The 72089-nt window shown below is 37.1% G+C and overlaps 2 protein-coding genes across 2 annotated transcripts; both read right to left on the bottom strand.

Moving 5' to 3' along the window:
- Positions 1-15209: 15209 nt before the first annotated feature.
- LOC129261449 (uncharacterized protein K02A2.6-like) lies at positions 15210-18965 on the bottom strand. Its single transcript, XM_054899510.2, has one exon. The coding sequence runs from the start codon at positions 18963-18965 to the stop codon at positions 15210-15212; it is 3756 nt and encodes a 1251-aa protein (XP_054755485.2).
- Positions 18966-31664: 12699 nt separating this feature from the next.
- On the bottom strand, positions 31665-50760 carry LOC129262030 (kinase suppressor of Ras 1-like). The gene is made up of 11 exons (XM_054900065.2): positions 50445-50760; positions 40786-40875; positions 39889-39968; positions 38236-38829; positions 37283-37454; positions 36669-36833; positions 36168-36398; positions 35225-35359; positions 34908-35037; positions 34327-34407; positions 31665-33910 (listed from the first exon to the last, which is right to left on the bottom strand). The coding sequence occupies exons 1-11, from the start codon at positions 50516-50518 to the stop codon at positions 33830-33832; spliced, it is 1833 nt and encodes a 610-aa protein (XP_054756040.2). The 5' UTR covers positions 50519-50760; the 3' UTR covers positions 31665-33829.
- Between the last annotated feature and the right edge of the window lie 21329 nt (positions 50761-72089).

Raw genomic sequence — 72089 nt, forward strand, 5'->3', positions numbered from 1 at the left:
AGTAACAGTCAGAAGATTTCCTAAAGCCGGGGCCCAAACTCCCTTTGGCCATTTACTAAGTGCCTTATGTCTCTCAAAACACGCGATATATGCATCCAAATCATCAGATTTTGCGTCAAACGCTTGCATACGAGGTAACGCGCTCTGAAAACTTTGTGCTTCATAACTTTCCCTTCTACACTCAGCAAGATTGAGATCTAACTGTTTCTGTTTAGTTATCTCCTCAGCTAGTCTTTGCTGTTCTTCCCTAGCTTTTTGGCGCTCATCCCTAGCTGCTACGGCTTCTAACCTATCAAGTTCTTTATCCCGTTCCCCCCGGGGGGGGGGGGGCACTCAGTATATCATGCATAGTGGGTATGTGCCGCGGAGGGGACCCCCATTTTCACACTCAAATTTCCGTTCCAATTAAGGCATAGCATTTTTGTCTTGAGAAAAAGAACAAAGAAAGCCGCTCCAAAGCATAGCATTTTCTACCTATCGAGACAAAAAAAAAGAAATCCGCTCCAAAGCTTCGCATATTTTCCGTTACGCCGTTCCGTCCGCATTGATCTGCTACAATAAGCCGCATTTTTGGTGAAAAGCGGCCGCAGAGCGCTGTCCGACCATCGCCTCTGCGCTAGCGCACCCGGCGCCCGTACCGCCGGGCTAGCTGCATGCACGTTCCATAGGGATGCATACGCACTCACACACAGGCGACCCGTTCCAAGGACCCCCGTTTTCACAAACATTTGTAGTTCGGAAGCCCGTTCCGAGGACCCTCCTTTTTACAATAAGCCCGCTCCAAGGCCCCCTTTTTTTGTCTCGCCCGCGGCACATACCTACTACTTTTTTGGTCGAGTACCCCCCCCCCCCGGGCCCGTTCCTCACTAGCAAAAGTGAGTAACTGTCTCACCCTGCAATCCAAAATCCTTTCGTAACTCAATGAACTTCGAAAGATCCATGTTGAGAAAGTGTTAACAGGATAGAATGATGCAAAACCTAGCCAAATGTTAGCTGTCAAAAGCAACAATACAATAGAAGTTCAATTCAATACTTTGACAATTTGACACTTGCCATCTTTCGCAATCCTCACGGACGCTAATATTAGGGTCCCCTAACACAAAAGTTAACGCTTAATCATACACTTGATTTTTAAGATTGATTGTGCATTATAGTCAATAGAATCAAACGTAGAGAACTGCTCTACAATCAATGCTAAGCTTTGTGTTACAGGGGGGTTAAAGGCCCTACAGATCTGCTTTTCGTGTGCAAAATTCTTTCCCGTGACACCCGCACCATACATGCATGTACATTACGACTGATGGCTGGAGATATTCGAAATGCAGGACCTAAAATAGATTATGACATGGATAAGAAAGTGGTTTTTCAAAAAAATCGAGTACATATTGAGTGAGGAAAAAGTTACTGAATTAAGGCTTAGATATAGATCATTACAGTCCATCGAATCGATATTGCATTTAATGTAGATTATTGGTGGATCTCTGGCAATTGATTCCATGGGTCAGATCACCTCTCCAGCCGAAACCATTTCGCATGCGTTGATTATGTACGCAGCATGTATACGTGCAGGGTTTTTTCTTTTGTTTACTCCTACACAAACGATATGCCTCTAGCACACAATATCATGGGCATTATGCTTTACCTTCCCCAGAAATGGCGGATTAGATTCGAATTCCCGGGGGGACCACTTCCATTGATGAGTGGATACTAGGCACGACCATGCGGTTTCGAAAAGCACCCTAAACAAGGGAAGCAAGGCTTTAATGATTATGAAAATGCATCTCTTAACTAGTATTTAGCTTGTGAAACCCTACAAGTTTTGAAAACATATCCTCCTTTTTCAGTATTTTAAACATCGTTTTTGACACCCTTATAACGTTACATAGGCCTATACGAAACGTACTTGCCTACTTTTTCCCTATTTACGCGTGGTCGCACCTGGTATCCACTCTTCAATGGAAGTGGGCCCCCGGGCGGCCTATCGAGCTCTGGGAGGAACCAAATGTGGCTTTGGAAAGTCGTCCTAAATCGGATATATCGCTGTTACCATAGTAGCAACCAGAATTTTGCACACGAAACGCAGATTGAATGTTTCCGTTCCAGATGCGAAACGAAAAAAGAATCTCATGTCACAAAATTTGCATTGCAGGACAGAGTTTTACGACCATGACGTCGGTCCCAAAAGTCTCTTCCAAAATCAACTACCGTCGCAAATAAGCGTTCGCGTTCTCCAACGAAAGGTCGGGAATATCACTTAGCACATACTTCTGTGTAGAATGACTAGTCACTTTCTACTCTTCACTGCGAGAACTCGGTCTCGACTTTGTCCTCCCGGACATGCCCCCCAAATGTCAGGATCAAACCTGGGTTTTGCTTACCTAAAGATTTGATCACCAATCACCCCAAATCACATAAACAACCTCACATACCCCAAGCATCCTTTTTTAAAGTGGAGAGAGCCATGATGTAGTCAAAGTACACATAAGTAATTGCACTACACAATAATCATTCCGGTTTAAAGTTTTTTATTACAACTATATCATTTCGCTCCAAAGGCGATTCATTTCCATGGAAATTTTAACAATAAATGATATTGACTTTCAAAAGATGTTTAAAAAAAATAAGTTTGATTTTATCAATTTAGAATTTCTGATTTGGAATATTAAAAAAAAAATCGGTAATGGATGGGAGAAATAATAATTTGTCCGGACAATATTAAGGGTTTATTAAATTAAAGGACTTCCCTGATTAATCATGGATGTAGTCCATAAGATGTCGATGAAAAAATGATGACAAGTTTACTTAAGTAGCGGTTATCCGATGACCTTGAATACCGATGACGTAGAATGACGTGTGTCGAGGGTTATCGGAGATCCACGAAGTCTGTCGAAGAATGGCGTCACCGAAGTCTATAGGCGCTTTCGACCTGTCGCATGACGTCGAGAAGAACTTAATCAGAACTCAGGGTTGAATACTCAGGATATGTCATCTTGGTTCAGGGCTGACGAAAACTTAAGGCTTCTATGGATGTAGCCCCAGAATAAAATGGCTGTCCATGGGTAACAACTCCCTGACCAAAGGACCCTTGAAAATTGAATAAATTCCCATTATCTAAAATGGCAAATCCTAATTTTTAACACTTCAATGAATACTTTTATAAATCATTTGATCAATATGTGTTTTTCTTATTATTTAATAAGCAACGACAGAATATCTAGATAGTATTAATTCATCAGCATAAATTATCAATCCTAAAAAAATGACATAAATTCACTCCTGACAAATACTGAAACACAACCATTCCATCACAGCAATAAATTTGTGATAATTATTTAAAGCCGGAAATTGTTAAAAACTCACAACGTCAAATTATGCCTATTAAAGTTATATACAGAAAACAAGCTTCTGATTGATATAAATATTACAACAAAATCTTGATCAAAAATTCAGACAAAAATAACCTTTTAGATTGAAGAATCTAATATTTCTCTTTTTTAAGCTGAAATATACTGATAAAATACAAAATAGACTCACCACCATTGTGGGCAGGAAAACTCCAAAATTAATAAAAACTGAGGGTCATTTCTTCCTTGCTCCTCAGAACACAACCTCTCTCAAAGAGTAACAAAATGAAAGTGATCCTACTCTCTGTGCACAGCAATTAGGTGCACGTACTCAATAGACCTCGGGCGGGTCTTGGAATGCTAAATGTTTATTCCACCTGTTACTAGAACCTGGAACCTACAACAAAAGAACCTGCAAGAGCTGAATACATTATAGCCCTTCCTATTTAAAGAAATTAAATACATAGGTTTTTACTACACAACTCAATCGATAATACTGCCATCACAAGGCCAAAATGAGTAATTTATCATTACCTTTTAAATTTAGATTTTCTTTATTTAAACACAACTTCCAGGATTACACCATTAATCAATTTTTAAATTTTAGAATTTGGCTTTAGTGCAAAAATAGAAAATAATTGCTTGTGACAGTTGGTTAATATTTTGTAGTCTAAAAAATGTTTATGCAAAAATCATCAGGTATTCACTAGGTTAGAAAATCTGTCAGGTATTACGAACAGCACCATCGGTTGGTTGCAGGTTCATTTCATATTTCAAGTCATCAAATATTTTTTTTTAGTAAAATACATTGAATTTTCATATAATATCATAAAAGAAAATAATTTGCAGATGATAGACATGACGGATGTAACAAAATTCAAGAGAATAAGGAATCATCGAAGTCATCGATTGAGGGTTGTCATTCTCCTACTCAGTAAATTCATTCCATTTAGTAGAGCCCTTTTGCTTCCACTTCAGGCAAACAGTGGTATTCTGAAGTATAATCTTGGAAGAAACTCCATCTTTCTTTCTCATTTTATAGGCGATATTGGCTAGATGGCCCCTCTTGGCCTTCAATTCCGGGGGAAGGTCCGTGCGAACAGAGACCCGCTGTCGGGTGGTTCCCGGAGTAGCAGCAGAAGCATCGCGATCTCCTGTGGTCGACGATCACCATTTTCGTAGGCCGCTAAGACTTTGTTCCTGTCAGCCATGTAAACAAACTTCACTATTATCGCATTAGGTGCTTGTGGTTGATTGGTGTCGCCTCCCCGTTTACGCCGTGGAAGAAGGTGGACGTTCACAAACGCCATAATTATTGGCCTCATCGACGTCGACTCCGAGGTTGACGATGGTACTGCGGACGACTCTACTCACATCTTCGTTGTTGATCTCTTGAATTCCGTAGAAGAGGAGGTTTGCTCTACAATTGTAGATCTCCATTCTCGTAATTTTAGACTGTAAATCTATTATTTTTGTTTCAAGGTCATCCTTCACTTTAGGAATTATCTCCTTTTCTATTTCCTTTACTTTTTCTGAATTGAAGGCAACCGCCCCTTCAATTTCATTAACTTTTATTCTGAAGGCTGTGGTCTCTGAAAAGAGGTGATCCAACTTGTCGAATACTTTGGAAAACGAAGCCTGTATGTTCCTGTCCAGCGATCCAAGGGCATCGGGATTCAATTCTCCGGTACCAGTCGCGGCGCTGCTCTCAGACATAGTCGCTGTTGTGCTTGATTGAGAACGCAGTTCGTAGTTGGTCGACCATGTGCGATGCTTCAAAAGATTGTTGGATTCCGGAAAAATATATGAGTTAATCCAATATAACTATTACCAATGTGGACTGTAGTATTTCATGATGACAGTTAATTGACAGTTATATGCTTGAAAATCATGATATGAGGTGTATTCGGTAGGAAAGTAAAAAAATAAGGCAGTGCAATATTACCGGATATTGAATTACACGTCCGTCTCCATTGCGTTCGTGGCGTTAATTATGCTGTTCTTCGAATGCTGTTCTTCAGAACGTCCGTGTATAATAATAAAAAAAAAAACATTACAAGTACATACGATTTAAAATACAAATACAATTCAATGTACAAGTAAAACATCGATATTACATAAAAAAAGAGAAAGTATTGAAGAAAAAAACAACAATAAACAAATCAAAACAAAATATATTTAAAAGAAAAAAAATGGGGGGGGGGTGGGCTCATACCACTCTTGTGGCCAATTTGAATCTGCTAAAACTAGTTATTTTTACATCATTAGGTAGTTTATTCTAGTTTCTAGCTCCAATATATTGCAGACTTCTTTTCTTATAATTGGTTTTCACTGGCGGTAAATGGAGTTTTAAGGATGAAGATCTAAACATGTAGTTACTATCACTTAAACTGAATAGCCTACAAATGCTCTCTGGCAACATATCATGCGTTATTTTATACATTGTATGTAATGTACGTGTATTTCTCCTTTCTACCAGTCTTTTCATGTCTAGTTCATCAATGTTCGGATGGATATATCCAAATCCCAATCAGATGGTCATTTTTAAGTTTTTGTACACGGTTATGGAAAAAAAGTGGGGCGCTGAAGCCCCCCCCCCCCCCCCCCCCCCGTTTCTGCGGGCCCTGTATGTAGATGGCGTTCTTTTCAATTTAGATAGTAGTATCGAATCTTTTAGGATAAATCGATGTATATCCTGAATCCTTGATTCTCGACCGAGGTGGAAACTGGAGTTACCCCCTCTATCGGTGAGAAATGTAATCGTTTGTTTATCGGGGGGATAACTTTAATTTATTGAAGAGTCGACAGCTATTGCGAGAATCCGCCTGAAAAACACACAATAAACGAGCAAACGAGGATTCAAGATCAGGTTGCGAGGACACCGGATTCTGTGTACACCGTAAAAAAAAATTATTTGAAATTACTATAAAGAGATTGAGGCCCAAAAATTGCCTAAATTTTTTCAAGTATTTGTAAGTTTGGCAGTTTTGAGTGAAATTTACTTATTTTCTTTGGATCCATTTTACTCAACTAAATTAAGTTGCAACAACTTAATCAATTGAGTAAAACAATCACTGAAAAAAACCCGAATCAAAACAAATGGGGGAGTGGACTTTCTTGATTTATAAGTCCGCTCCCCCATCGTCCCACTTTCAGTGGCATCATTTTCATCTTAGACATCTATATCCAAATATTAGACTTTATGCATTGTCACTTACATGTACATGATACTGACATTTATATTTACTAATATACACGCGACCGGTTCATCCTAACAAATAAACCAGAATAACATTAACATTTTCCGAAAACCTAAATAGAAATCTGAAATTTTCTGATGAGTGACTAATCCAAAATAATTTCAAACACAAATCGATATGACAGTTATCTAAAGATTTGAACATTTACTTAGATAGATAGATAGATAGATAAAAGGTTTATTAATAGAAATCAAGACATCATCGCGGCTAAGGCCGAATTGCGATGTATTAAGAATACAAATATAACAATTTTGAAAGATTGCAAGCCTTTATTTTGGATTAAAAGCCAAATTAGTTTCAAATCGTAGCCAATCGTACGACTGCTATGACGTCATTACGACTAGATATTAAATTCGCTTTTATTCTAAGAAGGATTATAGCATAGTCATAGGTTTGAACATAGGTATTCGTACGATGATTTAGAACATTACACAGTAAAATATTCCAAGCCTCAATATTAGCATCAAATTCTATTACATTTTATTCTGATATCGGGTCACAGACCAATCGCAAGGTGTGCGGTCGCCTTTAGAAGGTAATAATGACCAAAAAAAATATTCAAACAGTAACATAGATAATTACAAAATAAATGATTCGGATAAAGTATTGTATTTAAACTAATTGTGTTGTGGAATTCTAGAAAGAAACATTAAAGTACACACACGAAGAAAATTCACGAAAGTGATGATTATAGACAAATTATATATGGATGGAAAGGTCTTGTCTTTTTATACACAAATATGTCACTAAAAAGTCTGATAGCTGTCGTGGAAATGCAAGAAATAAAATTATTAGAGACCCTTCTCAGCCCCCCAGCCGCCCCCAGACCGACAGTTCACGCAGTGAAAACAGTCGAGAATAATGACGTCACACAATCGTCGAGCTCATCATCCCTCTGTGCATAATACACCAAATCACCTTACTGACCTGTTCAATATCTTCCGAATTTACCGTTTTCTTCATGCAATGTGATATCCGATTTCTGTTTTCGACAACTTCAGACCAAAAGTGAACCAGAACTGTGTTACTTTGCCCGTTTTTATTGAACTGGGAACTGTAAATACCGATTTTGTCCACTGGACAGGCGTCGTGGGTTGTGTTGCTCCAGTCAGTCAGTGAGTTAGTCAGTGTTTATTGAAAAACTCAAAGCTGTAGCTGCCCATTCACTGCTTGCCGCTGGGGCTTGTTACAGCCGATAATAGGCACCTTTCGCAATCCTCTACAACGCGAGATTAGAGTCGGGTAACTCAAAAGTTAACAATTAATCATGGACTCGATTTTCAGATTGATTGTACGTTTATACAGTCAATACAATCAAACGTAGAAAACTGTTCTACAATCATTGCTGAGCTGTGTGTTACAGGCCCTATAGATCTTGCTTTTCGTGTGCAAAGCTCTTTCATACGATACCAGCATGGAGCTATAATAGCTCTATGATACCAGCATGCCATGCCATTTGCCTGGCTGAGCTCGCGGCGGGACTGTACCTGTATCATGGCTATGACTCCAGCTGGCTGGAGACATGCGAAATGTAGATTATGACATGGATAAGAAAGTGGTTTTTGTCTCACCTGCATAGCAGAGTGAGACTATAGGCGCCGCTTTTCCGACGGCGGCGGCGGCGACGGCGGCGGCGGCGTCAACACCAAATCTTAACCTGAGGTTAAGTTTTTGAAATGACAGCATAACTTAGAAAGTATATGGACCTAGTTCATGAAACTTGGCCATAAGGTTAATCAAGTATTACTGAACATCCTGCCTGAGTTTCATGTCACATGACCAAGGTCAAAGGTCATTTAGGGTCAATGAACTTAGACCATGTTGGGGGAATCAACATCAAAATCTTAACCTAAGGTTAAGTTTTTGAAATGTCATCATAACTTAGAAAATATATGGACCTAGTTCATGAAACTTATACATAAGGTTAATCAAGTATCACTGAACATCTTGCTTGAGTTTCACATCACATGACCAAGGTCAAAGGTCATTTAGGGTCAATGAACTTTGGCCGAATTGGGGGTATCTGTTGAATTACCATCATAACTTTGAAAGTTTATGAATCTGATTCATGAAACTTGGACATAATAGTAATCAAGTATTACTGAACATCCTGTGCAAGTTTCAGGTCACATGATCAAGGTCAAAGGTCATTTAGGGTCAATGAACTTTGGCCAAATTGGGGTATTTGTTGAATTACAGCCATAAATTTGAAAGTGTGTTGGTCTAGTTCATAAAACTTGGACATAATAGTAATCAAGTATCACTGAACATCCTGTGCGAGTTTCAGGTCACATGATCAAGGTCAAAGGTCATGTAAGGTCAAAGAACTTTGGCCACGTTGGGGGTATTTGTTGAATTGCCATCATATCTCTATAAGTGTATTGGTCTAGTTCATAAAACGTGGAAATAAGAGTAACCAAGTATCACTGAACATCTTGTGCGAGTTATAGTAGTTTTCAAAATCAGCACTGCTGCTATATTGAATCGTGTGATGCAGGTGAGACGGCCAGAGGCATTCCACTTGTTCAGACAAATCGAGTACATATTGAGTAAGGAAAAACTTACCGAATTAAGGCTTAGATATAGATCATTACAGTCCATCGAATCGATATTGCATTTAATGTACATTATTGGTGGATCACTGGCAATTGATTCCATGAGTCAGATCACCCAGAAGCGGATCTAGAGGGGGGGTTGGGGGGGTTGCAACCCCCCCCCAAAAAAAAAAAAATCCGGGGACCATTTTTTTAAATCTTATCTTTTAAACTTGTAATTTTATTTTATTCTATTTCTATGTATTTATTTCATTTATTATTATTATTATTATTATTATTATTATTATTTCTTTTTGGGGGAGGGGGGGGGGGGGGTTGGGCGAACAAATGTCACAGAGTCCCTTGCCCCCCCCCCCCCATCAGCTTTTTTGAGGACACGGGCCACCGCCGAAGTGACAAGCTAGGCCAGCGTTGCCGATTCTCATCCCCAAAATCCCCACATTAAAAAAAAAAAAAAATTGGGGGATTGTTGAAGTCTTTGGGGATGAAAAATAAATATTTGGGAATGAAAATAATATTGAGTTTTATGAAAAACGAATTTGGGGATTTTCTGTCAAAATTTGGCAACTTTGGGGATATTTTAAGTGTTTATTCCAAGGTCCCCAATTCTTTGTATCTGTGTTGTTAACTGGCCTTACATTGCAGGAAAATGCAACTTAATTTTACAAATTTTCATGGGGGTTAATTTGGCAACGACCTCTATACCAAAAAGAGTGGTGTTTTAGATGCAAGAAAACGCCATTTTCACACACAGATTTTCAAAAATTTTCCCTACTGTGGGAGGGGGGACACCCCCCTCCCACACCCTCCCCCCTCGCTCGCTCCGCTCGCTTGGACTCATGGGGGTTAATTTGGCAACGACCTCTATACCAAAAAGAGTGGTGTTTTAGATGCAAGAAAACGCCATGTTCACACACAGATTTTCAAAAATTTTCCCTACTGTGGGAGGGGGGACACCCCCCTCCCACACCCTCCCCCTCGCTCGCTCCGCTCGCTTGGACTCGGTCGCTACGCTCCCTCGCATACAACCCCAACCCCCCCTTTATAAAAAGCTGGATCCGCCCCTGTCACCTCTCCAGCCGGAACCATTTTCGCATGCGTTGACATATACACATCATGCAATAGGCCATAAACCGTCTGGAAAAACATCTAAATTTGCGGGGTTTTCTTAATTTGCCTGCTCTTATACACAAACGATATGCCTCTAGCACACAATGTAATGGGCAGTATGTTTTACTTTCCGCAGAAATGGGGGATTTCCCGGGGGGTACACTTCCGTTGATGAGTGGATACCAGGCGCGACCATGGGGTTTTGAAAAGCACCCTAAACAATGGAAGAAAGTCTTTTCCAGATTATGAAAATGCATCTCTTAAGTATTTGGGTTGTGACACCCTACAAGTATTGGAAATATATCCCGTTTTTCAGTATTTTAATCATCGTTTTTGACACCCTTATAATGCTACATATGCCTATACGTAACGTACTTACCCACTCTTTCCCTTTTTACGTATGGTCGCGCCTGGTATCCACTATTCAATGGGAGTGGGCCCCCCGGGCGGCTTCTCGAGCTCTGGGAGGAACCAAAAGTGGATTTGGAAAGTCGTCCTAAATCGGATAAATCGCTGTTACCATAGTAGCAACCAGAATTTTGCACACGAAGCGCATATTGAATGTTTCCGTCGCAGATGCGAAACGAAAAAAAAATATCATGTCACACAATTTGCATTGCAGGACAGAATTTTACGACCATGATGACGGGCCCAAAAAGTCTCTTTTAAAATCAACTACCGTCGTAAATAAGCGTGCGCGTCCTCAAACGAAAGGTCGGGAATGTCGCAGATTGCGACATTATGCCAAGAGCGTCCGACGCATAATGTCGCAGTCAACGCATAATGTCGTAGTTTTTCTAACGCATAAGGTCACATGTCGCAACGCATGATGTCGCAGCAAAGTGTCAACGCATAATGTCACATGTCGCAACGCATAATGTCACATGTCGCAACGCATAATGTCACATGTCGCAACGCATAATGTCGCAGCGGTATTTTCTTCAGGACTCGAGCTACAGATAAGATATAAAATATGCTTTCACTTAGTATTTTGAGACACGATAAAGAGAATTAAGTGATTTGGAAATCAGGATTACTCATTGTATGGATATTTATCGGTTTATTGCCATTTCGTCTACTGACTTTTTCCCCACTATCGCATGGTCTGATATCATTTCGTCTACCATTAGTTAGTCAACAACTATCAACATAGTCCAATAACCATTTCGTCTAATTACCATCTCGTCTAATAGCCAGTTGGTCTAATAGCCGTTTTGTTTATAATCATTTAGTCTAATTGTATTATTTTCAATTGGTCCAATATCTACTTTGTCTACTCTCATTTCGCCCACGTTCCATTTGGTCTAACTTTAGTTGGTTCGCTATCACTTTTTCATTTCGGCTAACAATCATTTGGTATCGTTGACATGGGTCCAATCACCAATAAGTCCAATCACCGGGATTTTCTTCAGGACTCGAGTTACATAACTACACAATTGACGGCAGCGCGAGCCGAAAAAAATAGATTTCGGATCTAAGAACAGGACACTCTTTTAATGTTTTGTAAATCGTAAAATGGATTGGTAACTAGGTATCTTCCTACATCAATGTTAATAATGCGAGCAGAAGTTTTTTGATATTCTAATCTGAAACTGGATAATTCAAGCACGTTATAAATATATAGAACAAGCTGCGTATCTCAATAAACTTGGGTGCTGAGTGTGCGTTTTTTTTAGATTTAGACCTAGAATTTAGGCATTTTGAATACATGTTTTAATCATTTCATTTTATTTCCGTTTCACAATGTTGTATATGATGAACATATCATAAAAATAAAGAATATAACAAAACATAACATCTTATAAAACATAATAAGGCCTATACATTAGATAAACACAATTAATAACATTATAAGCTGCCTTAAATGATTTCTTTTGTATTTTAGAGCAAAACGGAGGGGCTGCCGAAAATAAGCAATGCTTGTATGTGAGGGCAGCCCCAAAACTTAGTTTCATTACTTAATTTTACACAAATGCATAAATAAAACTTCGTAATAGTAAAAACAATAATAGTAATAATTATCGATGTACACTTTGCAAAGCAAATCAGAACTGAAAAAGCATAAAAATATAAAGCGAGAGCTAAAAATACTTCATATTCCAGTCCGAAAGGAATTTACCTAGTGTTGAAGAAGGAGGACCACGCTGTGGCGCTACAAAGACTCAGTGCATGTTTTACAGACATTAAGAATTGGTCCATACAGAATGGATTAAAGTTAAATGAACGTAAAACAGAATGTTTACACTTTGTGAGTAGGCATAGGACTTGTAGTCCGATTGGCGATATTTCTTTTGATGGTACTAATATAGAATGCTCTGCGGCTGCTAGAAACCTAGGGGTCATGTTTGATAATAATATGTCTCTAAAGACCCATGTGAACAACGTATGCAGATCTGCCTCGTTTGCATTGCATAAAATCGGCAGCATCCGTCAATTTCTTACAAAAAAGACCACCCAGAGGCTTGTTCAGGCACTGGTCATGTCTCGCATTGACTTTTGCAACAGTCTTCTGTATGGTCTACCTGATACACAGATTAACAAACTGCAGAGAATACAAAATTCAGCAGCTAGGCTTATTGCTAAACGTCGTTCACGTGAGTCTGTCACTCCACTGCTAAGGGAGCTTCATATGCTAAGGGTTCGTGAACGAATTGATTTTAAGATCCTCTTGCTTACTTTCCAATGTTTGATAAAATCAGCTCCAGTCTACCTTCAACAATTAATATCAGAATACTCACCCTCCCGCAACTTGCGCTCATGCAAAAAATCACTCTTAAAAGTTCCTGCCATCAACACCCAGTCTTATGGTTCCCGATCTTTTTGTTCAGCATCCCCTCAACTTTGGAACAACCTTCCTCAGAGCATAAAACAAGCAGACTCAACTGACAAATTCAAATCTATGTTAAAAACTCATCTTTTCGTTAAATAGATCATCCTTAGCATATGCGGCTTCAACTGTCTACTTTCAACTGTTAACATGTATAATTTGATTTTAGCTGAAATTTCTTGTCTTCCTATGTATTTTCCTTAAGCGCTTAGAGACATTCTTTGTGATAAGCGCTATATAGATGATGTTAATTATTATTATTATTATTAAATTTAAGCACTTTTTCAAGCACTATGCATGAAAATTCTGAAGTGGATGTGGATGCGAGCGCAAAGCGCGAGCGAAAATTTTAGCCTATATAGTACATGGTGATTTTTTTACCTGGTTGCCAAGAAAGCATGAATGCTTGTAAGCAAGCAACCAGAGAACCGACGGCTTAAGGTCTTCTCCAAGGGACCTGGTAGGCATAATGACTATTATGCCTTACCAAGGGACACTAACGCACCAATTAGGAATCAAATGCATGTCACCAGAATCAGAAACCCCCGTTTTACCGACTGAGCTATCGCGCCTCTTTTGAGACATGAAATATCGTTTTCTTATTTTCCATGTCTTCACCTCACCCTATTTTATTCACTCTTCTGTCTCCTCTTATTTTTCATCATTTTCCCTCCTCTCTTTCCCCATTTGTTATCTTTTCTTTCGTTCCCCTTCCTTTTTTACGCGGGGGGGGGGGGGCGGGCCTTTCCATGGATCCGCCTATGCTCTGTCGGCGGATGGTAAAGGGTTTTCTTTGGTGCTCGCGAGCTGATCTGAACCACAAATCAGGAGTAGTACTGCAACAAGTAGGCAATGATACATAGAGTCACCGTAGAGATCTAGTGCCAGTAGACCATTATGGTTACAAGATGAAATGAATATGCTTATTGGACGAAATGATGATTGGACGAGATGTACGTGATTGGACCTATTGGTGATTGGACTTATGGCAACGATACCAAATGATTGTTAGCCGAAATGGGTTTAGACAAAGTGATAGCGAACCAACTGAAGTCAGACCAAATGGAACATGGACGAAATTAGAGTAGACCAAGTGGTTATTAGACCAATTGGCTATTAGACCAAAAGGTAATAGACGTGGTGATATTGGACAAAGTGGATATTGGACCAATTGAAAATAATACAATTAGACTAAATGATAATAAACAAAACGGCTATTAGACCAACTGGCTATTAGACGAGATGGTAATTAGACGAAATGGTTATTGGACTATGTTGATAGTTATTGACTAACTAATGGTAGACGAAATGATATCAGACCATGCGATAGTGGGGGAAAAGGCAGTAGACAAAATGGCAATAAACCGATAAATATCCATACAATGAGTAATCCTGATTTCCAAATCACTTAATTCTCTTTCTCGTGTCTCAAAATACTTAGTGAAAGCATATTTTATATCTTATCTGTAGCTCGAGTCCTGAAGAAAATGCCGCTGCGACATTATGCGTTGCGACATGTGACATTATGCGTTGACACTTTGCTGCGACATTATATGCGTTGCGACATGTGACGTTATGCGTTAGAAAAACTACGACATTATGCGTTGACTGCGACATTATGCGTCGGACGCTCTTGGCATAATGTCGCAATCTGCGACATTATGCGTTGCTGCGACATTATGCGTTGGTGCGACATTATCGGTTGTAACAGGGCTCTGCAAGGGCAGTCGATGCTGCACATTGTAGTATTTAGGAACTCAGAGACATAAAACTAGATACAATGAATTTAGAAGTTCAGATGATTTAATCTATTCCAAGATGTCCGATCATATTGTGATCATGTGTACATAAAGGGGATTGAGCCCTCGACGTTGACTGTTAGCACAGTCTTACAAACACAACATATTTCCCTCCTTTAAAGAGATGAATAATGTTATATAACTAAGTCCAGATATGAGTTCAAAAGTTTATGAGTCCAGAAAATAAAACTTGTTTATTAACAACAAGCCTGAAATTTTATTAGCCTATATAGAGCAATTGTTTCATATGAGTCCAAAACTTAAACGTTCCAGTTTTTTAATTTCTATGCTCAATACTTGTCGGCTCTAAGGATTTAAGATCTGTAATCTCGTAGATATCCAGGTCGTCTCCTTAGACGCTGAGAACGACGACGCTTTACACGAACCCAGTCACCGATAGCGAATTTCGGTGTGATTGCTCGTCTGCGTTTGTCAGTGTACGCTTTCATGCTTTGCTGTTTCCTCTCAATCTCTCTCGCTTCAGCCTGTGTGCTTGCAGGCTCTGAAACCGGTGGTTTCAGGATGTTGAATGGCATACGGAGGTTCCGTCCCAACATCAACTCTGCTGGAGTTTTTCTGGTTAGCGAATGAGGTGTTGAGCGATACGTGCGTAGTAGGGTCTGGATGGCCTTATCGAAGGTCATTCCATCTGCGAGATTCGCTTTCAAGCTCTCCTTGATTACCCGGTTGAAACGCTCTACGCCGCCATTGCTTTGAGGGTTGTAGCGAGTTGTGAGGCGATGTTGAATTCCATTAACGGCTAGGAATTCTTCGAACTGTTCAGACGTGAACTGTGGTCCATTGTCCGAGGTGATAGATTCTGGAAGACCCCACTTGGTAAACATCTTCTCCAAGATGCTAATGACTGATGTCGTAGTGACTGAGCTTGTTGCTGCTATCTCAGGCCACTTGCTATGGAGGTCGTGTACAACTAACAAAAATCGCTGACTTAGAGGAGCGGCTTGGACTTCCCCAAAGATGTCGACTTGAAGTTGCTGCCATGGATTCTTCGGCCATGGGGTCGGCTGCAGTGGTGCTGGCCGCGGTTGAGTTTTCTCGCTGAGAGTACACGCTTCACAAGATCTGACGAGATCTTCTACGCGTAGATCGATCGCTGGCCACCAGATTGCTTCGCGACATCGTTGCTTCATCTTCACCACACCTGGATGACTTTCATGTGCGGTTTGTAACACACGATGTTGAAGCGATTTCGGGATTACCGCTCGGGTGCCACGGGCGATACACGTGTCGTCGAAGATAGCTAGCTCATTGCGAACACGATGATATGGAACGAGGTCTTCGGAAATCTCTCTAGGCCATGCTGTTTGGAGATAATGACAGACCTTCTGTAGAGTTGCATCTGCGGCTGACTCTGTTTTCAGCTGCTCACGCGTCACAAGCTTTGCGGTCACATGAGAGATCACCATAAGAACGTAGTCTTCGACGTCGTCTTCGATGTCGCTTCTTGTATGGCTATCGCGATTGCTATTCGCGTTTGGTGTACGGCTAAGCATATCTGCTACTCGGTTGCGTGAACCCGCGAGATATTCGACCTTGAAATCATATTGGTGCAGTCGATCTGACCATCTGTAGATGCGGAGTGGGCGGTGTCCAGATCCTGAAGTGCTCAACAAGGTTGTTAAGGCTTGATGGTCAGTACGAAGTGTGAACTTGCGACCGTAGAGGTACATATGCCAGTGTTCGCAGGCATAGATGCATGCGAGAGCTTCGCGTTCTCCTGTAGAATACTTTCGCTCTGTGTCCGACAACGCTCGAGATGCGAATGCGACCGGACGTACACTGCCGTCGATCGTTTGCGATAACACTGCTCCGATAGCGAACGCTGACGCGTCTGTAGTCACGTACGTTTCAGCGCTTGGAGTGAAGTGAGCGAGAACTGGCGGCTCTGCGATTCTTCCTTTGAGCGTGTTGAATGCGGTCTCTTGTGCGTTGTGCCATTCCCAAAGCGCGTCCTTCCGGAGAAGCTTCTGCAGAGGTTCTGCGATTTCTGCGTATTGTGGCACGAATTTGCGGTAGAAGTTCGTTGTTCCCAAGAATGAGGCTAGCTCCTTCACATTCGTTGGGGCTGGGAGTGTTCGGATAGCTGCAACGTTGTCGAGTGTAGGCGTCAGACCACTTGCAGTGACATGATATCCCAGAAAATCAATGTCCGAAGCAGCGAACGTGCACTTGGCCTCGTTGAGCGTCAAGTTATGCTTGGCGAGGCGCGTCATGACTTCTGCTAATCGTTGATCGTGCTGAGCCTTGTCCTCTCCGAAGACTACCACATCATCAAGGAGATTCAACGTGCCCTCGATTCCAGCTAGAACTGAAGAAACGATTTTCTGGAACGCGCTAGGTGCTGAATTCAGTCCATAGGGCATACGGCGATACTGAAACATGCCTATGTGTGTGTTGAATGCAGTGAGATGGCGGCTCTGCTCTGCTAGCGGAACCTGGAGATAGCTACGTCTCATGTCTAGTTTAGAGAAAACTTTAGCTCCGTGGAATGAAGCTGAAAGTTCATTCATAGTAGGAAGTGGATACTTATCCGGAATGATTGCCTTGTTGACTGCCCTCAAATCTACACAAAGTCTAAGATCTCCATTCTTACGGCGTGCGATGACCAGATAAGACACCCACGGGGATGAATCGATGCGCTCGATGATGCCATCGGATTCAAGCCTATGAAGTTCCTTTGAGACTTCATCCCTGACAGCTAACGGAAGTCGACGGAGACTCTGTGCAGTAGGTGGGACTGAGGAATCCACCCTTGGTGCATGGCAATATCCTTTGCATTTACCAAACTCGTTGAAAAGTGCAGCATAGCGTTCTCTATACGCATTGTCTATGAGCCGAATGCGTTCACCAGTGTGGTCGTTCATCTGAAATCCTAGGGCGTCGAACAGATTGACTCCCATAAGGCTCTCGCCCTTCGCTATGTAGAACGTAAAGCTGTCGAGATGTACATCCTTGTACCCGACAGGAAGCTCAACCGTGCCCAGAACGGAAATCAGTGTAGGTGGTTCACCATATGCTATGAGCTTGCTCGATGTCGATGACAGGCTACAATGTGAGAAATGTCGATGATACAGTTTATCACTAAGAATTGACACTTTGGCCCCCACATCAATCATCAAAGAGAGGTTAGTACCAGCAATCTGCACTTCACATTCTTTGAACTGACCTGAATTTGCTGAAGAAATCCGGTCTGAGAGTGTGAACACGCTGCTTGCTATGTCGCCCTCTATTGGTTCATCAACGTGTCGAACTGAAGATGCACTTTTCTTGGTAGATCTGCATACGCTAGAGAAATGGTTCATCTTCGAGCACGAATTGCAACGTTTTCCAAACGCTGGACACGCTTTCGGAGGGTGTGTCCGTCCGCAGTTCGAACACGACTTCAAGTTAGCATGGTTAGAGTGGGCTTTGTTATGATATGGTCGTTTGATGTTCTGTACTGGAGTTGCCTGATGTGCAGTATGACTATGTCCTGTACTGGCACTCACAGTCACATCGTGTTGTTTGAGGAGCTTGGCGTCCAGCATTGCGGCTTCGATCTGGATCGCTAGATCGAGCGCCTTCTTAAGTGTCAGACCGTCACCCTCCATTAACAGACGTTCTCTAATACGGGGAACAGACGTCTTTTCGATTAGTTGATCTCTAACCAGTTCATCGTTTAAGGTGCCAAACTTGCACTTGGATGCCAGTTCGGTTATGGCTGCCACATATTGTTTTACTGGCTCCCCATGACCTTGTACTCTCTGTCGGAAACGATATCGTTCAATCATCACACTTGTTTTTGGCCCAAAATATTTCTCAAGTTCATCAACAGCTTTATCGTACGTACCGGTAGTAGACACTTCCAGCTGTCCGAATATCCGCTGCCCCTCTGCGCCCAAACAGTGGATCAGGATTGCGCGGCGGCGGAGGTCGGGTATCTCCGCTGTGTCCAACCCGCTTGCAGTCAAATACGTTTTGAAGCTCAAAATCCATCGTGACCAAGGCACAGGAGGTTCTCCTGGGGTTGCTAGGAATGGGTTAGGTGCTACAAGACCTATTCCAGCCATTCTCGTCGCCAGATGTAGTATTTAGGAACTCAGAGACATAAAACTAGATACAATGAATTTAGAAGTTCAGATGATTTAATCTATTCCAAGATGTCCGATCATATTGTGATCATGTGTACATAAAGGGGATTGAGCCCTCGACGTTGACTGTTAGCACAGTCTTACAAACACAACACACATTACGCTGTTTGATCCATCCATAAAAGGCGTCATACCTTAAACCAAAGTCAAGGTAAGCATGTTTGGAAATTGTACTTGTATGGTCTGGCATCTGACTGACGATGCATTCAGGTCAGATGACAGATACAGATCTAATAATACCGGTAATTTTAGAATCATGCATTATTTCAAGCTGTATTAGTTGACTACGTAGGCCCTAAAGTTTTTTTTTTACGGTTTTTGCAGCAGATTTTTTCTTCAGTCAGATTTCTAAATAAACTGGCCAGGCAATGGCTTGGTTATACTGAAAAATCTGCGGTTTCGTACTTTCGTTTCAGAGAAATGTTTAATTAAGCTTTTTTTTTTCTACTCGGAATTAGGATGTCATGATTCATGAAGCCAGACAAAATTTCAGCAGTGGTTACCCTGCATTCCACCCAAGGGTTCATTACATGCTGCCGCGCACAGAAAAATCAAGCCATAGAAGTCGTGTGTTGTGGACACCAGAAGTGAGATTCCAGCACGCGCAATCCACTAGTTAAAAATCCACTGCCAAACGCGGTTCATGGTGCGAGGTTAGTATACTAATACTAACCTCGCAATACGTGTGAGTGCCCTGATTCCTGACCAAAATTAGAGTCGGATGTTTCTTTCAAAAATGAAGATGAATGCACTCTTTGTTATGACCCGGAGAGCACGGCTCAAGTGATGTTCCACTTCACTACCGCTACACTACGCTACACCTATACCCGGGTAGCGTACATGTAATGTAGCGATAGTGAAGTGGAGTGGAGCCTACACGAACATCACTTGAGGTAGAGCACTGGTGCTCTGAGTAGAACTTTTCAGTCTAAACCCACTATTATTTATCGTCGACCAGGAATTACATGCCACTGCACCGGCTTATTCCTGTATCAGATGATGATGATAATCTGTGCACCAAAACTAGAATATAAACTGATTAAAGTCAAACTAAAAATGTCTGTTAGTAGGCTTCATACTAGTGTACAAACTTCCTACCATAGCCTGTAGTACATTTATTAACCAGTTTGTTCAAAAATATTGTGGCTGTTGAAGACCTTTTAGTCCTTTTTAATCATCAACATAATAAAATTCATACTTTGATTATTTAGACTATTTCTTTTTTTCTCTCTCTCTTCTACACACAGATCTGCACACTTGCTGACTCTGGTCTCTGCTTACTACTTCAATCTGGGAGATTGTGATATGGACATTAGCCATTTTTTCTTCACTCTGCTTTCCTGGAGCTACGGTTTGCAAGTTTTGGACTGATAATGATCTTAATTGATCTTGGAAACAACAATTTAGAGCAGTTTTGGAGAGGACTATAACAATGAATTGTACAGGAATACAGCTTGTCAATAATAAGAACACAATTTAAAACGAAAGAACAATTGTAATGTAACTAGGGCATTTTGTGAGAAATTTTCTACTCAATCACACGTCCCAAATCAAGGGTAAGTCCTTTGATTAAACACAAACATGTAGTTGAATTGCACGTGCAACTCGACCTTATTACACTTGAATTTGAATTTGAGACTTACGCTTTGAACATAAGTTTCTTGTTAAGCCCCAAAGTTATATTTTGTTAGCAACTCTGTATCAGTTATATACCATGCTGATTGCTGAAAGTTAAGTGTCGTGTATATATCGTCAGAATTTTTTTCTCGAAAGGTATAATATATTTGTCCTTTTAAATGATATTGGAATATGGGTACGCCTTTTATTTGTTTTCCACAATATTCATTGCATGTATGAACAAAAGTGAAATATTTATTGTGAAGCACTGCATGTGAATGTTATTTGCAGTTGTGTGATGGTGCAGCCATCATGTTTGTTATAAGACTGTAAGCCTGGTGGATGTGATCGAGGAAGTGGCCTGGATGAAAGGAAAGTGAACATGTGTCCAATTACTGGTTTGCACATTTTAAGACAATTTTGTTTCTGGATAAATATTGCTATGCATTCCATGTGAAGAGTAAAGGAGAAGTCCACCCAACCAAAAATTCATTTGAATTATAACAAAAAAATTTCAGAAAATTTCATAAAAACTGATTCAAATTAAATAATAAAAAATAAAATGCTAAACAAAATTTGAAATGAATAAGATGTGACATAATCAACTCTAATTTGCATGTCATTGTTTTGTGTTTATAACTGTTTTGAGTAAAAAAAAAAACAAGGGAAATTACTCTATTCAATTAATTTTTACTTGATGCGGACTTGACATTTAACTCATCCTCTACCCCTCCCATCCCTGCCCAAATAAGTGTAGAATCTAATCAAGAACTTGAAAATCAAAAGCAGCAATTAAGAAGTACGATTTAATAAATGCAGGTCTGAATAGAATCTCACATGAAAATAAAAAGAGAAAAAAGAGCTGGTTAGGAATGGGGAAGGAATAAAATGATTTTTTATAAAATCCCCGAACAAAAAAAATGTCACGAGTTTCGAACCAGGGTCCTCGTTCTCATCATAATAACGTTTTTACCGGTTTGGCCACAGACAGCTTCTTTCTCGCGCACGGGTTTTAAAGGATATATGAAAAAAGACCATTCGCCGCTGTTGCCTCATAGTGCTTCGGCAATTCAACTGCAATTCCAATCATTTCGCGATGGATATTGCCGTGTTTTTTGTGGTTCCTGACTTTGCTACGTAATGAAATTTCATAATTTTTGGTCAGTCGTGAAGAAGAATGTCTATGCTTTATATTGATTATAATATTAATGTGACGCAAGTGTGATTTCTAAGTGAAAATGTGCTTTGCTTATTCACATATATTTCTTGAAAAAAAAAATCATTTTTTCTAAGCTAAATATCAGTTACCAAAATACGTTAAATGTGCATTTTATTTCATTGTTCAGTAAATTCAAACTTTTATCTATATAACAAGACCAATCTTATGAGGAATAAACAATTCTAAGAGCAAAAAACGCTGATTGGAAAGGTCGTCTTCAATGGGCTGCTCACCGCTCATTGTGTGACGTTACTCAGCTGGAGCTCGCAAGAGGACCGGTGGAAAGCAGAAATATGGCATGAAAATATATCATTTTTTAGAGCCGATTTCTGCAAACTCTAATCACTATTTCAAAAAGTGAAGTTAGATATATGATAAGTAATCCTTCCCTTTACAATGATGACCACAAAAATTAATTATAAAATAGTTTTGATTCTTCGGGTGTGTACTTTAACTGAAAGTGAATTGTGTGTCTGGGAAATGAATAGTGTGTATGCCATTGTAGTATTCAACTATAATAAAATTGGAAATTTTGCTCTTATTGAATATTAAGGCATTATTTTAATAAGGCGTTATAATTGAAAAATATAAGTACATCAACATTATTTTATAAGTAATAATTGTCTTGGCCTAACTGGAGATACGTGAACTTTCGTAAAGAATATTAAACTCAAATAAATCGAGTAAATTAAAAGACAAGTTAAATCTACTGAAAAAAAAGCGAGAAATAATTTTAAGTGTACTTATTCAGAGAATCTTTTTTTTTTTAGATGTCTCAGAATTGCACTCTCAGAGTAGAGAATTCATTCATTATTGGAATCTATCTACCCGAGACCAGGAATTACAATTTTCATATGCGAATTCTTACGGTGGACGCAAATGAACGCAAATAGACGCGAGGTGAAATTATTCACGGATGGTCTGCGTTCAAGCTACGGACAGTTACTTACAATTACGGATAGTTACGTTCAACTACGGTTACTTACGAAAGTCAGCATCCGTGGCGACTCCCAGCAAAATTTTGAATATTTCAAAATTTCCCAAGCTTGGTGCCGTAATCCTGTCTGCGTCTCATTATGGAGTAGTTACGAAGAATTACTTCTACTCACGACCAAGCGGATGGCTGCGTCCGTGCCGCGTCCAATAATCCGTATCTATCCGACGTATCTTAACGTAAGTGACTGTGTGACTAGCTCAAAGTCAAAGTTTCTCAGAGCCAGTGCCGCCCCCCCCCCCCCACTAATTTGGATATCGTCGGTAAATCAGCGCTGCCGTCGGGAAAAATGAAGAAAAAAAAGGAGCGAGAAGGAAAAAGAGAGAAGGAATGGGGTAGACAAGGTTTTAATGCGGAGTCTGAGAGGTTGGAAAAATTATGAATTGTCTGTTACGCAAGCGCAGGGCTGTTGGACTGACGCGTGTCGGGAAAATGACAAACTGTCGGGTCACGCATGGCTGTTCCAAATGCTTAAAGTCTAAATCTAAATTTAAAGAATCAGCTCGCGCTTCGCGCTCGCATCATATATACAGTGCGTCCCACAAATAACGAAACCGAGATTTATCGATGATTTATCATAACTTAATCATTAATACAACAGACAAATGACCTACCAATGTAAAGTTAATAATCTCCTCTTTCATCTGAAATTACTTAGATTATTCCTCATTCACGCATGAGTGAGTAAAAACAATTTGAAGAAAGGATACCAAAAACTCATTTGGGGGGGGGTATCTTAATATCAAAAAGAAAATCACATGCCTAATAAGTTCAATATCTGCTCTTTCATTTGATACCTTAATCACAGAAAATGGTAAAGAAGTAAAAAAGTTCTGTCCCCTCGAAACAATGCTTGTATTTCCATAATTTCATTAAATAAACGTGTTTTCACCGGTTTCCCACAGAAGCTATAGCACGGTTAACAAAAGACTTAATGCATGGCTGATCGTCAACAATCGGAGTGTCGAGTGAGTCTGGACGCTAGCCTGTAAAACCTCTTCATTTTATGAAATTGTTGAAATTCAAGCCTTATTTCAAATATCCAGAACTTAAAAATTCAGCTCGCGCTTCGCGCTCGCATCAATTGTTTGGTTGATATATCCACCCTCTTCATGGTTACAATAGGGTTTTCAGGTCGAAATACAAAATTATTTAGCTAGCGCTTCGCGCTCGCATTTTGGGATTGGAGAGAAATTTATTATTTCATGGATCACTGCGAACAGTCTTTAACAGGTCCTTTTGCTGGCCAGTATATCAAAATTTTCAGCTCGCGCTTTGCGTTCGCATTGATTGTTTAGTTAGATATCTCACATGATGATTACAAAAGCTGCTCACAATGTTCTATTTTCGGGGTTAAATATATAAAATATCAAAAAATTGGAGCACGCGCTTGCGTGGTAATTTGTATTTAGGGCCACACGAAATACCATATGTTGCTTTTAAAAATGAAAATTTAGGCAGGACTGTCCCCTTAAAAAATAGGGAAAAAAATCAGATTTCGGCGGCCGCGACGAGAAAATGTTGATGAATATACCCCCCCCCCCCCCCATTGAGAAAAACTGAAACTGATCATGTGTTTGACGAAAGAAATGTGACGGAGGAGAATGTAGAACACTTCCAAGATTTACGGTTACCGGCCGTCGGTAATCGCTGCCGATATTTGTCTTTATTGCAGGGTCTCCACACCCCTACTGGAAAAGGCCTAGCGACGCCCCTGCTCAGAGCTATCCTCCCTTTTTAAACAAATCTGTCTTTTTCTCTTTTTTCTTCCCTCAACAGTAAAACAGCGTTGTGTAAAATCTTAAAGGACAAGTCCATCCCCCAAAAAGTTGGTTTGAATAAAAAGAGAACAATCAAACAAGCATAACACTGAAAATTTCATCAAAATCGGATGTAAAATAAGAAAGTTATGACATTTTAAAGTTTCGCTTAATTTCACAAAACAGTTAATATGCACATCCTGGTCGGTATGCAAATGAGGAGACTGATGACGTCATCAGCTCACTATTTCTTTTGTATTTTATTATAAGCAAAAATATAAAATGTCATAACTTTCTTGCTTTACATCCGATTTTATTCAATTTTGATTTTTCTCTATTTATTCAAATCAACATTTCTCTGGGGTGAACTTGACCTTTAAAAAGCGCTTTTACTGTGCATAACAATAATCATTATCATCATCCATCCCTAGCTCTCTCGCACTCTCTTCTTTCGCTTTTCTCTGTGTCTGAACCATCTCCCCCAAGCCCACGAACCTAGGGACGATTTTTGAAGAGGGGTTTTTTGTGAAGAAAATGACAAGCAAAAAAAATAAAGGTTTTCGGTCCAAAATGAAGGTGATTCCGGGGCCCTGGGAACGATTTTTTCGCTTGGGGTGCTGAAAAAATTTGACATGAACCCCCCCCCCCCAAGGAAAAAAGGTTTTCACTACTAAATTAAGGTCGTTTGGGTCCCGAAAAATTTGACAAGCAAAAAAAAGTGGTTTCACTAAAAATGAAGGTCGTTTAGGTCCAAAAAAATAATTTGACAAGCCCCCCCCCCCATTTTGATTAAAGGGTTTCAACAGAAAATGTTGGTCATTTGCAATATATTTCTCCAACTTGACACAGAAGTCCAGGGGCCCGATTCATAAAGGACTTGCAACTGTTGTAACTTTGATTGTGATTGGCTGCTGAGCCCTGTTACCATGGTAGTGGCCATTATGACAAAGTTACAACAGATGCAATTCCTTTATGAAACGGGCCCCAGGTGGTGCTGCCTATGGAAAATAATGCACACAGCACTCCCTGGGAAAATCTTGGGGTGCTTCAGCACCCCCATCACCCCCGCTCAGTGGCGTACCTGGGATTTTTCACAGGGGGGCAAAACCGTCCGCCAAAAAATTTGACAAGCAAAAAAAAAAAAAAAAAGGCTCGTCAGGGGGGCAGGGATACGTCCTTTGCATGGGTTGTGGCTCGTCAGGGGGGCAGACTGCCCCCTCTGCCCCCCCCCCGTAGGTACGCTAGTGCCCCCGCTTCTCAGGGCCATGTGTGATTCTGGTCACGTTTCTAAATTTGAGCATACCAACGTTATTTCCGGGTGGTGACGCCTATGGTGTATAACCAGGGCCGTAGCCAGAAGCATTTTGTTGGGGGGGGGAGGGTGTACCAGCTAAATTTGCCAACTAAATTTGGCGTGACAGCGCCAACGTGAGCAGAGGGGGAGTCTGATGGGGGATGTGCCCCCCTACAATAATCACATGCTAAAAGATTTTGAATTTTTAGAATTGAATTAGTGGCATTTGGTGAATACTTTAAGGTAAATTATACAAAGATATACAAACATATTTGCATTGTAAAAATAAAAAATTTTGATCAAAATAGAAAGGCTATTGTGCCGTAGTTGCTAACTTGCAGTATAATGATACACCCTATGCATTAGTAATATCAAAATCAAAGATTTGTTAATTTTTAATTGACCTTCTGTGCAAGATGTCTCAACTAAAATGCTTTTGCTAACATGTATCTCTTTCAGCCATTAAAAATGTTACAGAAATTATTGAAGTTACCTTTATCTTGTACGTTATTCTCCCGGGGGGGGGGGGGGCACTCAGTATATAATGCATAGTGGTTATGTGCCGCGGAGGGGACCCCCATTTTTACACTCAAATGTCCGTTCAAAGGCATAGCATTTTTGTCTTATTGAGAAAAAGAACAAAGAAAGCCGAGTGCCCCCCAGTGGCGTAGCTAGGATTTTTTTCCTGGGGGGGGGGGCACTGGGGGGGTCCTCGCTTTTTCAGGGGGGGGCAACATTTTTTTTCCGGTGTGGGTGTGTATGTGTCACAAGGGTGGATCCGGCTTTCGCCAATAGGGGACGGAGCCCGAAATTATCTTCACCTATATTTTCCCCGATCAGTCACTTCTTATAGTTTTATTCTTATAAAACAACATAAACATGAAATAATCTCATTAGCCTTATAAAAAGTGCGAGCGCGAAGCGCGAGCGATTTTTTTTTAACTTTCATGTATTTTGTCCTGAAAATTTAATATTCTGGGCAATGTAATGTGTGATCCTGAACAAGATGCGTATGTAGCTACATGATTACTGCGAACGCCAAGCGCGAGCAGAAATTTTTAATAACTGTTCTAGCATGATCGAAAAGGGACCTGTTAAGGACTGCTTACATTTACCCACGAAGATGGTATATATTTCAATAATGGAAGCGCGAGCAAATTTTTTTTGACATTCCGACCTAAAAAATTGTCATTCTAAGCACTTTTTGTATTCATAAATGGGATAGGTATGTAACTAACCAATTCTTGCGAGCGCGAAGCGCGAGAGGAAGAAAATTTATATTTTAGACCTAAAAGCGGGACACTCTATTCATATTTTGTAAATCATGAATAGGATATAGTTAATTGTGTATCGTTAATATACTGCGATCGTGAAGCGTGAGCAGACAATAATCATTGAAGTAGATTTTAAATAAAGAACAAGCAGGCTATCGCGCATGTTTTAGATTTAGACCTAGAATCTGGACATTCTGAATACATTTGTTTAATGGAACTTTATGGAATACACGAAGACAATAGGAACTTGGCAAATCAAACAATGTGACCACGCAGCGTGAGCTTAAAATGTTGATATGTAGACCATAAAACAGACATTTTACAGAGCACTTAAATTTGTAAATGAAAAAAAAATAATGAAAGCTCGATGTCCGAGCTAAAATATGTTTTGTATATTGACTTCAAAACTTGCTCCATATCAGCCTATTGAGCAAGATATGAATCTCATCGAACAGGCAATTCCGGCGCAAAGCGCAAGCAAAAATTTTATATAGTAACATGAAAGATTTCTTTTGTGCAAGTCTTCCCCTCACATTATTTCATTTACTCGTCTTCCTCCTCTTATTTTCCTCTTCTTTTTTCTTCCGTCTTTCTCCTTCTTTTCCTTTTTTCTTTTCTTTCTCCCTTTTTTTTTTGCTCTGCCAATTTTTTTCAGGGGGGGCACCTGGGGGCACACCAAATCTCAGGGGGGGGCACGTGCACCCCCCCAAGCTCCCCCCCCCCGTAGCTACGCCACTGGTGCCCCCCCCCGGTTATTCTATATCATATTTAACGTCTTGGTTTTGATGACCAAGTTGTTAGCAAGCGATTTAAGTCGGCAGAATCTGTAAGGTCCTTTTCACAGTTCAGGAGTAGCAGGTTGTCCAGTCGCCGGTCTCCCATAGTTGATCCCCGGGGGGGGGGGGGGCACTCAGTACATAATGCATAGTGGGTATGTGCCGCGGACGGGACCCCCATTTTTACACTCAAATAGGCATAGCATTTTTGTCTTATTGAGAAAAAGAACAATTAAGCCGCTCCAAAGCATAGCATTTTCTTCTTATCGAGAAAAAAGAAGAAAGAAATCTGCTCCGAAGCTTCGCATATTTTCCGTTACGCCGTTCCGGCCGTATTGATCTGCTACATGGTGAAAAGCGGCCGCAGACCGCTGTCCGACCATCGCCTCTGCGCTAGCGCACCCGGCGCCCGTACTGCCGGGCTAGCTGCATGCACGTTCCATAGGGATCAGCGGCGTAACAGGGGTCGGTGGCCAGGGGGGGGGGGGGGGGGGGGGGGCAAGAGCCAAAAATTTCCCAGTCATATCATGGAACAGGCAATGGCGTCATAAGGCAAAACATTTGAGGGGGTGATATGGCGTATCGGGCAAATATATATATATACATATAAAAGCGAGCGAGCGAAGCGAGCGAGCAAAAAAAATTTGACATTTTTATTGCAAAAATCCAATTTTGTGATAGATTTTGACATAATGTTAAAAAGATGATATCATATTTCACCCTCCTCTTTCCTTTTTTCTCTCTTTTTTGTACGCCACGGTGAACAGGATTTTTGTTATGATTGTGAGCATCAGGGCGAAGCTCTATTTGCTCGAGGAGGCCGAGTATGGCGCTTCTGGCAAGAAGTAGCTTAATGTAGGTCCCGGGCGAGCGAAGCGAGCGCGATAAAAAAATCACCTTTTCATGAGAATCTAACATAAAGATAGATTTTAACGTGATATTCAGAAAAATTTAATATACTTTCCTTTCTTTCCTCATTTTTTTTTTGTTTGGTTGTAGAACTTTTGGGGGCCATGGTCCAAACTAATCCATATAACAGTGCTTTATGGGTGGGGTCCAGGGCAGAGCCCCGAAACCTCTTGATATCAAAGCCATTTTGAACCTTACAGATGGCCACTTATTTTAATCAAATTGCGTGTATATTTATATAGCTTTAACACAACACATAAATTCAATGAGTTGTGTATCGTAATCATCCAAATATTGTGAGGGGCACACCATAGCAAATGTGTGAAAATTTGTAAAAAGTCGCCAGCGAGCGAAGCGAGCTAGAAAAAAATGGCCTGTTAAAATGAAATTCTAATTATCGGATAGATTTTTACGTCATTACAGCAAATATCATGTCATATATTTTTTTTCATTCATCTCATTTCGCTGCCTCCTTTATTTTCTTTTATTTCCCCTTGGCTGTGGAACCACCCCCCGGTACGCCAGTGCTTCAACGTAAAGCTTAATGCAGGAAGGGTCCATATAGGGGCCCGTTATAGAACCCATTAAAGGTTACAGATGAAGAGCCCCCCACTGCACGGGGTCTTGACTCTTGGAGAGAGCCTTTGTAGATTTAGCAAGTTTATGATATACTTTCATACGACATTATGCTATATACCATCCATTTTTCTTCCCGCTCGTTATCTCAATCCTCGGCAGCCCGGTAGTGTATGTTATCTTGTCCCTATTCTTTAATTTCCAATTTAGATTTTGTCTAATTCCATTCTGCATTTATTTCCCGCTTTTGTTTGACTTTTTGTCATCTTTAATTTATTTCCCTGTCTTACTAATCATGCTAATGTAATTGTATATCGGGGCGAATTGTTCTTTCTCACTTGTTCTTTTTTCCTTCCTTTTCCCGTTATCTTTCCGTTTTCCCTTTTTAATGTTTTTTCTTAGTTTTCTTTTCCCTTTTCCTTTCCCCTTCCCCCTTTCCCTTTTTTCTTTCCTTTCCCTTTCCCTTTCTTCCCCCCTTTTTTCTTTTTTCCTTTTTCCCGTTTTTTTTGTTTTCCCGGTGGGCTCCGCCTGGGGGGGCAGCTTGCCCCCCCTGCCCCCCCCCCGCCTGTTACGCCACTGATAGGGATGCATACGCACTCACACGCAGGCGACCCGTTCCAAGGACCCCCATTTTCACAAACATTTGTAGTTCCGAAGCCCGTTCCGATCGAGGACCCTCCTTTTTACAATAAGCCCGCTCCAAGGCCCCCCGTTTTTTGTCTCGCCCGCGGCACACACCTACTACTTTTTCGGTCGAGTGCCCCCCCCCCGGGGTTAATTGATCTGTAAAAGTTCTTAATAAACTTCATATGGCTGAAGGTGCGTTCATCCTTTGCAACACTTATTGGTGCTGTCATGAGAAGTTTGTAAGCATTCCAAGTGAGAGGAAGAATAGACTTCTTGTCAAATGCCAAAGTGGCTGCGTCAGCAACACTTTGCAGATCTCTTGCCACTGCCATGTCATGGAAGCATTCTAGTTCCACTTTCAATGCCTCGTGATCTACTTCTTTTGGAAAGAGTTTACAAAAGTCAACAACATCTGCCATAGTTGGAGTTGCTGGCGTTGGAGGCAAGAGCAAACGTGACATTGGCTTCACTTCCCGGGGGGGGGGGCACTCAGTATATAATGCATAGTGGGTATGTGCCGCGGAGGGGACCCCCATTTTTACACTCAAATTTCCGTTCCAAGGCATAGCATTTTTGTCTTTTTGAGAAAAAGAACAAAGAAAGCCGCTCCAAGTCATAGCATTTCCTTCTTATCGAGAAAAAAGAAGAAAGAAGTCCGTTCCAAAGCTTCGCATATTTTTCGTTACGCCGTTCTGGTCGCATTGATTTGCTACAAGGAGCTGCAATTTGGTGAAAAGCGGCCGTAGAGCGCTTTTCGACCATCGCCAAAGCGAGAGCGCACCCGGCGGAGGCCGCGCTAGCTGCGTCATGCACGATTGCCCGTTCCATAGGGATGCATACGCACTCACAGCGATACGGAGATCCGTTCCGAGGACCCCCGTTTTCACAAACATTTGTAGTTCCGAAGCCCGTTCCGAGGACCCTCCTTTTTACAATAAGCCCGCTCCAAGGCCCCCGTTTTTTGCCTCGCCCGCGGCACACCCCTACCACTTTTTTGGTCGAGTGCCCCCCCCCCGGGCTTCACTTTGTCCAAGTGTTGGCTGCATTTTCTCCTTGAATTGCAGTATCAGTGTATCCAATAAGCTCTAGTAGGGCTAGTAGGGCTCTAAGCCTGGCTACATGGACTTGGATTTGCAAACTGGTTGTCTTTACTCTATAAGTCGTAACCTTCTTCGAAGTTAGTACCCCTATTTTTCTTTCCTTGTTTTTTTTCTTTCTTTCTCTCCCCCTCTCTCCTTTTTTCTCTTCCTTTCTTTCCCTCTTTCTTTTTCTCCCCTATCCTCCATTTTGCCAACTGGTACATGATTTTGCCGACTGCCATGAATGTTGGGGGGGGGGTGTCACACCCCCCATACCCCCCCCCCCCTCTAGCTACGGCCCTGTGTATAACATACACAGCACCCCACACCCCTAGAAAAATCGTTGGGGGTACTTCAGCACCCCCGCTTCCCAGGACCATGCCAAAGTCACATGCTAATCCTCGTTCTCTCTCTCTCAATATTTTCCTCGATTCCTAAGAGAGAACGACACTATATCACAAACTCAACAAACGATATCAATCAAAGGCTTCTACAATCGTTTCCATTGTAATAAATAATTTATTATCAAAACATATGTGCAAATATTCAAATTTTAAAGATGTGCAAATCGCGAGGACACTCTCGATTATAAAAATAACAATGATGTATATAATAAGTATAACATTAAATATCTATTCGAATTCTCTTCCAAAAATAATACAAAGTATCAATTACGATCGTCACGGTATATACATCTGGCTGAATGGAAAGTTTCGAGTCTATATCAAAACACGGTATTATGATATTAAGGTGTCATATTTGGGATTCGCTTAATCTGTCACACCCTTCGGAATATAGGTCAATCTATATCGCATGGAATTACCTTCATAAAATCCTTAAAGGGATTGGTGCATTTTGTGTAAAGTCTATGAGTGTTTGTGAGTAAAAATAAAGCTCTGAACTTGGCACAAGATACGCCTGCTTACATGACATAAAGCCTTTCATATACACTTCTTGAGATTACATCTGATTGTTAACCTAGATTGTAGAATTAATTTAGAACAAGTTATAAAAAATGGTTTGCCTAAATACTCGAATTTCACTGAAAAAATGCCTTAGGACGAATTGTCTTGTTTCAGTGAAAACCTTGGGAATATCGAGTTGATTGTAGCGTATCAATGCACTCATAGATTAGAGTGACGTTCAGACATCTTGATGGATTTACCAGCTGGAGAAAAAAAAAACCGTCATACATACAGACGGATCTACACAGTAATGAGTAACATATTTCACATTAACCCTTCTCTAACGGACACCCAAAATGTGTAGAATATGTCTATAACGGCCATTTGTTCAATAATTCACTCAAAAACATATAATGATCCTTGAATTCTTATTTGCGACATTAATTACTGTAAAAATTGACCTATTACATGTAAACAATACTAATCACGTCATGTTTTCATTGATATTAATTTTTTTTTTTAAGTATTATATATATATTTTTTAACAAATCATGACAATATGACACTAGCTGTCTAGTCAAGCTATCCACCAACATTCCTTCACAAGGTCTACATAGATTTATAGAATTTAATCTAAATTCTAATATTAGTCTCATTCTACCTCACAAAAACAAATGAATACAACAACTCATTATATAGAGGATTTTTTAAATCAAAGCTAACGAATTCCTTATAATAATATACAAAAAATTAACATGATATTATGCATTAACATTAAATCGAATAATATGTGTTTTCTTTAAAACATGCATTTAAATGGCAATTTACTAATCGTTATTTTCTGCGAGCATAGTAAAATGAATAAATTCAAGAAAGGTATTCCATTTCATTTTGAAATAATTTTCGATGTAAATTCAAATAGGTAAATTCGATAATTTTATAATCGTCTCACAAACATGTAGAAAGAACAGGTTTATAGTATATGTACAGTATACAATACATAAACTTTCTCTCAAGCTTCTTGCTGTTGCACTTTTGAATATTCATATTTTCCTTCAATTTAGTAAATGTCATTAAATGTAAGCTTCATAACAATATTAATTGAATTTATTGACTACAAATATACGTTTGACATAAATAGGAAAAATCAAATTTAAAGGATATATGACACCCAGAGAAAATACATTAATTGCACTATTTAAATACTTCTGTTTACACATTCAGATTTACTCTCGATATCGTCAATGCACTCTACCAGTTCAAAATATTGCACATATAAAATTAAAGCAGAAAATGTTGCCTATCTTGGTAAAAAATGGAAGCTCAGAATAGATCTTTTTATCATTTCGAAATATACATCTTTTTTCATAAGTACTGCTAAGGTGATCAATAGAATACATGGTTTAGGTATACTATTTGAAGGCATACATGTATATCAATTCGAATATCCGTGTTAAGACACTGTTAATGAGAACTAAATGTGGTATAATCCGATGTATTTACTCGTCATAGATCATGTGGCTGATCGAAATCCTCCATTGACTCTCTTAGATTTTTTTCAAATTGATTTATAAAAGCCATACCTTTTTGTAAGAGAATATCAAACCGACTTAAGTTAACTGCGCGAGCATAAAGCCGATTCGGTTCACATGGTTACTTCCAACATGTCCAATGGTACGGTTAATTGCAATGGCTAGTTTTCGGTTAACATCACGTGCTATTCTTATTTAGTTGCTCATCGAAATAATCCGGTTTAAACCGGAAATAATCCGGTTCCAAGTCGGTTGAGGTTATCCGGCTCTGATAAACTGTGTTTCATGTTACCTAGGGAAACCTGAATAAATAACAAAGGAAGAAAAGGAAATGTAGTTTTTGTTGCAATGTCACATCTGCTGAATATGACACTTTAAAATCAGTAATAATTGGGGCAGGAAATTTAGGTTAAGTTCAAATATTTCAGTGTTAATCTGTGGCAATAGTTCATGAATAATACCATTTTCCCACAAGTCTCTATAAATGTGCTATACAGGAATACGCTGATATACATTCAGTATAGTTCCTCGACGCCCTTTCATTAAAGGTCGCCTAAATTAAGAGTTTAAATCATTGTAGGAGAGATTACCGACTGTACTGCTTGTTATTGAGGTAATACACTAACTGAAAATTCTTATCTGTTTGCTGTTTCAATATTTCTGAAAAAATTACAATTTCAGAAACCATGATTATGAAAATTCTGATATTTCTGCTTACGTTTTTCTTTAGTTCCTTGACAATGTGCTGGAATGACGGCCTCTCACATGGGTCATGTGACCAACATTCCTGAATAAGATTCTGTAAATAATGGAGAAAAAAATTATTCATTTTTAGAATTGTAACGATTGTTGCATTAGAACTTGAAAATAAATTTGAAGTACTGTGATGTTGCAGGAGTAAAAATGTTAAAATAAAAAGAAGATAGATGTAAAATGCTACGAAGGCAAGTAGAAGAAGTGATTGTTATCATTAGAGAGAAAAGTAGGTCATACTGGACATACAAATCGACAAGGACAATTAAACAACGATTCAAAAGTAATCGAGTCAAATATAAAGGTGCAATTGAAGTAACGTTATTAACCGAGCTATTGATACAAACAGACTAAAACAAGAACACAATTATTTTCATCATCACATGTCAAACATTCATTTTGGGCTCAACTTTAGAACATCCAAAACTATGAATTGCAAATGTTTTCAAAGTATCGAGATATTAATTTTGTAGAGCTTTAGAAGTAGATTCATCTCTAATTTGAGAATAATTTTAAAGATGATTTACGAAATTGTCGTTATTTTACCTTGATGCTTGATGAACACGAGACCTTTCTGAAGTCGTCTCGTTTCCCTGAACATATCTGGTAGATGACGCTTTCTGAGCATGCGTATTGCAGAGGCCATCGACCAGCTATTATCTCGAATAGGATTGTTCTGAAAATGAAATGTAAAACTCAATTGAATATCACCGTTTACTACCCACAACATATAACATAGATATAGTAATGCAATATTGGCATTGATCTAATATATGAATGTTTGTCTAATTGATTTCTGAATATTAGGACATTTAAATCGTTCATCATCTATAATAAAGAAATATAATATATATGGCAATTACCCGAAAGCATAGACGTCAGTGCTATGTGTCTGTTCTGTGTAAGTGATAAGTTCGGGTGGAATTACGCGAGCAATAGCCAGGAGTTCAGGGGCAAGATAATTCAGTTTTCCCCTCGGTAGACATGCGTGATTGGATCTGTCAAAGAAAAAAATGAAAAATAAAACAATGTTTTTAACTTTTTTCATCTGGCTTAAAACATGCCAACATGTACGACACTGACAGTTTCTTTTTCTCAGTAGGCCGATATAGTGAAATATGAAATAATGAATAACTGCTTTCAAAACACATTTCAAACTTCGAACATATTCAAGTTCCTATGGCAATAATATAAACATTTTGTAACTGTATTATCATTTAGAATCAGACATGATTTGACAAGGCCATTATAGATCTCTAAAGCTAAAGATTTACGTTCAACGGTATTTGAATTGGATATCTATATCTTTCTATTACAATACAAGTAGTTTCGAATATCGTGTGAGCCACACATTAATATAAATGACTGGCGATGTCATGTAGTTTAATAGGGGAATTCCCGCGTTCCCCGAAATAGCATTAGTGAACGATGGTTTAAGCTAATTCCATGCGTCATGAACACTGATAGGGTTGGAAATACTATGTTTTCCAACGGATAAAAGTTCCAGGATTTGATGCAACATTCTGTAATATTCTACAAGTATACACGATAAGTGTTTCCATTGCGCCATACTTGAAATTTGTGTCTCTATAATACTGTAACTTTCCCCACTTACTAACTGCCAATATTCAAAAGGATATTTCCTAGTTTTAAGTGCCATCCCAAATCTCTTTAAAATATTAATGTCGGTAAAGATTAGAAGAGAGAGAGAGAAGAAAAACAGAACTTTTACAATTGCACACGAGGAAAAGCAATCAACCTATACAAACCCAAATCTTATAAGATCTAAAGTTGTTATTTATTCACCTTTGACATGTGACGTCACTGGTATCGACCCTGGTGATCGAAAGTTTGACCTTTGACTCGAGATAGACGCATCTGGATGATATATGTCCAACGATGATGCCCTTAGCATGAAGGTAACCCATAGCCTGGCCGATCTGACGGGCGATATCGATCTTTGGTATGTTAAAAGAGGTATGGATCTTTCTTCGTTGAACATGAAGATGATGATAGAGAGATGGGCCCTTGTGTATGCTAAAAGATTTCAAAATAGAAAATGAAATGATTAAAGCGATAATCTTGTTTTTATATCTTTGTTCAAATATCAGTAAGTAAAAGCCCTTTCTCCGACTTTTTGTTTGCTGAGATTTTATTACGAGAAACGTTTTGGTAAAATTATGTGAATATTTAGTACCGATGATTTCCATTTATATCAATGTAACATTTGTTTAGAACTTTGATAATGACTATGATGGGGTTTTTAAAGACAATTAGTGTTTTGAATAATTTGTGAAATGAGCTTACCTGTTGACGACCGCCAGATGACCAGGTTCTACGCAGGCACCCATAAAGAGAGCAATGTTTTCATGTCGTATCTTACTTAGAACGTCGACTTCGTCCAAGAAATCATTGATGTCGGTCGAATTAGAATTTCTCGTCTGTATCAGGACCTCACCATGCCAATGACCCCTAAAAACAAACACATCGAGGCATCATTTTATAAAGAAATTCATAACTGTCAAATACTGCAAAAGAGGAACAACTTTTTTATCTAATTTGGAACGTCATATTACTCATCCATATATTCAGATTTAAAGATGAGAGAAAGTGACAAAAGTTTATATATGTATATACATATATAAATATATATATATATACATCATTTTGATAGATTCTGATACGGTGACTCACACGCCCGATTATTGTATGCAATATACGTAATCTATAATCCGATTTCTAGCCAGTTATTGTTATTTGATGCATTATAACATTAAGGAAATCTTTGACAAGAGTGCATCAGATAGTTCGAATGCAATAGGCCATATTACTGACAATTCCCGAGAAAAATTCCCCTGATAATTTAGTAAGTTATCATTCGGATTGGTGAAAGTGTGGAGTTTTGCTTTCCTTTTACTTACTTGAATGTGCTTCCTAATTTGCCTCTTTCTATGCACCTGCCGTACTTTAGGTTGCCATGCGGTATGGTCCATTCACTAAGGCCTTCTTTGCGAGCTTCGTAATGAAGGGAAGAACTTCCATATTCATCTACTTCATCTGATACTATCTGATCATTAGAGTTGCAATTATTTTCTGCGGCAATAACGAAACAAAAGTGATTATCAATCTTGCGAGAACAAAATTTGTAAAGAAATATAATAGAGCGAAATTTAGATGTACGATATAGTTTCAATGCAAACACTAATTGGGGCTGGATCTGGATGACGGTTCGTAAATTATTTCACCACGAATTTCTAAGAATCTTGTTGTATATTTATAGAAATTTGGGTTAGATGTCACGTTATCGTATCATAATACAGATTGAAGGTTTCTTTTAACCGAACTAAATCAAAGTGTCATTGATAGTTAAACATTCGTAACTTATTGAACTTCATTTTAATCAGAGGTTTTTGAATTGTCTATATTCGGATGTATATTATTACATGGAGTATTAAGCACACACTGCAAATGAAAAACTAAACTGATCAATATCGCTTTTATAATGAGGCGTGAACGGAGATCAGAAGCGATAAAAGAGTGTGAAACCATTATGACGTCATAAAATGTCACGGCACACCGCATGTCCCCTTCATCACGTTGCATGATCAGTTATATTTCCAGTATCTGACCATTGCATGACATTTCATATGAACATATTTCATATTTTGTTAGAGATTTCATGAAAAAAATACGACGTGCCTCGAATCGATCGAGTTTGGGGTTGGCAATGACACGTGTTTTGAGAGATTCTAAATCTAGCCAGTAAGTTCAATGTAGGCCTATTCTTAGTGAGGGGAGGTTATCTAGGTTTTGTGTCAGGGTTCATCAAGGTTTGGATATGGAAAATTACAAGTAACATTGTTATTTACAGTACCTGGAATGTGGGAACAAAGGATGCATTTCCGGTCCAGGGGCCAAGTCGCAACGAGTGAACCTCCACCCTGTGACACGATTGTGTTAGTCTCGAATCCAGACTCGCAGTTACCATGGGCTGGACAATCCAATGATGTTGATCCAGGTGAGGGCTTGGTGGCTACCCATGCTTCGTGTCTACAAGCACGAGAGATCAAGGAAGGGTTTGGCAACGTGACCTCATCCGGGCCCAAACTATCAAAGACACTGATCTCTTTTGGTGTGTCGCATTCGGAGAGAAGGCCTACATCGGATTCAAGCGAGTAGTATCCGGATACCGAAGACCTATTTGAAGAATGGGATGATAGCGTTGACCTTGATACATGTCCAAGGGAGTAGTCCTTGTGGACACTGTCTGAGACAGTGGTACTGAGGCGTTGACGGGTGGTAGAACGTCTTACGCTGAATGTGGATTGGTGAGACTCGATTTCTCTGAAGGAATCAGTTGAAATCTCCCTGCGATTAGACTGTAGAGGGGTCGAGTTAACTGATTGATGTCTTCGAGTTGCTTCCAGGGCTGCGTGGCAAGTTGGTACACTGTTCCTACTCTCTGGACCTACAATATCAAGAATACAAAAAAAACATCATACTCCAACGCCATATAGGCTACATGAACACTGACCTTAACGTAATTTTGATAAGTCCGACTGAAATAATAATTGTACGAACATGATAGAAGGAACTAAAATATCAGTTACGTTAGTATCTTCGTGAGCAAACACGAAAATTCCTCATCAAATCTTTTAAAGGAAATATCAAATATGAGACAATTTTTGAGCATCTGTGCACCCACGCTTTCCTCCACTTTCAATTTCTTTTAATCAATTCCAACGATAATTGGAAATATAAAAATTATAATTTCACTCTGGTACTTTAAAAATAGTCATTTTACAATATACTTCACTCTTTTTAACTGACAGAATAAAAACAGGCGGGCGATGGTTCGTAAATAGAGAACATTGGACCTATAAAATACATGTTTAATACAGATGCGTGCATGAACCATATTAAAAAAAATATATATTTAACCAAATTGAATGGTGATATAAAAAATATGGAGAATTTAAGCACGCTATGGTCTCGATGCCAATTTGGCAAACTTTCATCGGATAATTTTTCTATGCATTGTGTGAAAGTACTTTTGGATATCTCAGTGCTCTGGCACTAGCTCTCATCTTTGTGTATAATTCCCCTATTCATGAACTTTCATGAAATGAATAAGTGTTATTATCTCGTAAGAGATGCAGGATAAGATTACGGACCTGGGGAAGTGCAAGTAATCGATGCTTTAATTTAGAAATCCGTGTCCTGTACCTTGTATCGTGTGCTCACACAATCATTGAAGGAATGGAAATGGTAATGCGGACATTCATAAGATTCAAAATTATTAGTGTCTGCACGAGGAAATTGACATAATTGGTTGTAAAATGTGATATATTTAAAAGACGACCAGGGAAAATCATTTTATGTTTAGTTATCCAAGAGTAAATAGGCAGCAGGTATATACATACAAATAAAAATACGCATATGTTAATATTGAGGTATAGTGTGAACATGGACCTATATAGTAGGTCCATGGTAAGAACGAACCCGCTGAGGATTCGATTGTGCGTACCTGTCGCTATAAACGTGTGTTTAGCGGCGAGTTCGCAGAGCTTGGCTGCTTGTTGTGCACATCGACGATGACATCTTACTCTGAAAAATCGAGAGAAAAAAAGAAAGAAAATTAATCTCAAAATGGAATCAATGAAGTGTTTGTATAGAGTCGTTTTAAAAGCACACGTTGGATTCAGAGTAGCTTTTCCTCGGCTGCACATTAATTATTAGAAGTTGGGCCATATGTCGACCAAAGTCATCGCTATATGAGTACCATTGTTTTATAACCTTATCACCCTCAATACACAAAGAACAAGATGACAAGAAAATAAGATATACAAATGACATGTCTATGTCATTTTGTTTGAGATTGGCAATGGGTTATTTTGAAAATACGATGTAATTTGTAAGGGAAAAACGAGGACTTGGCATGGGATTAGTGTTTTGCAAATTTCCGCTCCAAAACGCTGGTTACGTGAGATCCAGAAATATGCCAGTTTCGCCAGGGTGACAAAATTATAGGCCTATGCCAATTCAGATTTCACATAACACCATAGAGGTGGATAAAACACTCAAAACAGAGTAGTATATTATAAAAGGCTGTTAACATGTTCAATACATACATGTAGACAAGGCGAAAATCAGACTTCTATGAAAGGGTGGGGGTATGAAATGAACAGTAAATCCGGGTTATTTTCAATGTGGAATTTTTTGTTGCGCTTTGTTTCTTTCCCGGTATATGCAATCATCGTGATTATGAACGATACAGTTACCTGATTAGTAATATCAAGATGGGTAAATTATGAATTGTTCAAGGCACGAGGATGATGAAGAGAATCAAATTAAAATGGAGGCTAATATCGTTATTGTTCACGTTTTTTATACTGATGATTCGAGCCGAGATTTACTGACTAACCTGCAATCCTTACAGCGTAGAGTCATTACAAACATTGATTTCTTGCAAAAATCACATCGCTTCGCTGGAGACACGAGCTGTCGTGTATAGCTGTGTAAAAAGAAAATAATAATCTTGAATATTCTTCAATTAACAATATAACTAATGAAATGCATGCTTCAATCACAATATTGTAAGCTATGTGTAATGGGTTGCTCGTTTTTTTCACAGAAATGTGAATGATAATAGAGTACTACTCAACACTGAATCATCAATCATCGTCGAGCATAACTGATTTTACTATACATGCTATATAGGCATATATTAAGACAAAGGAGGAAATTATGTGATGCACCATACAATAAATTAAGAATGGATCGTTAATTACAAAGAACATAATTTGCTTCGGTATTCCTTTTCGGTCAATCAAGAGTAATATGACAGGCTACCTGATGATATCCCACTATCACATGAACAATCATGTTATATTTTGTTATATACGCGCAGTCACGTGATCACGTAATTAATCAGGTGATGAGACAGTCAATAAAATCACTTCACACAACTACTTCCTATCTGAAAGCAATAGTGTTATTTTTTTTTAATTGCAACACGTGCATCCAATATTGATACTTTATAGTTATGCGAACTTTGTTAAGAGGGAAATTTTGTTTTATGACGATTTTGAGTATCAGTAATTAGGGGAATTACCATATATATATATATATATATATATATATATATATATATATATATATATATATATATATATATATATATATATATATATATATATATATGTGTGTGTGTGTGTGTGTGTGTATTACATACCTCCATTCCCGATAGACAATTTACAATCGGCCCAATCTGTTTCTTTTCATGCTTTCTCATCGTAAATATCACAGAATCTAATTTCTATAAATAGAGATCAATCGAAATGCTTTTCCATATTAAGATAAGGATCTAAGCAGTCGTTCTTAATTGGACATGTGATAAACATGAACCTCGCTCAGAATATCCCGAAAGTTCAATATTTCCCTCGTATTCTGTCCATTAATTTTTGTATATTTTTTTAGATAAAGGGTCACTCTGATTCGTTTAAAAAGACTGTTTATTGCTGCCAGTTTTATAGATTAAAACACGTGTGACCCTTTAAGCGTGCATCTACCATGAAAGGCTCTATAAACCGGATTTAAGATATACACAAATACCAAGACCAATGACACCCTGCACTTTCCAGATTTATTTAGTAACATATTTTGTATAGAAGTTAGATTTCTCTCTCCAACTCAAGATTTCGTGCTTTCATGTACGAGGGAAAGTTAGGGTAAAGATTTCGTCTACTTATGACTAAAGTAGTGGAGCTGTCCCGACCATCGCCCCTCTGTAAATCCGAGTTATTACAAATGACCTACAATCAACGATCCTCGACGGGTTAAGGGCAAGGCAACGAGCCGATATGGGATACAACCATATCATTCCATCTGTATTATAGATTGTATGTTGAAAAGATCATATTTCGGTTTACAGTTCTTGGTAAAAGTGTATGAACTATATTACACTAATCAAGCTTGCCCCCCCCCCCCCCACGAGCACAAATCCCACAAATAATGATTTGCTTTTCTTCACACGAAACGTTAATGCATATCGGAATTGCACATGGTGTTTAATTCAATTTAGTTTACCCCATAGTGATAGTGGACAACAAACATCGTGAAACTGTTTTAATTCGGGATAAAACCAAAATAGATGGAAAATGCTATAGGTGAATTATATTCTCCTATATGTGTCTGTACCCCATTGATCGCTGACGCCATTTAACCGTTGCACCCCTAAAATACCATACCCTAAATTCACCCAAAGGTTTTACCCCCTTCCTAGATTCCCTGTGGTGAAAGTTTAGTTAACCCTAGCGGTAAGCAATTGGTCAGATGCCAAACAAGGCATGCAGGCAAAGAGACCGACATATGCCAAGTTGTCTTTCAATAATAAACACACGACTTTCGTGGTTGAAGGGTGGAAGTAAATTCGATTTCTTCCCCAAAACATGGCAAATGAGCATGGTGGAATTTAGATGACGGTCTAGCTCTGAAAATCTGATTATTGTGTTTTATGTCATGTTCTTAAATTCTTATTTTGTAAATTGGAAAATTTATACTTTTATAAAATCTACCCACATGTATAGACATTGTAATGTCTAAATATCAAAAAAAGTAGATAACCATTTTAAATCGACACTTTTATTGGGCATCAATATTATAGACCCTTAAAATGTAATCATTGGAAATAAATGAGCATTGAAATTAGTAAATGGGTTCGTTGTCGATTTCTTTTTTACGATAAAGCTTTGAGAATGGAATGGCAAGGGTTTTAAATGAATCAAAGCCAAAATGCATTCATTCATTCGGGGAGGGAGGGGGCATGAGTGTTAAGGAGATATATGAAATGCCAAGTTTACATAGAAAGCAGACCTTAACCAACGCTATTGGCATTTGTGCCAGACATTGTCTGTTTTTATTGGCAATATAGACGTATAAAATTAATGTGAAAATTAATGTGAAAATTAATGTTGAAAAAATTAAGCTTTATCAATTAGAGAGATTAAACATATTTCACTGTATCTACAATTGCTATATACGAGAGAAATGTAAGACCATATAGCTTCCTTCTTTTGAAAGATGGGTGAATGGAATGAGAATTGTATAATTTTTCTGTAGTAATTCCTAGAAGATACGTTGACCAGGCCTCAAGAATGGAGTACGGTTAGCCAGGGCAGTGTAATGTTGTAATATTAAGTTGACTTCTTGCTCTGGGCAAATTATGATTTAAGAGCATCGAACCTCCACTCTCTCCCTATATTGTTGCCCTCCCTCTCCCTCTATCAATTCTCTCTAATCATTCATAACTTTTTCAATCTTCCTTGAGATTAATATTACGAATTCGTAATGAATTTGTTTGAAATATAAATGAACAAATTTTGATTGAAAAATAATTTTGCATACAATTTTGTTTTAACAAACAATAGGTTGGTTTACTAAGAGTGCAAGTCTGGATTGATTATTATGAGATTACTTGAATTTTAGTATTGAGAAAAGCGGTAGTCGCAGCCTCTTTAGAGAGTGTGAAGAATAAAACATTACTGGTCTGGTGGAAATAACCTTTAATCCTCAATAGGCATGATAGGGGTACTCAAATGCGAGTTTATAAGACTGTCATTAAAATTCAAGATGATAACAAAAACCTAAGATGCGGGCGGGCAGATATACTGGGGGCGTCTACTTCGTATCAGTGTCAATTTATACTAACATGACTAAAGTCTCTCAAAAACATTTATATTATAACTTAAGGAAATAATTGGTTGTTGTTATTTCAGTCTAAGAGACACCCCTCATTAAATGAATAAATAAGGTACCTAGGCTTGTAGATGTAACTACGATACATGCATTTTGAATCCAATCCAACAATCTTATTCTTCTCTATTCGTCTACCCTCCCCCACCCCCACCCCCAGTTCACTGAATTTCGCACTCGCTATATCCTGCAACTCACCTCTCTCTCTCTATCAAATTCAAACTAAAAGTCAGAGCGGGGTTCTGAGCAGACTCGACCCGGTTTTAATACAAGGTTTGAGTTATCTGTCGTCACCCACTTTCCAAAATGATCATAATACCGCACGTCATATTCAGTGCCCCCTCCTCCCTCGTTACATAGGTCTTTCACACATACACACTTTTTTTTCAACATGTTTTTATTAAGGATTTCATTCAAATGGATTACATAAACTCAAGATAAATACAAAAAATTACAAATCTTCATTCATTTTATATCAACAAGGATATGCAAAAAACAATATATATATATATTTACCCAAAAAAAATTACAAATCTTCATTCATTTTATATCAACAAGGATATGCAAAAAACAAAATATATATCTATTTACCAAAAACTGAAGCACATAAGGACGGAATGAAATTCCTTAAAAATATACTGTTATATCTATAAAAAAAAAACCTAACTTAACTGAGCCCCCACCCTCTATGTATTTTAATAATAATTAATATTGAATTAATGAATGATTTGCAGGAAAACAGAAATCAGCATACACGTATTATAATTGCATCCCATTTTACATCAAGCTTCAACAAAACTTTACATAATTATACACACATACACACACCCACATTAACACCCACACACCCATGCACATACCATGCATACGTAAACAAACATAATATATACAAATCTGCATATGAACGTTTACATTTTTTGCGAAATAGGATACAGAAAGAAAACCTGCAAATCATATTGATACAAGAGAAGGGGAAATTGAAAAGAACTAGTAAAAAGAAGAAAGAAAATCATCAACATTCACACCAGGAATCATACTCGCACCACACTAGACGCATCCCACCTGTTCACATCCAAATCTCTTCAACTTTAGTTCATCCCATTTCTGTAAATGTAAACTTAACTTGCCTGACTTCGTTGCCAGGCGACTTTCTTCCTCTATAGAACCCGTAATATATTTTTGTATTTTAATGAATGACGGTGCCTGGCCTTCAGCTCTGGAATTAAAAATTGCATATTTAATAAAAAGAATAACAGAATTGACACATTTGATGCTACAAGAATTTCCAGGTAATCCTAAAAATATTTCCCTCCAATTCAAAGTTCTTAATTCAACCATGGAGCTATTACAGAGCTCTATGATTCAACTAAACAAAAATGATCAATACAAAATTTCCACAGAGGTTTAACTTTTATGCAATCCATGAGTATATGAAAGTACGATTCAGTTTCTGTACAACAAAACGAGCAGTAATTATCTCACACGAAACCAAATCTCATCAAATGTTCTTTTGTATATATTGCTCCATGTAAAAGCATAAACTGAAATTCCCTTTTGTTTTCTTATAAGAGTTGTACTCCTGATATATCCAAATAATTTACAAAAGTTCTGCATCAGTAAAATTAAAATCACTGTGACCATCCTTGAGTGTTAATTTGTATAGTTCTTGTAGATTGGTAATAAACAAGTTATAAATTGTTTTTTATTTAATTACCTCAAAAGCTGTTTCCTGTTTTCCAATATTCATACTTATCCCAAAGTCTACGAAATCAATTTTTTTTAACTTTATTGAACTATTAAAATTTTTCCAACTTGTTGGTATAACGTGCACAATATCTATTCTTTGGAGAAGTTGATTTGCGGTAATACCGAGATTTTGAGAAAAAAAAGTCACAGGCTTCAAGTGGCCATTATCAAAAATTTGGTCAACGCTAAAAATTCCTTTATTGAAAAGATCATTGTCAAAAATTGTTTTACCTTTTATACAAATATGTTGATTATTGAATATAATAGGGTTAACCTCCTCTTCAGAATAACGATATTTCCTTAAGTCTTGCCAAGCCTTCATCATTTCTGAATAAAATTAAGGTATTTCTATATTTAATTTTGAAGGGTCAAAGTCACATAGAAACAGATATCTCCCCCCAACTGATCGAAAACAAAAATCAAAATACAACTTCCAAAACACACACCCAACGCACCCCCCCCACACACACACACAATTCAAATTCAAATTCAATTCAAAAGTTTATTGATATAAAATCCTGACATTTAAGGATCATCATCAAAAACAAAGAAACATAAGAAAAAATAATAATACAACATGAACATAACATAGTAACAACGAAGTATTCAAAATTAAAAAAAATAAAAAAATAAAATACAAAGAAAAAAAAAACAGAAGAAAAATACCAATCTTGGATGAAATGTTAGATACGAGATACATAAATGCTTACAATATACATACACATACATAATATACCTAAACATTAATGCACCCATATACAAATACATAAGTATAATATCATATTTTTCTTTCAAGCATCCTAAGTCTCTCCTCGTACATATAACTTATTCCTATAACACATAATTTGCTAATATCCATGTCATTGCTACCTAATATTAATTGGAATTTGTTTTTGTTAGCTATATTCATAAAATCGGGCAGTACTTCCTTTAAATTGTTAAATAATTTATTTCGGGGTTCTTCGAGGGCCTTACAGTGTACAGTGAAATGGTATTCATCCTCTACAAATGACGAGCAAACAGGGCATATTCTGTCGTTTACAGCAATCCTATTGTATCTACCTTGTTCTATCATAAGTTTACTATTGCTTATTCTTAACTTTGCAAAATTAGTGATGTGCGTCTTTTCAATATCTAATAGTAGGTAATTTTCAATCTTATAATCTTTTTTCAGTGTTTTATAGGTTCTTAGTTTATTGCATTGGTCATGGGAATGTTGGGTGTTATCGTTGAGACTGTTTTTCCATGATATTATATAACGATCATTGAGTTTGTTTACAATTGCTTTCAGAAGTGCCTTTTTTGAGAAGGTTCCCTGGTTTTCCCACACATGAAGGAAACCAATTTGTTTTAATAATATTCGTATGTAATTTTGGAACCCGTTATTAAAATGAAGTGATACATCGTATGCTCTTTTTACAAGACTGTTATCTTTTATTGAAATTATGTGATGCCAGTATCCAATGCTATGTTTAAAGCTGATATATATAACGGATATCGCCCTAATTCGGCCAAAATAGCACTATTAGTTGCTGATCTATGAACGCCAAGAACCGTTTTCAAGTATTGGTTATGTATCTTTTCAGGAAGAAATGATTTATACAGTTTTTCTATTTCTTTATCTTCACGTAAGAGCGTTGGTAAACTCCAAATTTCGGTACAATATAATAGGATGGGTTTTACACATGAGTCAAATAATTTTAAATGTGGAAGTGCTGCGACTCTATTGTCTGGTATGGTGTTTCTGATACAAAAAGTGGCTTTCTTTGCTTTCCACATTAACTGTTTGATAGCTGCCGTGAAGGAACCCGAGGGTTTAAATATGAGTCCTAAATATTTGTATTCATCTGTTATTTTGACGGGGGCAGTATCTATAAGGAAGGAATTTTTTCTTATTACCCGTCCGGCTTTATTAAATATCATTATTTGTGTTTTTTTCATGTTAATCTTAAGATCCCATCTATTACAGTAATCATTTAATTTATTTAAACATGTTTGGAGCCCAGGTGCGGTCTCGGATAGTATTACAAGATCATCTGCATATAACAAACAAGATATTTTGTTTTGATCCAAACTCACAGGCCTACACTCGTCATCAAATATATCGACTAAGTCATTGATGTAGAGCGAAAAAAGTATTGGGCTGAGTATGCATCCTTGTTTTAGTCCCACAGATGTATTAAAATAAGGCGTCCGTCCTTGTTGTAATTTAACAGAAAATTCAACTTTTGCATACATGTCTTGTAGAATATTTAAATAATCACCACATGCGACATATTTTTTCAATTTATGAAATAGGGCCTTCCTGTTTATCGAGTCGAACGCTTTTTTTAAATCAACAAAGCATGCATGTACATATGTATTTTTTTTGAAAGCCTGATTTATTATGGTTTTGAGGGTAAGTATATGGTCAGTGGTACGGTTCCCCTTTCTAAATCCTATCTGCTCTTTACATATTATATTGTTGTCTTCTGTGTAATCATTCAATCTATTGTAAAGAATTCTAGCGAAGAGCTTGCCGAGACAACTAGTTAGAGAGATACTTCTATAGTTATCAGGGTTATCGACTGACCCTGATTTAAATATTGGCTTTATCAAATTCCTCCTCCAACTCTCTGGGTAAATTCCCGTTTTTAAAATTGCATTAAAAATGTTTGTTATTACGTCAGCATTAAAACTACAGGAGATGGTAAGCATTTCATTAAGGATATTATCGGGCCCACAGGATTTGTTTCTTTTCAGTGATTTTATGGCATTCAATACTTCTTGTTTTTTTACATTGAAATTTAATACATTACTTCTGTTATCCCTTAACGTAGGATCTGACTGGATGTTTTCAGGTTGTTCAGTATACTGGTTTTCATAATTCGTATTCATTAATTGTTTTATGTAGTCATACCATTCACCCACAAAAAAATATACGGCTTCAAATAACCAGCAATCATCCAGATCAGACTCTAAAAATAAATTGATCTTAACTCTGATAATATTTGAACACTATTCGTATACGGCACACCTTTTACCTTTATGCAGGCATGTCCATGTTCAGCCCCCCCCCCCCTCCAAACTTGCCTCAAACCAAATTATTATGAAAATACGTTATTTTCCTGCATTCAAGTTTATGTCTACTTTATTTTGAAGCAACCTTACAAATATATTGAAATAAAAGCTACCTCACAAAGCGAACAAATTATCAGACCCAGTGGAGCGGATCCGGTCCGTGTGCCTCCCCCCCCCCCCCCCCCCCCTTGAAAGACATTTTTTGTGGAATACGTCAAACATACGCAAGTGAGGACTTTGTTATGACCCCCCCCCCCCCCATTTTGGAAAATCGTGGATCCGCCCCTGATCCGACCTAGTCTGCTGTGCAAACCCTTCACTCGAGTAAAGGGTTTGAATTGCAGTCTACTCATGCCTTGTGTACTGAAGGAAACAGCAAGTTTTGTACATGTGCTAGTCTTTGCGTGGAGACACACTTGTTGATCAAAGTTTCAATAAGGGTCTGTGCCTGCAGACTAGATCCGACCTGTGAATGCCCTTGAGTGATTATGCTGATTATTTTCCTGCATTCAAGTTTATGTCTACTTTATTTTGAAGCAACCTTACAAATATATTGAAATAAAAGCTACCTCACAAAGCGAACAAATTATCAGACCCAGTGGAGCGGATCCGGTCCGTGTGCCTCCCCCCCCCCCTTGAAAGGCATTTTTTGTGGAATACGTCAAACATACGCAAGTGAGGACTTTGTTATGACCCCCCCCCCATTTTGGAAAATCGTGGATCCGCCCCTGATCCGACCTAGTCTGCTGTGCAAACCCTTCACTCGAGTAAAGGGTTTGAATTGCAGTCTACTCATGCCTTGTGTACTGAAGGAAACAGCAAGTTTTGTACATGTGCTAGTCTTTGCGTGGAGACACACTTGTTGATCAAAGTTTCAATAAGGGTCTGTGCCTGCAGACTAGATCCGACCTGTGAATGCCCTTGAGTGATTATGCTGGCAAAGTTTTTAGCCAACAGACAATGACCCATGAACAATAGTTCACCATGACCAAACTCTCGATTGCACTGAACTCCCTATTATTAGTGTAACTAACACTACAGCTGATGATAAGGCCTTAAGGGCCAAATGCTGTTGAGCAGTCCTTCAAACCAAATGGCCCAGCAAATGGCATACGGTAGCCCGACGGTAGCTCAACCTCAATAGTATTACCGTCGACAGTTACAATAGTCAATATGCCTACATGCTTATAACTAGACCTAGGAGTAGGACTAGGTTATTTTCTTTTTTTCCAAACACAATATAGATCTAGATTGCGAGCACTGTGTCAATGACAAGACTTTTGACATTTTTATAGGCCTCAAAATTTCACGTACCGTAGTAGATCATTATTAGGTCTAAAGCCAAAGGGGGCATTCGTTGCCACACTTGTGCCATCGAGTTAAAGGCAAGTTCATACGAACAATTTAGCAGAATAAAGTTGTTTAACTCTAATAAAGCAAAGTACATGGTATAGAAAATGAATTATGTAATAAAAATTCAACAAAAATACAAGTTACATAGAACTAGATTGTAAATGATCTTACCAGTGCTTTGCTCTTAGTAAAAGTGTCTTGTGCAGTTGTTCCATGATCAGTGCTATATGTTCCTTTGGTTGCATGGTGGTAGTGATTAATCCAAGAAAATAAAGAGAAATCAAGCTTTGGAAATACTTGTAGATATAATATACAACTAATGTTTAAAAAAATGAAAAGAGAGCTCACAACGGGCCGTCCGTACTTGATGCCTGGTCGCTCGAGAATGCACGATATAATTTATAGGCCGTTAATTGTGCACACACAAAAAGCTGCAGACACGCGTCTGTAGCTGAGCACGGCACGCGACTAATACACACACAGCTATGTCGAGTTCGAATTCACCCACACAGAGCCAAGCAGACGATCAATGCACGGCACGCGAGTAGGCGGAGCGTCGCACAAAGAATAAAAGAACGAGTCACCCAATCGCAAAGTGTTACCAATATGACCAGGGTCGCTTTTCCCTTAGATGTTGCCGTCTTTTGTTCTTTTGTATCTGGAAGAAGTTTTGTTCAGGTTGGTTCTAAAAATGCTTTGTGATGGCACGTCATCAAACTCCCGACAAGGCTTTCCCGACAACAGAAATACTTCTACCTATAACAAAAACGGAGGAGTATCAGTTGAGTTTAGATAAACGAGTGAACCGAAATAAAAAAGAAAAGGCGTAAGCGAATTGGTATATCCTCTCTCCCCTTCTCTCCATATCCCTCTACTACCATACGTAGATTTTTAATTTATTGAAAATATAGCTCCCGTTCACAGAAAATTGTTTTGATATTACAATAATTATCAAATTGTCACGTAACATATTAAACTTTGTATTTGACACTAACAGCAAGTGGTATGTTTTATCAGGTTAAATCCAGTTGAAATAGTAGTTTAACAAATATTACGGTCTGTATAATTATGTGTTTCGGTGATTGTCATAATCTGAGTCTTTGCAACACAAATCCCCATAGCAAAGATATTACCTAATTTGGTTTTCGTTTTGTCTCCTTTTATAGAATTGTTACAATATGAATTTGTATCTATAATTAATAACAAATCGTTGCAAAACGTACATCTAAACAATACACCGAAACTACAACTGCATCATCTACAATAAACTGAAACTGGACAAGGCTGAAAAGCCCAAACTTTACTGTATATGGAATTTTTCATTATATCATCTTCCACTCATATATCTATAGGTTCAAAAGCATATTTTAAACACAAACAACATATCATTCCTGTAAGCCCCTAAAAATAATTTCAAAACCCATCTGGTCATGATATTATGATTGTAAGTACATGTATAGGCAGAGATAACTTTCAATTTAATGATGTTCCTATTATTATGAATCTAAAATGGGCGTGTATATAGGCTTAATCATAAAACAATTTCCATACCGAACGACATGTTGGGAATTAAGGTAATAGGTTAGGTTGCATGGTCTGTAGTCGTCTTTACCAGTATGACCGTGTTGGGAATTAGAACTCCTTTCTTGACCAAGCCTTTGACGGGGTGTTGGTCTCTCGTTGAAATATAAGATATAAATAGTTTATTATTCAAGAAGGACGTCTGCTTACATTACAATTCAGCTAGTACCTACGTTCGATCTAAAATGCCTGGAAATACTCAAACAAGATCTTATACGGGTAGTGCATAATACACTCTTCAAAAGGACTAGCCACAATAGTTGTGTGCCCGACACTCACCCACCCCCCCCCCCCAAAAAAAAAAAAAATGATAATAATAATAATAAATAAATAAAATTTAATTTTAAATTAAAAAAATAAATGAATGACAAAATCAACTATTTGGCATGTGCAGCCAATTTTCGTAACAAAACGAAAATCATATCGGTATATGAGGCGGACACATCATTTTGACCAATAACTGTTTAGTGTAAAGACTATGATAGGCTTATGTTCTATTATAGGGACTATAATTCCCTCTCTGTTTCGGTTCTCCACACTCTTAAAAAAAGTCAGTTAAATTGACTAGACCAGCAGTCAGCAGGGTGCAACTGATATGTCTAGTCACATTTCCGACTAATATTCTAGTCAGAAATAACTAGTAAAATACGACTAGAAAATAGTCAAATATGAGTAGAATAACAGTTGCACCCAGCTCGCCCTATTAACTAGTCATTTTTTACGGATTTATTTTTAGAGTGCAGATTAAATTTCGCATTGAATCAACCAATAAAAGAGCCACTTTTTTTGATGGGTCAAAATCATCTTCAGCCCAGTGTTTTGGTGTATATCACGTAATTAGAGGAATCATTTTTAAACATTTTAACAAACCTGTCAACTATACTGCACAAGTTAGCATGCCAGATGCATTGGGATTTTTTTTTACAACTTTTTGATTTGTAACCAAAATTTCTGAGAGTGTAGCATTGAAGGATTTCTCATTGGTAATAAGGAATTTAGCAAATTGAACTTGTGAAGTGTTCATTTTCATCTCTCTATCCCCCCCCCTTCTCTCTCTCTCTCTCTCTCTCTATCTCTCCGTAACTCTTTACTGGACCCTTTCATTTTGTTTTTTTCTACTTCATGTACTTCTCAGTTGCTTCATCCTTTTTTGTGTCATTTTCTATGTTGGCAAACGTCCATAAATATCATTATAATTTATGTTGAATAACTTTGAGGGGCCCACAAAATACAAGTCATTGCTTTTCAGTGGACCCCTCCATTTTCACAAAATATCAATCTATATTAGTGTCATACTTCATTTGTTATTGATTGTAATTAATTTCTGTTTCTGTTTATGGTTAATCCCGTATATAGGAGCTCGACAGGACAGCTTTTTTTGCTGGTAAACGCCAAGCAGGTATATAACAAATTACCTAGGAAACACGTCTAGGTTAATCAGTTATTGTGGCTGTGTTGTAGACGACGGATATTACTCTTGGGCCTTTTTATAACAGTGAAGACAATGGCAGAATGGGGAGGATTCGAACTCACAACCTAGTGATTATGAGTCCAATGCTCTAACCACTGGACCACATATAATGCTCTTTAGTTATTCTTAATGTAATAATGATACATACAATTATTTTGTTTATTGCATCGACTTCATTTTTTGACAAAACCGTATTTTCCTGAAATGTGTTTTGTTTGAAATGAAATAAATGAAATTAAATTGAAGTGTTTATTCTAAACTAGAAAGTCAATCTTGCCAGCATATATGCACATGAGCTAATATTCAAACGAGTGTTGTAACTCAACCTAGCCTCATACAAACTCTATTAGAGAAAGATAAAATGGAAATCTCTATCTTAAAGAAAAGTCCAGTATTACTCATGATAAGTCATACGCAGAAAACAACGCAGGTTGAGGGAATATCAGTCTGAACATGCCAATTCTGAGATAGGATACAGGGTGTGATCGTCGATTTTGGATCAGACATGTTTCCATGGTAACCCGTGCGGTGTGACCTTGACAATACTTAGGGAGTTTCCCCCTCTATCCATGACTGAGGTATGTAGTCTAATCAAACTTTATGACGGGCAGTGGTGCGATGAGACCCCCCCCAAAAAAAAAAAAAAAAAAAAAAAAAAAAATTGAGGGGCACAATGTGGCATATGCATGGGGCAAAAATATCTATTGAAAACAAGACGTGAGCGAGTGAATTTTGACCTTGTTAGAACGAAAGTCTAGTTTTGTGATAGATTTTGACTTATTTATACAAAATTATACCATATTTAACGCATTTCTTTCTTTCTTTCATTCATTTTTTCTTTCATTTTTTTTCTTTTTGCCGTGGAACTCAAGGGGGTAACCCCAACCCCCTACCCATAAACCATTAAAGCGAATTGGGATTGTTGATTTGAAATGAGAACAAAACATAATTAATTGAGTTGATTAATCTCCAATGTCATTTGTGTATACACTTAATATACTAAATAGAGGATTTTGAAAATATGAATAAAACATTAAGTATTGACTCTTACCTGGAATCACATTTTCATGGAATATGATATCCAAATTGACGCACCGCTCGCATCTATGTTCTCCGAATTATCAACAAGTTACGGCTTCATAATATAACAGCATCAAACTGTTCAAAGCTTACCAAAATCACACAAACCATGAACACTTTTTTGTTTACTTTGTATACGTTGAAATATAGATTTCAGAAGTGCGTATGAAATAAAAGAGGACTGAAAATTCCAATAGAGTATATCACAAAATGAGTGTTTATAGGCCTAGGAAGATGTTGTTATATATGCTATTCATTATTACCCACATTAAAACATGGTTTACAAACACTGTGGAGCACCAGTCATTTTACTCAGGTAATATCATTTTTAGGTTAGTTCAAGTGTTCAACACCTATGGGTGTTATCAAAACATCTTTTAATGTTACTTTAAGATTCTTTGGCATTGTGTTCACTTTCTATAGGGTATATTAATATTTTAACACCCAATTTATGGGGTGTGATTCTTTAGGGACACCAACTGGCATGGGTTAAACACTCTAGGTTTTAAAGGGCAAGTCCACCCCAGAATAATGTTAATTTGAATAAAAAGAGAAAAATCAAACTAGCATAACGCCGAATATTTCATCAATATCGGATGTAAAATAAGAAAGTTATGACATTTTAAAGTTTCCCTTATTTTTCACAAAACAGTGATATGCACAATTCAGTGACATGCAAATGAGACAGTCAATGATGTCCCTCACTCACTTTTGTTTTTTATTGTTTGAATTCTACAATATCTATTTTTTTTACAGATTTGACAATGAGGACCAACTTGACTGAACCATATATTATTGAATAATGCTAATCCCACATGTTCAGAGAGGAATTGATTGTTATGTCACTTGACAATGAGGAGAAAATGAAAATATTTTATATTTCATTATAATACAATACAAAAGAAATAGTGAGTGGATGACGTCATTTCATTTGCATATCGACCAGCATGTGCATATAACTGTTTCGTGAAATAAAGTGAAACTTTAAAATGTCATGAATTTCTTATTTTACATCCGATTTTGATGAAATTTTCAGTGTTATGCTTGTTGGATTTTTTTAAATTCAAATCAACTTTTTGTTGGGGTGGACTTGTTCTTTAAAGTGTATGCAGCTTATGTGCGTGATAACGGGAATTAACAAAATACAAAAACAATAACAAATCTTTATAAACATGTCTGGTCCTATATTATAAATGAAACTTTGTCATCGAATTTATCGAAACTATAACAGGGCTGATAACATCCATTAAATTTTATTGGAAGTTTAGTGCGGTGTACACTCGAACAACAATAGCATAATAAACAAAAACATAAGCAACCTATTGAAACAACAAGGTAAATAATACAAAATTAAGTTCAAAATATAAATATTATGTTCTTAATGCGTGAGTTAAAACGATAATCACAAACAATATTAAGTCACTCGCGATTTTTTCTGCGTAGTCAACTTTATCTCAGAAAATGGCGTCAACCAAGTTCGAACCATTGATTCGTTTTTACAATAATTTGTACTCTGATTATTTCCATCTTATGGTGCACCATTCCGAGTACAATTAATTTTGAAATTCGAGTCACTTTGACTGGGAATAGAATGGATTTCCATCTCACACCATTCCAAGTCAAGTTTGACTACAAAAAAAAAACATAGTATTTTGTTTGTGCAAGTGTGTGTGTTGTGTTGTTTTATCATTCGTTTATCGGAAGGTGTATTTTTTATCAATCATTTTTTTAGAATTATGCGTTAAGTGTTATGAATGTTTAGATTTACATGTAAATGATATAGCGTTATAGCCCTTCCCCTCCCTAAGTTCTTAAAAAAAGACGGATTCATTCAGAGATCGCATGACTTAACTCTTTTTCTCCAGTCGGAACGAATTCTTGAAAGCCACAAGTTTACCAGATGGTAAAGAGGCAATGACATTGCCATGGCAACCAACATATTTCTAAAAAAAAACGAATGTTATTCGTCTACATGTGTCACCTGTGATTCTGGTGCCGAGGGTGTTTGAAATCAAACTTTTATAGATAAGTCTTGTCCAGATTCAATGGAGGCTTGGGTATAAATCAGGCAATTTCTTGTCATATTGAGCGAAATAATACTAATCATAATTCATTACCAAGGTATGCATTGCCATGCTTCGTATTATTACATCAGTCGGTCGACAAGTCAAACGGGTGTAGCTAGTTGATGCATGCACTAAGTAATACGTAAAATATTAATAAAAAAACCAACTATTATTTTTTCAAATCAGTTGTTTTGGGCTTAACCTTTTAAGATATGAACAATATACCCTTTATTGGACTTCCATTTAGATGATATTATAATCATTTTAAGATAAGAAAAAAATGTTATACCAACTTGGTGTTGTGCAGAAGAAAACTATACAAGTTCCCATACGGGAGTAAAAGAAATTGAAACCATATTTCGTATTAGAAGAGTGAAACAGTTTTCAGATGAAGACACCGTGTAGTGTACACTTTACTACAGGAAGACATTGTTGATATACTTTGGTATAAACAATTATAAAAATCATAATTATAAGCAAATACAATTATATAGCAGTATCGTCAATTTTGTCCCAAGCAATAAATAAAATAAGTCAATTTATTTTACGGGAAACCTTATTCCAACGTTTATCTTAAATAAATCACCCAAACATCACAGTAATCATTAACTCAAGCCTAATGAAGAAAAATTGTCATCTGTTTCCATTCCTGTCATATTCGTAATGACGATTAAAATCCGTATGAGGAAGCATTCCCTTCTCCTGATAAAATGACACCGTGACGGAATGCTTGAAATATAATTGGGCATTCATTAGCATTTTCTTTTATTCAGATTAATAAATTGTATAGTTCAGATCATTACACAATATTAAAATGTCAAAAGATGCGATATATGCAATTTGTCCAGGTTCGTAATGTAATTATTTCTTTTAGTCTTTAAGGTAAGATCACAAATATTAGAATTATGAATGATATTATTCTTTGCTTCATTTTAGGCCTAATTTTGTTTTTATATCAAATTCAATATGCAAAATTATATAGATATTATATAGATCAAAATGCATCGACGAATGATAAAAAATCAACGTTACTTGCATGTTGTTTCTATGGCTTTATCAAATTTTTGAAATTCTCATCAAACCGTTTCTTCCACACAAGGTTTAAGACTTCTATCACTTTTAACACAAGTTTTCTAAAGTTTGCTTATAAAAACCGAAGAAATTGCAGATCACAAACATCATAATTTGCTTTAATTGGTTGTCACGCCACCGTCAGTTCTGTAAGATAAAGGAATCAAGAAGCAAACGGCTATAAGAAAACAAGGTTACCGATTTTGAGATTACTCATAACTATGTATCTACAGCTGAATTCAAATCTAATTAATTTCTAACAGAAAAAATAAAGTACTAACATTTCAAAGTCTATCTTTTTTGTTAAGTTCTAGCGGTGCTCTCATACAAAAAAGGAATTGGCCTGTAAGCGTCACTCAAAATTATGTAATCAAAGTACTTTACTGTTAAGTATCTATCAGTAAATGAGACCTTAAATCTTAACCTACACGTATTGTTACATTCGATAATATTCCTTCCCAGTCCAGCAATAATTATGCCAGGGCCACCGAGCTCCATGATCACAATCATGGATCAGTTAAGGCTCATAGAAAGAAGACAGAAAATGATTTTCTTTTCAGGACGATTTTTCACAAGATTATAATGTTCTCGTGTACGTGTGAGAAAACGACGGTCTTCATCTTCGCACGTTTAAGAAAAGAAAAGAAGAAAAAAAATGATGGTTTTTAAGAACTCCCATGCCTGTCCACCTCAACAATACACAGAACAATACCCGACTTCAAAGCCGGGTCGGGTCCGCTTTCTGTTCAAGACCGGTTCGATACTTTGCGACTATTGTCGATACTATGCTTTCGGTTGATACCTTGTTGCGATTGTTTGAGCTGATCAAGTAATGACCAACACAATACTGCGGATGTTGAGAATCGAGGTCGGGTGAGATCTTCTTTGTTGTCTTTGGGTTCGGTTGGTCCAGTTTATCTCTGATGCCTCACAAGTAACCCGCTACTTTTCAATAAACCTTTCAAGACGATCACAGAGTCGCAAAAGTGGCTATTCTTGTCCCGATGAGTACGTGCATCATTGAGATCTGTTGCTAGCAGTCTTTGAAGAACATATTTGAGCCTTGCACTGTCTGGTTAATCTGAATTGAAGCAGAACTGCTTCAACCCTCATAAATATGTAAAAGGCTTGTTCACTTCATACTGTTTTTTAAAGAAAATGCATTTCTGACTTCTTCCCATGAGCAGACCCAATAGCTTCTTTTGATTTTATCGTGAGAATTTTCAAGAATGTTGTTCACACGTTCTTTAGAAAACCGTGCCTTATCCTTACTGTGCCCTTCATCTCACAAGGTCCCACCGTGCCCCCCCCCCCCCCCACTATGAGTGGAATATTAAGAGACACCAAACTGCTTGGTGGATTGTTATCGGGACTGCAGTAATTTAATTTAATCTAATTTGTAATGAACTTAAAATTCTTCTTTTTTTCTTAGTGATCAGAAAGGTTTATTGAATACTGTATTTCTAATTTGCTTTTTGCACATTAGTCCAGGCTAGAAGAGGCATAACCTTGTTTTTTCATATGAATATTTTTTTATGGATTCTTATCAATTCGAGGGTGCTGATTCCGAATCTGAATGATGCCACTCGTGGAACCTTGAGCATTTTCCGCACATTGACAAAATCTAATATGGCCGCCAAAATATAATAATAATAATAATGATAATAATACTACTACTACTACTAATGATAATAATAACAATCCGCTTTTATATAGCGCTTATTACATCTAACATGTCTAAACGACTTGTCTAAGCGCTTTACAGATATATTATTAGATAATACAAATATGCTAATTACCCATGAAAATCGTAAAATTGGCCACACAATTACATCAGCTATGAAATACATGTAATTGTGTTGAAGGAGTGGAATACTCTCTGAAAAAAAAAGATTTTTGAAGATTTTTGACAAAAATATTTATTTTCTTTGATATTCAAATTGGCCGCCATAGACCCCTGTATACTATACCCTATTATGAATGGGGAAAATTAATTTTCACAAAAGTGAGCACTAAAATGCAAGTAATTTGTGATCTATGAGTGGAGTAATGTCTGAAAACAGGATTGCTAACGAAATATATCATTTGTTACGTCATGTATGTGATAAACAATACCTTTTGATATTCAAAATGGCCTCCAAACGCCCTATCACTATGATGTACAATGTGAATGGGGACAATAAAAAAATCACAAGAGTGAGCACTAAAATGCATTTTATTAAGATAAACGAGTGGAATACTGACTAAAACATTTTTTTAACGAATTTTATCATTTGATATATCATGTATGTGATGAATCCTGTATTTTGATATTTAAAATGGCCGCTAAAGCCTGGGGGGGGGGGGTCCTTACGAAATATGGCATACGGGGATGTGCCGCTGGAATGGGTCGCTTTTTTGGAAGAAATCCCTAGATTTTATGCTGGAAATTCCCTAAACATTCCCCTATTTTTAGATACTGTCCTTAAAAATGGGTCCATGGCCCCAATTTTTAGATACTGGCCTTAACATGGATCCATATTCTCCTCAAAATTTGGGTGATAACCTTTTTTTAAAAGATTTATTTATACATTTTTTTTTGCTTGTCAAATTTTAATAAATCCATAAAAATGGGTACCTTTTCAGCCAAAATTACACGTAAATATGGGTATGGGTTTTGAACCTTCAGCCGCACATCCCTGTCCAAACCAAATCTAAGTACCCCCCCCCCCCCGGGCGCTAAAAGCCCTACACGGTATTATGTACAATGCATAAATATATCTCTATGGTACAATGTGAGAGGGGACAACAACAATCACAAGAGTGAGCACTAAAATGCATGTATTTGTGGTATATTAGTGGAATACTGCCTTGAAATATATTCTTTAACGAAATAATATATCATTCAGGTTTCATGTTTGTGTTAAATACTGTATTTTGACTTTCAAAATGGCCGCCATTATAGACATTGACTGTATTATGTACAATCGAACTTGGAAACCAAATTTAACATGGGTTATCACCATAAAATGCATATAATTGTGATCTATGGGTGAACTATTGTCTGAAAACATAATTTCTAAGAAGATATATCAATTCTTCTGCCAGGTAGGTGATAAATTAGTGTATTTTGAAGTCAAAATGGCCGCTACAGTCCCTAACAGTACTATGTACAATGTGAATGGGGGTAACAGAATTGGCTTTGCTTGACTAAATGGTGTTTTATGAGTGAAATATTGTCTGAAAACATGATTTCTAACGAAATCATTTCTTATGTTATTTAGGTGATAAATGCTCTATTTTAAAATAGCAATTTTGAATTTTAAAATTCAAAATTGCTGCAATATGCCCTTTTGTGGAAATTATCTGTCCCCATTCAAATTGTACATTATACGATAAGGGCCTATGACATTTATCACTTTAATGACTCAAAATAATTTTGTTAGAAACCATGCATCGTTTCAGAAAATGTTTCACTCTTACATCACAATTATATGCAATATTTATTGCCAAACAAAGTCAAATACTGCCAACATTATCTGTCACCATGCAGTTACAATGTACATGTACGTAATACTTTTAGGGCTTATGGCAGCCATTTTGAATTTCAATTTACAGCATTTATCACCTTCATGACTAATATGTGGTGTATTTAGTTAAAAATCATGTTCAAGACAATATTATACTCATAAATCACAGTTACATGCATTTTATGGTTCTCATTCTTGTCTTTGTTTCCGTTTAGGCCTACGCATGTTACTTAGGGCTTGTAGTGGCCATTTAGAAAGTCAAAATATATCATTTATCACCTACATGGCAAAAGAAATGCTGTATTTCATTAAAATATTTTACGTATTAAAACAATATTTTAGTCATACAACATAATTATATGTATTTCATAGTCAAGCAAATCCAAAATTCTTACAAAATTATCTGTCCCCATTTACATTGTATATAATGTCGTATAAGGGCCATTTTGAACTTCACAATACAGTATTTATCTCATGCATGACAAAAAAAAATGTGTTTCGCTAGAAAACATGCAATTCATAATTCGTAGATCACAATTATGCATATGCATTTTATGGTTCTTATAGGCTACTCTTGTGAAAATTAGTTTCTTCATTCGCATTGATCAGAAATGTACATAATACAGATAGGGCCTATGGGGTACCGGGTAAAAATGGCAGAGGTAAAAATGGCAGAGGTAATAATGGCAGAGGTAAAAATGGCAGAGGTAATAATGGCAGAGGTAATAATGGCAGAGGCAAAATGACAGAGGTAAATATCATGACATGCTAGATCAGCAAGGAAAAGATATAGCCTTTCCAGTTAATACCAGTCACAATTATTGACCTTGAATGGACTCCTATCGACAAAGTGAGTATTATGAACTGATGAGATATTATTTTGATTTTTTTTTCTTCATCATTTTAGGTCTATACTTTATCGTTGATATGATTAAACTCAAACATTTTCATGCCAAAATGATTTCAATTAGTGAGTGATGAAAGGATTTATCTTGGCCAGTTCGTATAGTAGAACAGCACTTCATGACATAGTACATACCAAACGAATTGTAATGTAAACACCAATGTGCACTACACACTGAAATAGACGATTTCGGGATTTCTTTGAACCACTTGCATAACTTGGATAACAGAAGAATAACAAAACGTTCTGTAATAAAAGTAATTTGTCATATTTCAACATCATAATGGATCCGAATATATATTGATATGATACGTATTTAATGTAAATGATATAATAATAGCAACTAGTGTTCATTTTTTCAGAGTAATACCTCATTGCAGCTAGTCCAAGTGGATATCAGGTTCCGGGTACCGCATGAATTTTGAAATGTGTAGCGAATCAGGGATTTGAATTTATAGGTGTTTCTTAGGTACCATTCTATCGATCTGTTTTGAAGGGGAAATTCACCCTGACGAATGGTTTACTGTAAAAAATAGCAGTAAAAATATATTGGTGAAGGTTTGCGGAAAATCCACCAAAGTTTAAGAAAGTTATTAGAAGTTTGAGTTTTTGATCTGTGACGTTATATACTAGTAACAACCCCGTATTTTATGCACCAAAATGTCTACTTTTCAATTGTTTTAGTCAGTGGTTCATGATTGCTAAACAATCTTTTAGGAGCGGATGTGAAATTATTTGTACATAGGCGGATCCAGGGGGCCGAGGGGCCCAGGCCCCTCATTGGCGCGGAGCAAGAAAAATGAAAAAAGAAAGAAAAAAGAAAAAGAAGGGGAAAGAAAGGAGGAAAAAAGAAGACGAAAAATAAGAGGAGGAAGACGAGTGAATAAATTAAGGTCAGGGGAAGACTTGGAAAACAATTTTTATAAATATTTCATGTCCGACTATATTTTGAAATTTTCGCTCGCGCTTCGCGCTCGCATTGTCTGTTCGATGAGATACAAATCTTTCTCAAAAGGCTTATATGTAGCTTAAAATATCAAGTTTTGAAGTCAATATACAAAACGTCAAGTAGGCCTACCTATTGTCTTTGTGTTTTCCATAAGATTCTCAAAATATCCCTTTTCATGTGTCTGATTGTAAGAAATGAAGGCCTATGAGCTAGCGACGTGCGCTCGCATTGAATAAACTATTAAAATCACGCATTTATGACAGTTTATAAAATAAATTTGGCTCGCGATTTGAGCATTATTTGTTACAAATATATCATCCCATGAATCCTATACATGATTACAAAGTGCTTAAAATATCCAGTTTTCAGGCCTCAATGTCAGCAAATTTCACGCACTCATTAGACTTATTAGATTAATAAATATGATAATAATTTTTTAGGAATTCCTAATAACTTAATTGTCCCCCTTTCAGAAAGGGGTATCGACAAGTTTCATATTGCGCTTAGAAAGAGGAATAGGAAGATAGTCATCATTTTCATATGATGTCAAAATGTTCTTAGGTCTAGAAATTTCTATTGAGTGCTATCCACATCCACCTCACAATTTCCCTACACAGTGCTTTAAATAGTGCTTAAATTGACCCTTTTCATACAGAATATCAAATATATTTAGCTCGCGCTTCGCGCTCGCATTATTGGTTTTCACGATAAAAAATGAAATGTATTTAGATTCTGTCTAACTCTTAAACACGCACACGTATGTTTATTGAAATACGGAGCTTGATCTTTATTCAGAATGTGCTAAACTTATCAGTATTAGATAAAAATATCGAACTTTTTCTGCTCGCGCTTTGCGCTCGCATTATGTAAGAAGATACCAAATTATACCCGTCCCTTTTCATGATTTACAAAACATGAATAGAGTGTGCCGTTTTTAGGTTTGAAATCTGATTTTTTTCCTCTCGCGCTTCGCGCTTGCATCAATTGTTTGGTTATATACCTATACCGTTCATGATTACAAAAAGTACATAGAATGTCATTTTTTAGGTCGGAATGTCAAACATTTTTCAGCTCGCGCTTCGCGCTCGCATTATTTATTCGTTGAAATATATATCGTCTTAATGGCTAACTGTAAAACGTCCTTAACAATGCCAGAACTCATACTAAAAATTTCTGCTCGCGCTTCGCACTCGCAGTAATTATTTAGTTACATACGAATTTTCTTCAGGTTCACAAACATTTCCCAGAATGTTAATTTTTTCAGGACAAAATACATAAAATTTCATTGTTTTAGCTCGCATTTCGCGCTCACACTATTTAAATATGGTTTATGAGATTATTACACATTTATGTTGTTTATAAGAATGAAGCTAAGAAATGACTGTTAGGACATTGTCGTTATGCCCCCCCCCAAAAAAAAAAAAAAAAAAAATAATAATAATAATAAAAAAAAAAAACAAGGGTGAAATATAATATTATTTTCCAACTATTATGTCAAAATATATCATAAACTTGGATTTTTGAAATAAAAATGTCAAAATTTTTGCTCGCTCGCTTCGCTCGCTCACAACTTTTATTAATTTTACGCGATACGCCATATCAAGCCCCCTAAAAATTGTTGGCTCATTACGCCACTGGGACAACCCCTTCAAAGAAACAAACAAAAATCATTTTTGAGTGGCCGATCGGGAAAACATGGGTGAAGGAAAAAAATCGTGTCCCCCCTATTGGCGGAAGCTGGATCCACCCCTGTTAGTATGTTAATATACTTAAAGGTCAAGTCCACCTCAGAAAAATGTTGATTTGAATCAATAGAGAAAAATCAGACAAGCACAATGCTGAAAATTTCATTAAAATCGGATGTAAAATAGGAAAGTTATGACACTTCAAAGTTTCGCTTATTTTTAACAAAATAGTTATATGAACGAGCCAGTTACATCCAATTGAGAGAGTCGATGATGTCACTCACTCACTATTTCTTTTGTTTTTTATTGTTTGAATTATACAATATTTCAATTTTTACGAATTTGATGATTAGGATCTCCTTACCTGAAGCACAAAATGTTAAAATAATGGAATTCCACGTGTTCAGGGAGGAATGAAACTTCATTTCACATGACAATGACGAGAAAATCAAAATATTTCATATTTCATATAATAAAATACAAAAGAAATAGTGAGTGAGTGATGTCATCAATTCCCTCATTTGCATACCGACCGAGATGTGCATATAACTGTTTTGTGAAATGAAGCGAAACTTTAAAATGTCATAACTTTCTTATTTTACATCCAATTTTGATGAAATTTTCAGTGTTATGCTTGTTGAATTTTTCTCTTTTTATTCAAATTAAGTTTTTGTTGGAGTGGACTTGTCCTTTAAGGTACAATTAAAACCATTTTCATTTTTTTTTTTTAATGACATTTCATTGATATTTTTTATTACACCATATATGGGGAAAAATGCTCGCAAAAAGTCCCCATTAACATGTAAAATTTGAGTAGCTTTTTAAATCTTTGATGGATTCCCTAAAACCCTCACCAATATCATTTTAATAAACTTTATGTCAGTGTGAATTTCCCCTGTAATGAATTAAGTACAATATTTGGGATACAAAGTGTTCTTCAAATTTGAATATAAGAAGAGCAATTTGACATGACAAGGTCGTGCATGTAAGTCCAGGAAAAAAATAAGAAATACCAACTTAAGTGTTATCATTTTTACCTCAGCCATTTTTACCTCTGCCATTATTACCGCTGCTATTTATTCCTCTGCCATTTTTGCCTTTGCCATTTTTACCTCTGCCATTTTTAATTTTGCCATTTTTACCTCTGCCATTTTTACCTTTGCCATTTTTACCTTTGCCATTTTTACCTCTGCCATTTTTACCTCTGCCATTTTTACACCGAGCCGCCTATGGTGGCCATTTTGAATTTCAAAATACAGCATTAATTACCGAAATGGCAAGGATTATGCCTCGTTGGGAATCATGTTGTCAGACATTGTTACACTAATATTTCGCTCTTACTGGATTTATAGTCAGTAAATCCAAACGTCAAAATTATTGTCCCCTTTTAAATATTCTACACAATATAAGGGGTCTACGACAGCCACTTTGAATATTTATCACATTTTATAGTAAAAAAATTACATATTTTTGTTAATAATCATGTTTTCAGACAGTATTCCACTCATAGATCACCATCATATGCAATAATAGTGTTCTTTATTTTTCCCCATTCAAATTCTAAACAATATAGTTTACAGGGGCCTTTGGTGGTCATTCTGAATAGCACAAAAAAAAAGTCAAAAATCATTTTTGGGGGAGTACATTTCACTCCTGCATCACAACTACATGCATTTTATAGACAATGTGTGGACAATTTTATGATTTTCATGGATAATTTGCATATTTTGGCGGCCGTATTGGATTTTGCCAATTTGCGGAAAATGCTCAAGGTTACACGAGTGGCATCATTCAGATCGAATCAGATCCCTCGAGTTGTCAAGAAACCATCAAAATATGTCGTATATATATATATGAAGAAAAAAATGTTTAGCCCATTTTCTATGGGGCCTAGCCTGGACTACATGGAAAGTCTTAAGCCATCCAAGGCGATCTCTGTCTCCCGGGAACAACAAAAAGTAGAAAGGGGAAAGAAAATTAAGAATTTTTTTCCAAAGATGAGGTCAACCCATTGAGATAATACTAAAACTTAACAAAAAGTTCACCTGGATGCACGGCGTATCCGGGGGAGCGTTTCATGAAAGAACATGTCGGACGTTTTATCCGACAAGTTCCTAAAACACGTTATATGCGGCCCCTGAATAACACATGCATCTAAAGGAAATAATTGTCTTATTCACATAATGTTAATAATATAAGTATTCACAATACTGTCTATAGTTTAATCCTGCTTTAAATGGGAACAGAAAAAACACATTTCATTTCATATACATTTTAGGAGTCTGACAGAGCCTTTGGATGGAACGTAGAGTGAAATCATAGCGCAGTCAGATTATTACCATTTTACAACAAATTTCCCCAAATCTCTTTGTGAAAAAGATGAAAATTTACCTGACCGCATGCACGCATTGAGATAATTCAGAAAAATAAATCCCGGGATAAATCATCTCTATTTGGAAAGTATGGAGGTGTGGAGGAAATTTAGCTTTAGATAAATAATCTTATTTCCTATTATACTGTATCAATACGCTGTACCAACTCATCGAATAAACTACACATGGCAAGTAAGAGAATTTCCGAGAAAACATGGTAATAATATTAAAGGTTCTAGGACGAAAAAAATCGTTTTGACTGATATTTGCTGGTATGAAGATGATACGGCATAAATTATGTTTCCACGAAAGGGATAGGCAGGTGTCAGTTAATCTGAATGGAGCTCATGAAGATTTATTTCTATATACGATCTCAGATACTTTTGTAACTAACCTATGATTCAAATATGAACCTACCAACTGTTGATTAAAAATTACAGGCACAATGAATTTGATTGTTTTAACCAACAGTTGGTTCATATTTTATCCAACTTTTAGATCGGGGTATTACAGAGTACCGAAGTGTGACGTCATAAATTTTCACTTTTTGCATATCAGCGTTTTTGATACTATGGTAGAGCATGATGAAACACCCCCACAACCCAAATTTGGTGGGAATCGGTCCATGGGGCCCCAACATGACCTCATGAATACATAATTTGTAAATAAAATAAGTTGAATTTTGTGGATTAATAAAGAAGGAATGAAAATTAATTGCTCGATTATGATGGAGCTTTTGAGGTTTATGTTATTGATTGAGAGCTGGGGTCTACTTTGTGATTTGCGATTAATCGTTGTATCATCGATTGTCATATTACATCCCATGTAAATAAATGAGTTCATTATGATACATAATTTGAGAAAATGGGCAGTATCCACCTGCGGGACGTCGTGATCTAGTGGTTTAAGACTCGTCTTTCAATCTGAAGACCCTGTCACATCGTTCCGTGCAAGCCTTGCGGGTAACTATTTTTGCTACCCGCAGGTCGCCCGCAGGTCGCCCGCATTGTCAGTATATCGCACGTATCTCACACGCAATTGCCCGCAGAAGCCGCACGCAAGTCTGATTTGCACACAGAAAAGTGTTGAACATGCTCAGAACATTTTTGCGGGTGAGTTGCGGGCAATCACCTGAAACTAACCCGCAAGGCTTGCACAGAACGATGTGACAGAGCCTTGAGGGACGTGGGGTTTTGTTCCAGCCATGGTGTGATTTCCTTCTGCAAGAAATTTACCCGCATTTTGCTGCACTCGACCCAAGAATGAGTGCACGGTGGGAAGAAATTCCTTGGATGATTCAGCGCCTATAATGTCAGCTTAGCTATAGCCGGGGTAATAATAGAAGTGCTTTGTATCTTCAGGCAAAATGAACTTTATAAATCCTGCTATTGTTATTATTTATCATTATGCCAAACTTATGAATACATTTGAATGATGAGAACAAAACGCCACAACAAATCAACGATTTAAGTAAACGGGACCAAATGGTTATTGGGGGTATATTGGACAAATTCATGACAAAGAACAGACTTAGAATAAAAGCTTGAAGATATAAATTTGAATTAATTGAGATTTAAAAAATGAATCTTCTTTAAGATTAAAAAAGACTGGTCTCTAACCACAGTCGGTCCCTGTAATGTAAATGTAGATTACATAAGATTAAGATTGCACTAGAATTTTGATCCATGCAGCATCATATTTGAGAAAATAGGCATCCTATGGTAAGTACATATGCAGGGGCGGATCCAGGATTTTCCAAAAGGGTTCTCAAGAGGAGGGGGCACAATGCACGGGCCAACTGTGCCCCCTGCATCCGCCAGTGAAAATTATGTATAATTATGATAATCGGCAAATTATGTGTGACAGCCAGTACTGGTGACAGCACGCTACTTTCAACGATGCCAATGTTTATAACAATTCATTTTTAAGTCATCAAAAGTCCCTCCATCAAAAACAAAACTTAACTAGTGAAAATTGGATCCTATTAATTATAATGATGCTTTAAATTTTTTTTTTTAAACACAGCTCCAATTTTTTTTATTTTAAATATGCTTTTTCAGACACAATGTGTTAAACGGAAAAGGAAAAGTAAACCCTGGATTACACGATGCAGTAACATCATATATACGTTCAAAGATAACGGAACTTTTGAAATAATTCATCTGTTGATATAGCATATTCACTTTTATCTACTATTGGGAAAATCTAGCTGAGAACGTTAAGGAACTATACATTAATTAATACCGAGAGTTCATGAATCCATACATTTTCTTCCTGTCAATAACAAGTTCAGAAATTAAAGAAATATTAAACACTTTTGAACAATATAAAGCAAGTGGTAATGATGATATTTCAGTTCGACTGTTGATATATGCTATCGATTATAGTTATTTTGTGAATCCCTTTCTCATATTTGAACATTTAAGCAAACTTTTCAAGTGATTTCAATTGCCGTCTTTTTGCGGATGACTCAAATTTATTTCATATATTCAATTATAATGGACGTCATATTGAATTATCGGAAATAAGTTTTAATTTAATAAAATATAACAACATGGTGCGATGCCAACAAATTTACAATAAATGAAAAAAAAACCTGAATAAATGTTGTTAAATATTTGACGGAAACATATTTTCATATAAGAACGATTAATGTCACTAAATGGAACGTAGAGTTATGGAATCTATTTCATTTCTTGTATCTTCGAAAACTTGACATGAAAAAAAAAACAAGTTGACAGTGTACGCAATGGGCTAAGCCCCACCCCCCCCCCAAAAAAAAAAATACTTTATAGATTGCAGAATTATAAGAGCATCGTGATTATGTTATACGACTCATTTATTTTATTACATATAACATTACCTAGCTGGAAGACATGTAAAACAACATTTATCACTCATCTTCTCCTTTATTTTATGATCTAGAAATTCTGGATATTTCCAAACATTTGATAGGAGTATTTATGCACGATTTAATAAATAATCGATTGCCGCATAGTTTTATTGATTATTTTTCATTCATAGACCATCCTTACAATACACGAAATAGAGAAAAGAAAATTGTGAACCTTGACAGAAATAACACCTATTTGGGTAAACAATCAATTTCATTTCTTGGCCCTTCTGTATGAAACAGTTGTACACAGACCGAATAATCACAATCAGGTGAGATATACCTGTTAAATTTATTTATCATGTAGAATAATGATGAATATTCCTGTTGATTTGAAAGAAATTAATTGATGATATTTTAATTTTCCATTGGTAGATTTTGACATGACGTGTCTAAAGTTAGTCATCTTAACTTTGATTATCATGGGGGGATGGGCATGTTTTCATTTCATATAACTTTATTTGATTTACTTCTTATTTCAACGCTGGTTAAAATCGATGTTAATTTGTGTTATTACCTATTCATTTACTTGATTTATTATCATCTTTGTTCATGTATATAATTTGTTAACGATTATTTTGCATATTTTGTAATGTTTAATTATTTGCATGTTATATTATTTGTTTACAGGGCCCCCTGGAAAACAGCAGTCAGATCACTGACTTGGCAACCCTGGATAAATAAAAAATAATAATTGAATAGAATGATTTGCTAAGTGAATTGAGAAACATCCCAAGAAGAAATTATATTTAGCCAATGTTTAAAAAGAATGCTGCTAGAAGAATAGAATAATGAGATTATTGTATTTACTGCCTAAAACTAATAAATTCTTTATATTTTTTTTATTAACAGTGGCGCAATGACCCCACAATTTTGAGGGGTTCAGATAAGGCGCATCGGGAAAAATTTATAAAAAGCTGCGAGCGAGTGAAGCGAGGGTGCAAAATTTCAACATTTTTGTTACAAAAATCAAATTTGTGATAGTTTTTGACATACCGGTAATCTTCAAAAAATAATATCATATTTCACTCTTCTCTCTTTCCTTATGTATCCTTTTCTCCTTTTTTTTCTTGGTCGTGAAAAAAAATTAGAAGGCAAGCGCCCCGAAGTCCCCCCCCCCCCCCATTTGTATGCCACTTGTGATTAAAGTGTAAATAGTGTAAATTCGTTTGTTATAGATGACTGGAATTATCTAAATCAGTAGTATAATTAATAATGAGTTTGATGTAGGCCCTACAAATATTGTGACTTGTCTACATTATTTATTTAACTGTAAATTACATTATTTGGGGCTAACTTCGATTAGCATTATGTTATTATATTTGCTCCAATAACTTAATGTTTTTTTTCTTTATTATGTTATGTACTATTCCATGTAGATTCATTTGACAGTGAGTTTTGGTAATAATAAATTCAATTCAAAATCAACGGCGCGCCGCGCGCCGCCCGGCGTGAATTGGCGGAGGGTATCAAATCCAGGAATCTTTGTGGAAGTGAGGGATAATTTGTACAAATAAAGGCCTACCTCAAATTTCAAATTAATGTACAATGAGTTGCTGATGACTCGTCGTTAATAAAACACTAACAGCATTGTATTGTATTGTATTTATTCAATCACTGTAAAACTTACATTCAGTCATAACAGACTGCTTTTCAGCAATATTTTCCATATCTTTACATTTTATTCGTTTTTTCGGGAGACTTAAAATCGAATTAATTAACTTTACAAACTAATACAAATTTTAAATATGAATTAAATTTTGTTCAGAATTTTAGACTTTACACCATCTCTGTATGTGATTTTAAAGAACATTTAAAATCTTTCATTTTTGTAATCGTTTCCTTTTTATTTTGCATCACTGTGCTGTTTCCATGTTTTGGGAAGTTTATATTTTAGTATATATTTATATATTTTGGGAATTTTATATATAGTTTATTATGATAGCCTATTTTATAAGACACCCTTACTCCCGATAATCATGATATCATTTTCCGTTCTCATTTCTATTCTTTCTAGTGAGTAAATGAGTTTTCATTGAACAAATCTCGACTGTTAAATCATTTGCTCCTTTTGATATAACAATTTTATATTTATTTTCCCTTTCTCCAATTTTTTTTTCGTTATTGATAAGTAATCCTTTCCCATTTGTTATAAATGCACATTATTTTAAACTGCTGAAACAACGTTTTCAAGACTAGGTCACTCCGCTCGCTCGCCACAGGATTTAAGTCGCT

Source organism: Lytechinus pictus, chromosome 5, assembly GCF_037042905.1.
Source record: "Lytechinus pictus isolate F3 Inbred chromosome 5, Lp3.0, whole genome shotgun sequence".
Taxonomy (NCBI): domain Eukaryota; kingdom Metazoa; phylum Echinodermata; class Echinoidea; order Temnopleuroida; family Toxopneustidae; genus Lytechinus; species Lytechinus pictus.

Coding starts and splice junctions, on each gene's coding strand:
- LOC129262030 (XM_054900065.2), bottom strand. CDS start 50,518: ATGCAACCAAAGGAACATATAGCACTGATCATGGAACAACTGCACAAG. Junction 38,830..39,888: donor ACACACGTTTATAGCGACAG/GTACGCACAATC, acceptor TTGATATTGTAG/GTCCAGAGAGTAGGAACAGT. Junction 33,911..34,326: donor TCAAGGAACTAAAGAAAAAC/GTAAGCAGAAAT, acceptor TTATTTATTCAG/GTTTCCCTAGGTAACATGAA.
- LOC129261449 (XM_054899510.2), bottom strand. CDS start 18,965: ATGGCTGGAATAGGTCTTGTAGCACCTAACCCATTCCTAGCAACCCCA.